The sequence below is a fragment of the Thunnus maccoyii genome, chromosome 2 (genome assembly GCF_910596095.1).
Source record: "Thunnus maccoyii chromosome 2, fThuMac1.1, whole genome shotgun sequence".
In the NCBI taxonomy this organism is placed as follows: domain Eukaryota; kingdom Metazoa; phylum Chordata; class Actinopteri; order Scombriformes; family Scombridae; genus Thunnus; species Thunnus maccoyii.
In genome coordinates this window covers 7,460,183-7,522,956 of record NC_056534.1, presented here as the reverse complement: position 1 = coordinate 7,522,956, position 62,774 = coordinate 7,460,183, and the positions used below count along the sequence as shown (strand labels likewise).

At 37.4% G+C, this 62,774-nt stretch overlaps 3 protein-coding genes and 1 pseudogene across 6 annotated transcripts; 2 read left to right on the top strand and 2 right to left on the bottom strand.

Annotated features, from left to right (window-relative positions):
• Positions 1-3,948: 3,948 nt before the first annotated feature.
• Positions 3,949-14,604, bottom strand: LOC121882507. 2 transcript variants are annotated; one of them, XM_042390815.1, is made up of 10 exons: positions 14,519-14,604; positions 10,921-11,117; positions 10,617-10,737; positions 10,397-10,490; positions 9,479-9,566; positions 9,243-9,376; positions 8,853-9,051; positions 7,847-7,943; positions 7,638-7,716; positions 3,949-5,071 (listed from the first exon to the last, which is right to left on the bottom strand). In XM_042390815.1, exons 2-10 carry the CDS (start codon positions 11,018-11,020, stop codon positions 4,067-4,069), a joined length of 1,917 nt encoding a protein of 638 aa, XP_042246749.1. In that variant the 5' UTR covers positions 11,021-11,117; positions 14,519-14,604; the 3' UTR covers positions 3,949-4,066. The 2 variants fall into 2 exon arrangements, with proteins under 2 accessions (XP_042246749.1, XP_042246758.1); XM_042390824.1 differs by having other exon boundaries at positions 10,397-10,487.
• Positions 14,605-17,966: 3,362 nt separating this feature from the next.
• LOC121883419 lies at positions 17,967-19,234 on the top strand (annotated as a pseudogene).
• Positions 19,235-23,594: 4,360 nt separating this feature from the next.
• Positions 23,595-44,070, bottom strand: rac2 (Rac family small GTPase 2). 2 transcript variants are annotated; one of them, XM_042429643.1, is made up of 7 exons: positions 44,007-44,070; positions 37,049-37,120; positions 35,184-35,301; positions 33,302-33,364; positions 27,417-27,576; positions 25,912-26,045; positions 23,595-24,227 (listed from the first exon to the last, which is right to left on the bottom strand). In XM_042429643.1, the coding sequence occupies exons 1-6, from the start codon at positions 44,039-44,041 to the stop codon at positions 25,915-25,917; spliced, it is 579 nt and encodes a 192-aa protein (XP_042285577.1). In that variant the 5' UTR covers positions 44,042-44,070; the 3' UTR covers positions 23,595-24,227; positions 25,912-25,914. The 2 variants fall into 2 exon arrangements, with proteins under 2 accessions (XP_042285577.1, XP_042285581.1); XM_042429647.1 differs by lacking the exon at positions 23,595-24,227 and having other exon boundaries at positions 25,985-26,045; positions 27,413-27,576.
• cyth4b (cytohesin 4b) lies at positions 34,127-60,973 on the top strand. 2 transcript variants are annotated; one of them, XM_042429631.1, is made up of 13 exons: positions 34,127-34,232; positions 48,428-48,510; positions 48,686-48,750; positions 49,213-49,279; positions 50,263-50,381; positions 50,868-50,948; positions 53,631-53,743; positions 54,022-54,170; positions 56,518-56,629; positions 57,027-57,103; positions 58,228-58,299; positions 58,441-58,595; positions 59,869-60,973. In XM_042429631.1, the coding sequence occupies exons 2-13, from the start codon at positions 48,457-48,459 to the stop codon at positions 59,948-59,950; spliced, it is 1,146 nt and encodes a 381-aa protein (XP_042285565.1). In that variant the 5' UTR covers positions 34,127-34,232; positions 48,428-48,456; the 3' UTR covers positions 59,951-60,973. The 2 variants fall into 2 exon arrangements, with proteins under 2 accessions (XP_042285565.1, XP_042285558.1); XM_042429624.1 differs by lacking the exon at positions 34,127-34,232 and adding an exon at positions 45,590-45,711.
• Positions 60,974-62,774: the final 1,801 nt, after the last annotated feature.

The following is a 62,774-nucleotide window of genomic DNA, read 5'->3' as shown; positions in this document are numbered from 1 at the left end:
CATGGGATTACAATTTGAAATTCACATATTAGTTTGGCATATGGAGATGGGGGAGGGCAGTTGGCTTCAAGAAATGAGGAAATACCGGCATGCTCTCTGGTTATATGTTATGGTGGCTTCCTGAGTGCTGTCTGCAGTCACCAGGGCTAAACTAGTTGTTGATTGTCAGTAAAAAATCAGTCGAACCCGTAGCCTGGCTTCTTGTTAAACCACTCGTTCTATAGGTGGTAAAAACTGGTAATGTGATGTGCGGGGTCTTTAGAGTTGTTAGTAGACACCTTTGACAGAGCATGGCTAAGTAATGAAAGTAATTAAATTCATAATGTTATGACAACATTCTATATTGAGAAATTAAAGCAATGTAATTACTTTTTTAATGAGTAATAATTATAGACTGTATAAAAATGTACGTAGCCACCGTGACATCACACATTGGTTTGCATTTCGACCGTCACCATCTTGGTTTTTTGGAACCAGGAGTGATGAGAATTGACCATATTTGGACAAGAGCATGGAGCTAGGGAGGAGCTCCCCAGGGTCCAACAGCAGTACCTCACTCCCTAAAGCATATCTTACTATTTTACTCTAAATCGGGCCATAATTTTCAAAATGAACATCACGCTATATTGAAGAAATCCTGAAAATAGCAACTGAGAGCATAAAATCATTAGAAGAGTGTTTACTGAGGTAATAAATCAAGTGAGAAGTAGGGTCATTTCCCCCTAGACTTCTATACAAACAGACTTCTTTTTGCAGCCAGTGGAGTCGCCCCCTGCTGGCCATTTGAGAGAATGCAGGTTTAAGGCACTTCCACATTGGCTTCACTTTTCACACCCAGAGCTGCCCATGTGGTAATAATGAGTAATTAATTACATTTTTGAAGTTACTTCCCCCACACTGATGGACGCTGCTGTTTTTGTCTACTAAGAGCAAATATGTCACTTTCTTAAAAATACAAACAAACACTGTTCTAACTCACAATTACCTGGTGGTGGACTTTCTCTTTCAGGTGTCACAGTGAGCACAGTGGTGGATCTACAGAAGAGAATCATCGGAGGTAAAGAGTGTGATTCAAATGAGCGTCTGTACCATGTCCAACTGATAATTAATACCAGTACTGTTCTTACACTACAGTTCTTTTGTGGTGGCTCTCTGATCAGTGATCAGTGGATTCTTACTGCAGCTCACTGCTGGGAGCCAGGATGGTGAGAAAAACGTATATACTGTATTTCTTGCACATAACATCTAATTGAATCTATTGGAGCTTCAGTGCCCTAATAAAGATGTCATTGCTTTGCATTTTGCAAGACTTGTAATATTAAAACCTGATGTACAGTATAATTGAGTGATTTTTCTCTTTAACTCCTACTTGCAGTACTATAAATGCAGTTTTAGGTGTACATCATGGTAAAGCAGATTCTGTGGGAATTAAAGCACAACCTGAGATCTTCACAGACTATGACAAAAAGAACAACAAGAGGTCCCATGACATCATGTTACTGAAGTTACCCTGAAGTTACTGAAGTTTGTTAGTAGTGTGAAGTTATCCCACTCGGATTCGACCTGTACCTCTTCCCAGCTGTCAAAAAGGTCCTAAAATGTGAGTATATTTCTCTCATAAGTAAAACAGTCTTCATTAAAAGTTTTTTTTTATACTTACTTACATTTTGCTATGTGACACAAAACAGCCCAAAGTCAAACTGAAATTTGATATCGCTTTAATTTTTGTTTAAGGAGATACATTTTATAATGATATTACAGCGATAGGTACAGTAGGACAAAGCCATTGTTGTGCTTGTCTTGGCAATAAAGATCCAAGTCACATCTCAAGTCAAGCCTCAAATCAAGACAAGTAATGCCTAAATCAAATCCAATTTGTAAAAAAATGTTTCAAGTCCAGAACTAGTCATTATGCACTCTTTCAGGATATTTAGTGGGATTTCACATTTTTAAACAGAGGAAAAATTAGTACAGTAATATTTACATCAGATGGTGTATTTTTGTAACCACAACTGTTTCTCCTTTTTTTCCAGAAGTGAAAAAGTTCAGATCGTGGGTCACGCTGCCACTACTGGAGGCCCGAATAATACAAGAAGTGAGATTTTTTTTTTTTTTGAACTTGACAAATGTAATCTCTTTTCATAAAGTTCATTGTATTGGTTTTAGTCTGTAATAATTACATATTCAAAAAAAAAACTATATTTCTTTTATGCAGCTCAGCACCTGAAATTGAAAAACAGTTAACAATATTTTGAAATAAAGCAGATCATCACATGTTATGTTGATATGTATGTGATTTTTGAAAATCTTCAAACATGTTCAGAAGAATTCTATATCATGTAAATGATCAAAGCCCATTGGTTGGCTTTGTTTATTTATCATAACTTACAGTCTCCAATCTCCCTCTTTTTCTCTAGCACCCGGTAAATCACTTACTCTCCAATGTGCAGACATTGAAGTTGTCAGCTGTAAGGGGCTCAAAAAAACTTTGAAGAAGGAGAATCCCTATTTCTACCAAAAAATGTTGTATCTTCATTTGTTCTGTGGCAAAAGTCCAAGAGTGGATGCGTGTGATGTGAGTTCACATGGCTTCTACTTATCACCCGTAGACTCCTTATAGTTTGGGTCATCAAGATAAATCATGATTTTATTACATGAAGCAAAATGACTGGGACAGTCACTAGGGATTCCTAATGGTTTTGGCTTGTGACCATTTAAAATGAAGCAATACTACTACTACACAATCTACTTGTGATCTGTTGTACATATAAGATATTGTATGTATGTCCCTTGTTTTACCTGAATACTTTTAGATGACTGAAGAGGTAAAATCCTTCAGTAATTCACAACAAAGGTTAGGAGAATGTCAGGAAAAATAAATATAATTTTTGCATAGCATAAATGTTTCTTTCTGCTGTCCTCTCTGCTGTTAATCGTCTTTTGACCCCTGAGTTTTATCTTGCAACCCTTTCGGGGAGGGGTTGGGGACGAGTCAGGCTGGGAACCATTGTATTCTGTATAATTATTATGACTACAATTATTGTTGTTGTTGATAATAATAAACATAATAATTTTTGCACCAGTGTGATAAAGTACCTTTATTTGTCAGGCATTTAATTCACTGGATTTTTACAAAAAAAATTAAAAAAAAACATCTGATCCTTTGTCCAGTAAATTCACAATAAATATTGAGCACAATTGTTAAGAGGCTGGCTGTGGTTAAACAACTAAAACACTTGGTTAATATTCCTCGATTTTGGCTCCCGATCAAACGTTATCTCCTCTGAGGGCGTTAGTGGTATCGGCTTCAAACTTTAATAGATGACTTATGACACTGTGATGAAAAAAAGTTGTTAAAAACTTTGTAATAACTCGAACGGTTTGGATTTTATAAGCCCTGAAAGTTTCAGTGCCACATTACATCAAATGCACCCCTTACAATGTAAAACAATGGGGGAGGCATGGACTTTGTGTCAAACAGAGGCTTCTGACGTCTTAACTATAGGTCTGACCACTTCCAAACCTGTATCAATGGATTTGCCGGAATATCCTACTAAAATATGATTTTTAATGTAAGATTTGGCCAAAGTAATGGGATTTATGAGGTACTCTAAAATCCTCCTTTCCAACTGCTCCTCGTTATGTCACTCCCTCAGTGCTGTGACATATTTTGCAATACACACTCATTATACAATCACAGGAGGAGCAAGAAAATACTTTAAAACTCACACTCTGATATCTCAAAAACAGTAAAAGATAGAAAAACCATGTAAATTCAAGATTTGTAGGTCAAAGTCTCGTGACTCATTTAAAGTTCAAATGAAGTTTGTATCTAAAACTATGTGGAAGCAGTAAATGTTCAAAAAGGTGTGGGTTCGCTCACACTCTCCATTCAAATGTATGAGTATTTTTCTGTGTCCAGCTGCAGTTACTTATTGTCTCTACACACTTGACAGTATACATTTCAATCAAACTTTGACAAGGTCATGTGGGTTAAAAGTCTTTACGTTTCTAAAAAGGGCCCGTTCAAAGCTGCTTGCAGCTTTAATTAGATTTCTGTCTGTTTTTAGTTCTGTTCCTGTGTCACTGGCATATATCCATCTCCAGAGGGCTCCACTGACCTGGACGTTGACATTTGAGCAATCCTCCCCAGCATGTGACATGGTTGCTGAGCTGGACTCAAACCTGGCCCAGAGAAGCTGAAAGGCAGTGGTGCAAGAAAGGGCAGGGAGCAGGGTAAAGCACTAGAGAGTGAAGGAGGAAACAGGAAGCTTGTAGATTCAGTGGACTTGTCAATGTCCTCCGAGCTCTCCTCTTGACTCACCTGCTCCTCACCCCCGCTGCTAACGCCTGAATCCAGGCTAAGAAGCTCATTGCTGTCAGTCTGCAGCTTCTGGACTCGTTCATAATCGGAACAAATCTGGATGGACCCTTTGCTAAAAATACCTCCACCGCTGATGTTACCAAATAACTTCCGAAAATCTACATCTTTTCCATTCTCTTTTTCCCTCTCCTCCTTGCCTTGTGGCTCCTCATCATGACTATCAGTCACATTGATGCTATCTGCCTCCAGGCTCTCTTGACTGACCTCTTCCCTGCTGCACACACCTGAATCTAGACTCTGGAGCTTGCCGTGTTCAACCTGGAGCTTCTCAACCTTATTATAGTCTAAAATGACTTGCATCATCTCCCTGTTGCTGCTGCCTTTGGAAAGCAACTGCAGGATCTCCATTTCTTTCCCTCTTCCTTCTACATTCCTATCCTGTTCTGTGGTTTTAGCTTCACCTTGACTACCAACAGGCCCATAAGGTGTATCAGCAGGGCAGGGCTCCAGATTCCCTGCAGTGAGTGAGGTGATGGGAGGAGGAGGATCCACGTCGGTGTAACTGGGGTTGGAGAAGCTGGGATTGGTTGAATCGTGGCTGCTTTTGCTTTTCATCTTCTCTTGCAGTGCCATCTCTGGTCCGTAGGGTGCAACACCATCCACATTGCAGGTTAACTCAACTGAGACGAATTCCACTGGTTTCAAGAAGGACTGAAATTCGTTGGTGAAGTGAGGGCTCAGCCAGCTCTGGAGGATAGAGGGTCAAAGGTTGAGGAGTGAGAGGAGGAATTGGAAAGGTTGAAAATACAGAATAAATGAAATCTGCACTAGACTATGAGTTGATCTTCCATTCTGTAAATAGGCATATACGGAGTGTTTATGGTGTTTTTGTTTTCATCCATCACTCCTACAATGACACAGTTGAAACCTTTTGGATCAAGTAATATGTCAGCAGAAAAGTAATATGTCTGTCACTTGACTGATGAGTAATTTTTTCTGTCTGGTTTCAGAGCCTATGTGGGCTGTAAACTTGCTGTTTCATGTCATGTTGTTGTGCTTTCTTTCTGTGAAGCTGCACTAATCAATATTATTATATTGACAATGGATCAAATGAGTATAGGTTATATGAAAGGGGTTGCTGACAAAGCCACAGAAAATGATGATACAACTCTGCAGTTCCTCTCAGCTTTTTCAGCATCTTTCAGCTCATTGTTGTGGTTGGTGGGCCGGCAAATTTAGGGTAGTGAGCAACTGTTCTCATTTAAAAAAAAAAAAAAGCTTTGATTAACCCACTGTAAGCTACCTTCCCAGCACCAAACAGCTGACAGACAAAGTTTGCAACTAGCTGGTGAACAAAGGTAAACATCCAGTATTTAAAGAGACAGATATTTTTTCTGAGCTTGGTGGACACCAAAATAGAGCAAAAAGAAAAGTGAATATTGGACTTAAATGCGTATGGTGGCCAGAAACACTACCCCATATACAGAGACTGTCCTTCTAAGAAAAACAACATAATAGGTCGTAATGTCAGTCGCCAAAAATGACCTATAGTTATGTTTTACTGACAGATGCCATCTAGCAGCCACAGTAAATATGACCGTGAGAAGAGACGCAGTTCAGGTGATGTCTGTATAAGGTGACAAATTTCTATATTTTATAGAAATTATATTTTCTATATTTTATTTCTACATTTGGATGGCTGGTTAGATCCTAACTTGCAAAGAGTGGACTTTTTTGCAGGAGACCGCTGTTCACTTCCTGCTTCCTAACACAAGTGTCCCATTTCCAATCGCTAGTCGGGACAGTTTTTTAAAAAACATAACTACGATTGTCATGGTGTTTACTGTTGCCATAATAATGAAGGTTTCCTAACTTTAAGTAAGTAGTAACTTTAATACACACCACATTTCAATTGATCATTTTAACCCAAACCATGATCTTTCCCTAAACCTAACCAAGTGGTTTTTGTGCCTAAACCTCACCAAACCTTAATCACAGAATTGTCACATCATAAAACATCATTATATTTTAACAGTGATTTGTAACAGTTTTGAAAAGCACAGACAAATGATGTTGTCCTGGCGATTACTGCTGATAGGGGCACCAGATTAGAAAACGTTCCTATTCTGGAGTGCATGGTCCAACAACCTATGTGGTCGTTTAATTTGGAGGACTTGTTGCATATACATGCCAAACATGTAGATAGACAATTATCTGCTAACACATTCACCATAAAAATAACATCAATGCTGTGTTTAGAGCTTGTTCTGCTGCCCCAAGTGGCAAAAAGTATTTAGTGCAGCTTTAATATGTTGTGCAATCTTGTAACACTTTTTATGGTGCACAATAAACAATTTTAGAGGGAAGCAAATACAGTGGAAACAAAGTGATCACAGTTACGGTGATCAACTGCTTATATTGATCGAAAAGCTCAGGACAGAATCATTCCAATACAAACGCTGTTTAAATAATTTGCATATGGTAATCAAGTAGTCTGCTTACAGTGTTCATTTTTGGTCTGTTCATACATGAAAACATAAGGAAAAAATGTGGGTGTCTCACGACCACTGCTTATCTCTCTCTCTCTATCTCTTTCTCTTGTCTTTTTTAAAATGAGTCAGGAAGACGACATCAAAACCTAACTTTACTTTTAACATTAACAAACGAAATGTCATCCTCTCTTCTTAGTAATGTTTTTGTCCTCCCTCACGGCAGGTTTGCAGCCCTAATCAGTCTGATCACCAGCTGTGGTTGGCCACCACAGCATCACGAGTTGCGTTTCTCCACCCCCACCCCTGCAGCCTAAATGCACAACTCGTCTGCTTCCAGCTGGCTACCTGAGGCTGGTGCTGCGTGTGCAGTGAAATCATGATGGGAAAAGAAAGTCTCTCAATGAAAAACGTAGTTTCATTGAAGCTTATGACAAACTGCCAAAAACGATCCTACGAGATGCAGCAGCAAAACAACAAGCCTTTGAAACAGCTGTGCTGTATTCTGAAACAGTCAATAAAATTCAGTAAATACCGAAGCTGCCCATTTCATCACTTTATATTCATGTAATAAATATACAAATGTCAATTAGATAGTAATCTGCATAAAAAATAAAGAAAAACAAAAAAATTCAGTTATAATAATCATCCACTTATAGTGATCAATTTGACCCAGACAGACATGATCACTATAAGCAGTTTCCACATATTGCAAAACTTTAAACAACTGAAAAAAGTCCCCACTGTAAAAAAGAAAGTAAAGTAAATTCTCTGTCCTTAACAAGATGCAACAAACCCTAAGAACAAAAAAGATTTCAACTTACCTGGAAATTTACATCCTGCAGGAAGGATTTTGCTGGGTTCGGTACGGGTGGACCTCTGATCCTCTTTACCATGTAAATCCTAAAAGACAAAACAATATCATGTTAAAACAGAGTTGTCAATATACTGCTCTTGAACACAGAAAGGTAGAATTGAACACAGTTTAGCATCAAAACTGAATATCTTGGAAAACGACTTTGTGGTTTCTTACCAGGTGGTTCTGTCAGTCTTAAAAAGTACGATGGCCAGAAACAAGGTGAATGCTGCTGCACCTATGACAGTCATACCCAAGCCATTCCAGAAAACATCTGACAAAGACAAGTTAGAGCATGTCATGTTAGCCAAGGGGTAAGCATACTGAATTTATCCCAGTGTGAAGAACAAATATGTTTTCATGCAATTCTCCCAATTCTCTCTTTTTCACATTTGATATTTTGAGCATTTAGTCATCCGTATATAGACGTATATAATGTGCTAAATCTGAAGGGTCATAAGATGGTTAAAGGGATAAGATAGAAAAACATTTACTTCTTTTCTACAAAATTTTCACTTATTTTGGGCCTTAAAATATCATTCAAATGAAACAATCTGAGAAGGAAAAATCACTCTCATTAAACTGCCCACCAATCATGTCCACACCAAGGTAATAACCTGTGATTATGAGTCATAGGGAAAACATTGCATCATTGTAGGGGGTCACAAGCCAACAAGGTTGTGAACCTCTGATCTAAAGTAATGATGGGCACAGCCTCTCTAAGGGAACAACCCTACTGGCAGACAAGAATGTCAATATTGGATGATTCTGTAAAACCTTGGATTATGTTCAACGAATAATATCTGCAACATTGCAACTACAATGTATGGGTAAGGTTAGGGATTTGCCATTGGCTATGGCAAATAAGTTATGGTCATTGTTAGGCAACTAAAACACAGGTAAGGTTACAGTAAATAAAAAGCAAAGGCTAATTGCAGGTCTGTCACAAGACATAAACTCTGATATCTTTCTTGTAAGTCTGGCATACAACAAACCCAACAGCTCCTGACCTCCACACCTTTACTTTCCACCTTATTACATTGAGCACAAGGGGCAAAAATTAAAAATATGCACCATTTCTCTTTGCAGGGTTACAGTTGAACATAGCAGCTGTTGCTTGTCTCTGACTACATTTTTTTTTAAACTAAACCAATTAGCTTTGTGTAAATGTGGTAACCTTTACCTGGTGGTTGTGGTTTGGTTTTGCCTGTGGGTGAAACCCATGATGCAGTGGGGCTCCAGTCACTCCAGGTTGATTTAAAGCGTTTGTCAGCGGGATGCACTCTAACACGTGCCTCATACGTCTCCCCTTCGATCAGCTCGTCTTCGTCTAGCTCAGCCTTGCATTCCTTATTACATTGCTGATCCATTTCGATAGCATCCTGATAGGGTGAAAACAAATACATGGATGTTAAACAGGCTGGTTTTCATGTCTGTTCATTCACACTGATCTCATGGATCATTTGTACAAATCATTCCACATTCACTCTCAAAATAATCTCTCCAACACTCATCTCTGACAAATAACATTTATGCATTCACATACCGACACAAACACAAAATATATACACACACTCCATGGCTGATCCTCTCGTTTCCACTGCAGTTGGGAAGTGAAAGATTCAAAAAATGTATTCCTGGTAACTATGGGTATCCAGGAAATGGTGGTAAAGTTGATTTCTGGTTTTTCTGGAGGATTCAGCTTTACTGCAATATCACAAACACACAGAGAATATTTCTGGTCATCATGAATAGCTCACAAGGTAAGGTCACAAAGAGGCAATATACTGTATTATCCATTGTACTCACTGTGACAAGATGGCTTGTAGTCCATGTTCAAACCTGGCCCCGCAGGGTTACAGCTCAGATTAAAGGACAACACATGGAAGGACTGAAACTGAGAGCATTTTGAAAAAAAAAATATTGCTCTTAGAACACATTGATAAGACAACAATACAAAACAAAATAAGATTGAAATTAGTGTTTTACATTCAATAGTAAAGGTGATAATCTGCTGGACAGTTGCACTCAAGATGCTCTGATTAAGATCCCCAGCTAATAGCCATATATGTAAATGCTGTTGTGCTAGATGAGAAGATTGATATCACTGTTGTGTCTGCATGGTAAATATTGCCTAAGGCTACAGTCAGCTAGCTTAGCATAAAGACTGGAAACTGGGGGAAACCGCTAGCCTCGTTCTGACCAAATATGGAGAAAAATACAAACTTCTATTGACTACAAACACTTCTATAGGTCACCAATTAACAGGTTATATTTCATTTGTTTAATCTGTACAAAAACCTAAGTGTGAAAATTTAACAGGGGGGTTATGTTAGACTATTTCTTGGTCAGAGTCTTGTCATGACCAAGAGAAAAATAACCAGCACATAAGTTTTTTTTATAAAGATTAAACAAACAAGATATAATGTGTTACACTTTAAAGAGATGGATTTTGTTACCTTTGGACAGACCCAGGCTAGCTGTTTTCTCCTGTTTTCAGTCTTTATGCTAAGCTAAGCTAACTGTTTGCTGGCTGTAGTTCCATATTTAACGGACATGTATGAGACTGGAAAAGAAAGCCAATAAGCAAATTTCCTAAAATGTCGAACTATTCCTTCAATATCCAGCGATTCATTCTTCTCTAAATTGATATGCACAGATATTAAAAATATTTTTAGGAAGGGGGCTACAGTAGTAATAATAATGTTTGGTTACTGAGTTTCTCACTCTGCGATCTCTATTGAAGACCAGGGAGCATTTCTTCAGTGCTGGTGTGGAGACGTCAATGGGCTCCAGGTCACAGGAACTGCTGTATTTTCTTCTTAGAGAGAATACATCTAATTTAATTTTGCTGCACTTAAGATCTTAATCTTATTTGGTTACATATATTTGCTTCTACTGTAAGTACATGACTATCCACTTTTTGCTTTGTAACCGCTGTCCTTACCTCTCTCCATTAAACACCATTTCGGCGTGTATTGTGCACATGGTGCCTGCGAGGTCAGACACATCTGTGCTGTTCCACACACAAGTGATGGTACGATTGAAGTCATTGTAGCAGGTGAGATCTGTGAGAAATAACGCAAACGAGAAGCCAAGAGTGTCGTCTGAGAACTGTGACAGTATGTGACTTTATCATTTTCAAGAAATGTTTTTTGTTGTTGTTATTTTGTGTTCAATCTTGTGTAACAAAATATTGTGAAATTAAAGACAATTACAATAATAAATCAAGTTATCAAAACGTTACTAACTGTCATGTTGGCGGGGACAGCCCTCCGTTCTGAAGGCACAGACCAGATGCAGAGTGAGCAGCAGAGTTTGAGGCAGAAGGGTTTTCTTATTTCTCTCCATTTAGTGGGTCATTAGGGTTCTCAAAGCTGTCAGACTGGGAGATGTGATGTGATACTTGCTTCAAGGTGTAACTCACTGTTTCCCCCTTCTTCTCATCCTGCACAGATGGAAAGATGCAGCTGCTGACAAGTGGCAGAGGCCTATGGCACATATGATGCTCTACTTTGTGGTATTTGGCAGTTTATTTGTGCATGGGATCACACACACGCACACACAAAAAAAAACCTGACCACAAACACACGAAGAAACAGTTGTGATATCAACAGGTGATCGAAAAACAGAAATAGAAATGTTTCAGATTCTATTCTGGTTCCACTTACACAGTTTGGACAAAACACCTGTTTGACCAGGTTTTTTTTTGCAAAATGTAAAAAATACCCAACCAGCAATAATTTGGTACTTTGTAATGAAATTCCCTGTTAACTCAGGTTTTAAAGGTCATGAACAGCCCCACATTTAATTTTATCTCTTCAATTTTTGTATTTTATCTAATTTATCTTTGTTTTATAAATGTGAAATAAAGAAAACAAACTGATTGATTGAATGATTTAAATTATCCCAATGGGATTTAGCGTCCTGCTCAACAACCGGCCCAGTATCAGTAGCAGTTACCTCCATATTGGATGATTCTGCACATCATTATTTATGTCAAATGCCAACATTCAACACCAACTGAGGAAGTAGTGTGCCCTTTATGCAGCAAGGCAGAAAGTAAGGGTGTATTGGCATGTACAAGTAAAAGTCAGACACATGGTCTGACTTTTATGCAGGACACTGGAGTTTGTGTCCCATCACAGACCTGCTATCAACAATCAAATCTTTATTAACTGTAACTATAATTCTTTCCTAACCTTAACCAAGAGTTTTAGTCATCTAATCTTAAACATTTTGCCAAAACAATTATCTTTCCCTGCTTTAGCTGCCATGCACAGATATTGTAAGAAGCGAGAATTTTAAAAATGTGGTCAGTGAATGTAATTTGGTGGTTTTGCAGAATTGTCCAATATCTACATTCTTGTCTGGTGATAGGATTACTCTTCCATCTAGATTTTGACACAGGATGCCTTCACAAGACAGGGCCACAGGAGGACCCAGTTTAGTTCATTCATTATATTATTATTTAGGGGTAACTTAAACCTTAATTAAAGATGTAGTGAAACTGGAGCTTCTTGGACCCCTAATTATTTGGGGCAGTTGTAAAGACCACAAGATATGGCTGAAAGGTCTGAAAGCCAGTTTGTCAACTTTTAAGATTATTTTGCTACTGAATATTTACATTTTTTATGTAATTACAAGATTTTTGGCATACGTTGATGATGGCATAATGTTTTTAGGGGGTTATACCATCGCCGGAGGGACATAAAGCTGTGTCACCAGCTCTTAGTTCCTTTAAAATGAACATGAATTGTCAAGTTTTGAGGCGAATCTTTCCCCGTTGACATTCTAAGTCCTGCGAAAGCTGAACTTCATTTAAATTTTTCTTCGGAACTTCATTAAAATGTTTTCTTCTGAACCACGTCTCACTGTTATGTCACAGTGACATTCAGTATTTAAGTTCTCATGCCCAGCTACTGCAGTGTTGTTGACTCATGCTCGCCGATGTTTTAATCCAACATGGATACTTGTTCCTTTAGGGTCTGTGGTGCCAGGAATCAGAATAGTGATAGTGTAAGAGGGATTGTATTGATGATGCAGTATTTATTAGTAGTATGCTATCTTTCATCAAGTGTTGGACTTTATTGTGACATCTTGACATCTTTGTAGCTGTTGGTGACTTAATGTCCTATTTCTCAAATAATTCTAGTCAAATAGTAGTCAAATAAACTACTACTAAAAAAGCATTACTGACAGCAGTACTGCCAGTTGGTACATGAATAGTCCCACTGTTAATAAACCACCAACAACCTGATTCATTAGATGTGGGTGTTGACCAAATGACTTATGGTGAAACTGAACAACCTTCAGTAAAACATCTTTGATAACACTTTATAATACAGCCCGCGTTTTACGGTGTAACCCTGTAACCCTGCGATGTAGAACATAAGAACAAAGTACCTGAAAATTATTCTTTTTTGTTGTTGTTGTAAAGGTAGTTTCCTGTTTTGTTCTTGTTTTTTTTTTTTTTACTAAAATTAATTATTTTATAACTACATTTTGATAGATTAGTTATGATAGATAGATTAGTTAAGAGTTATTTTGCTGTTTAAGTTTTATATATAATTTTATATATAGTTTTTGTTAAGTTTTATATAGTACAATTTATATAGAATATTATTGTATTATATAATAGTAGTTTATATAGTTAAGAAGTTATAAATGAAACATATTCTATTTAATCATATTCAATAATGTTTTCTCATTGTCTGTTCAAAATGTTGGTCTGGTGTGTTGTTAATGACACGTTGCATGTTGTTAGATTGTGACATGAAAGGTAACAGAACCAAACAGCTAAGTAAGGATGGGAGAACATAATACAGCCCGCTCCCCGTTGTTACCATGTACTTATAGGGTAACTAGTCTGTATTTACAGAGTAAGGACTGGGGAACAGTGTGAACTTAATAAGACAGCCCGCTCCCTGTTGTTACCATGTACTTATAGGGTAACTAGTCTGTATTTACAGAGTAAGGACTGGGGAACAGTGTGAACTTAATAATACAGCCTGCTCCCTGTTGTTACCATGTACTTATAGGGTAACTAGTCTGTTCCTACAGAGTAAGACTGGGAGAACAGCACATACAATGTGGTTTAGTTTTCCTGTTGTGAGCTGCTGCAGTGCTGGACCAACATGGCTGCTAGGAGCTAATTTTCAAAAGTATAGACCCATTTCTCGACTTGTTCTATTCAAATTCATACAATGAAGTGGAAGACATAAGCATAATAAATCTCTTGAGTGTGGGTGAAACTTGCCTGTCAAACACACACATAAAAAATGATTGTCATAACTGCCACGAGCAAAAACATTTGTACACATATACACATATACCGTACTGATTCATACGAAGAAGTTACACCATAAGTTTCAGGAAGTTACATGGTAAATGTTGGGAGCTTACACTTTAAAACCCCAATTGTTACTCTCTTGTTTCTCGTTGTTTTGTTTTCTTCTGCTGTACCTACATTTAAGTATCAGTAACAACTGTTAAGTATTTTATATGTACCGATTCATACGAGGAAGTTACACCGTAAGTTCCAGGAAATTACATGGTAAGTGATAGGAAGTTACACTGTAAAATGCGGGCTGTATTATAAAATATTACCACATCTTTGATAATCTGGCTTATATATAGTACATTCAGTCATTTTACTAGCTTTTCATAATACCCCCACATTTAAGCAGAGCAGCTGTTTGCCTGTCAGGTATGACATCCTCTTTTAACCACCTAATGACACTTAGTGATATGTATTCCACTTCTTACAAGTTAGACATCAACAGACCTAATATAGGAAATAAACATAAAAAATATGAGCTTAATATAGGCTTATCTTTAGTGTCTTACCTGTTGGTGAAGCTGAACAGGGTCTGCTTCAAAGCGTTGGTTTCAGTCAGACATAAAGTGTTTCCTCTCAGGAAATGAGAAACCCGTCACCCTGTAAAAAGAGACGATTGTAGATAATGTTCGCTTCCTATAAAGGTCACTACTGAGAAACTTAATCACGAGTCAAGATCAGTTTTTCATGTATTCTCGGTTTTAATCCGCTCCAACTCCTAACCACCACTTACACTCTGCAAGGTGTGAAAACTGAAGTCATTTTCACCTCTTTTTTTTTTTTGTGGCTTAACACTTCAGAGCAGTTTCTTCCTCTGTCTTCCTTTGACTAAAAACTAAAAAACTGCTCACTCTAATAGCAATACTTGTGGTGCACTACTAAAGCAAAAAATACACAACACTGTCCTAATGTATGTGGATACTGGTTAACTCACCTTGATGCTACAGTTTTTATCCCCCATACAGGTTAATTGTTTATCTTCATTTACCTCCCCACAGCCTGTCATTTTATATCATAAATTTGATATGTCTCTTCTCTTTTTTTTGCGCATTTGCCCTTTTGTGGCAAACAACAGTGCAATGTCCTATATTCTTTTTCACACTGTTAGACTTTTTTAAACATTTTATATTCATAAAAAATGTCTGTTTAAGCAAGCTTCCCTTTTTGCGGTATGTGCAGTATGAACATAACATTTCAAAATATATTATGTGTTTTTCCATTACCATGAATAGGGGAAGGAACAGGTTCTTGCTGACTCACCGGTCAAATGTTTGCGTGGTTTGATAAAGGTCAGGGTGTTTTTTCTAAGAACCAAATGTTCCATTATTCTGATAGGTAGGCTTCCTGTCAACCACACTTCCTGTTCGTAAAACAACATTAATCAGATTTTAGTTCATGACCTCAGAAAGGATGATCATTTTTACTCATCTTAACCATAAAAGACGTAAACAGCTGTAGTGGACATTCCCACATCTGTGCGTTATAAGAAACAGTTAATGATAGCAGTAATCAGGAAGAACACATACAGTGCTGCTTGAAAGTTTGTGAATATGACCCACATATCCTAAAACTAGATAAAGGGAACGCAATTAAGCAATAACTTCAACAGATGTTTCCAGTAACTGTTTTATCAGCCCTGCACATTGGCTTGGAGGAATTTTAGCCCATTCCTTATTACAGAACAGTCTCAACTCGGGGATGTTGGTGGGCTTCTTTGCATGAAATGCCCACTTCAGGTCCTCCGACAGCATGTGCACTTTGACTCTACCATTTCAAAACATTAACTTTCTTCTGCTCTAACCATTCTTTGGTAGAGTGATCGGTTTGTTTAGGGTTGTTGTCTTGCTGCATGACCCACTTTCTATTGAGCTTCAGTTAACAGATGGATTGACATTTTCCTGTAGAATTTGCTGGTACAACTCAGAACTTGTAGCTCCATCAATGACTGCAAGCTGTCCTTGCATAATTTTGATGACACAGGTGTGAGCAAGACAGACATGTCTCACCCTGCAGAAAATTCTTATCCTCACACCGTTGAGATTTGATGTCGCCATGACAGAGGAAGATGCTATAACTTTATTGTAAATGCTCCTGTCTGCACCAAACTTTACATGTTTGATAAGAGTCCCGGCCTGAACACGTTTACATTACAATATTCCATCAGTGATGCAAATTGGCTGAATAGTGTCCCCTACAAAATTTCAGCGAGGCAGCCCCAGCAGCAGGCAAAATAGTGGACAAAGGAAGTGGTGTTTATATCCTTCTTGCACTATCTGAAAACAGCCTGGGTCTGACGACATCTACATGCCCGTGACAGAAGCCCTTCAATTGCACTGCAGCCCAACGTGTGTGGAGGTGCAAGGGCCTGTTCAACGCTGCTTGCAGCTTTAATTGAGTTTTGGTTTGATCTCTCTACGACATTCTTACAGGCCGTGGCAGCCATTTTAGTTACATAGGTGGAGCTAGAGAGCACATTTCGGCAATTTGGGGGTTAATTTTTACATTTTATCAAATATTTTACCAGACCTGATGTGTGTGCCAAATTTGGTGAGTTTTTGAGCATGTTTAGGGGGTCAAATTTAGGTGTGAAGTGGCGGAGTAATAAAGAAAGAAAGAAACAAACACACGAAATACAAGAGGACCTTTGCCCTTTGGGCTCGGGCCCTAATTATAACTATATTGACATTCAGAGTGATTATCTATGTGTACTGATTCATCTGTATCAATAGTCTCTTTTATGTAATTTGTAATATGGTAAGTTTTTGATCCTGGTCAAGGTTGGACAGTTGGACATGTAATTTGTTATTTAGTGGTCATTAAGCTTCGTCACAGAAATCATTTATTACTATTGTAAGTTTCCTTTGATTATGATTTTATTTATATTAAATAGTTTTACTGAGACCGTGCTTGTATCCCCCAGATCCCGAAGTGCTTGTAAGCAATAAACAGTCATCATTGAGTCGACATCGGAGTTGTCTGGGTGTCTTTGTTGGAGTCAACTGACGTTAGTCCACCATCATCATCACAAAACAATGCAGAGACTGTAGGCTGTAACTTATATCAGCAATATAAAAGAAACTTAATGGGGGCATTATAAACTGTGAGGCTAATATAGTCCCCCGTTACACTTGCAGAAATCATGTAATTTACTGTAAATAAACTAAATCTGCATGTTCAGATTCACAAACATCCAAAATTACAATAAAAGTAAGCAACATTCATATTCCAATACCAGACATTTTACTGTTGTCCCTGCTATTTTCTTTCTGTAAAAATCCTGACATACTATTGTTTTCAGGGTTTTTTGGTGGATACATGAAGAAAAAGTATATTTAACATGGAAGTATAGTAATAAAGAGGGACTTTGGCAATAAAAAAACTAACTTTGAAAGATATCTACTTTATTTCATAAGCCTCATATTAGCTTCAGATAAACTTTTAAATATATTTTTGCACAGAGGGAGGCTTTAAATGGCCAGTATGAACAGGAGGAATGATTATGGTAAGAAAAACCTTCAATGTTCAGGGCATAGGTGAGATAGGCGGTCACATAGGTCGAAGAAATATTTTGTGATTAATTTCAAACGCCTTATTTACAGTTAAAAGTCTCATTAACATCCAATGCACCTCTTACATAAAAACACCTGCACACTCTGTAGACTGAGACTTCATTGGAAGTTGACAGTCACATGGTCATATGTTTAACCTGCAGGCTGCTGCTTATTTTGTGGTTTATTTGCTCTCACCACTGTGTAAGAATAACATTCAGGTAAGTACTGTTCCTTGTAAATATTATATGATCCACAGTAGGATAATTCATAACCATATCATATCCAGAATGTATATTTCCATTTTATATGTTTGCATGAAATTTTGCATGCATGAAATGTATCTGTTTGGATTTTTGTTTGGTTTATATTTAAATCTTCTTAAATCATCTGTACTGTTTTTACTATTATGTCACAGCTTTACAACATGTTTTCCCGGCTGCTCAGTTGGATAAAAAAACGGCAGTTGATATTAAAAAACGTTGAGATGAATGTCAGAGATGTTAAAGATTTAATCAAGCATCTGAAAGAGAAACTGAACCCTCACATACGCAGGGGACTGCTGGACCGTTTTCTGATTCAGAAGCAGAAAGAGGAAGTATGACAACAACTTTGGTGTTTTTCCAGCCAAGAAAAGGTGCAACAAACCTTTATAGGTCTATTTTAATAATATACAGTATGACATTCTTTCTCTTAGGACTCACACATTATAGACACTCACTACCATGAGAAGAACTTCATATTTACAGTGCTCAATCTGTTTGCTGCTGGTACTGACACCACAGCAACTACACTGAGATGGGGTTTGCTGCTTATGGCCAAATATTCTCAAATACAAGGTAAGGACAGAGATGAAGCTTGTGAATCTTTCCTCATAGGTGTGCATTTATGTTTTCACCAGTGAATGGCCTGAAATACTTAACAAACAGAAGGACAAAGGGATATGTATGCTTCTCATATACTCATGGAATACATGCATGTTTTTGGAGTCAATAGAAAAATGCAGGCAAAGAACATTATTAGCTAGTGTCTCCAGACCAGGTCCAGGACGAGTTGAGCAGGGTGGTTAGAAGCCACCAGATCTGAGTAGATGACCGAAAAAACCTGCCATACACTGACGCCGTCATTCATGAGACACAGAGACATCACCTTCCAGGGTTACTTTATCAAAAGGGTCAGCTGCTCTTAGCTGTTTCACTACTTACCAACATCAGTTTGTGGATATATTCATCCACCTCTGAAAACATTTAAAACAGAGCGTTGGTTCTAAGACTTTACAGAGTCTAATAGACCTGTTCTCTTTTGCATACAGGGGACCACTGTGTTTCCTCTGCTTACTTCAGTCCTGCATGATGAGAGTGAATGGGAGAGCCCACACACTTTCAACCCCTCCCACTTCCTGGATAAGGAGAGATGCATTCATGCCCTTTTCTGCAGGTAAAACAACTTTGCAGAGTTTCTATTCTCAAAGAATTGAGGTCGCAGGCAGGTCGCAGAGTTTGTCTCGGAGAGAGTCTGGCCAAGATGGAGCTCTTCCTCTTCTTCACCACCCTCCTCCAGCGTTTTCGTTTCACTCCTCCACCTGCAGTGACAGAGCATGACCTGGATCTGACTCCAGCTGTGACCTCCATCCTCAGTCCTTCGCCTCATGAGCTGTGTGCCGTCAGTCGACAATGAGGCGGTTTTATCACTGCCTTGATTATTGTCTTTCTCACCCTCACACAGGCGGTAACTTTTTTACCTGCTTACCTGTTCACCACCTTGTTTTACATTTGTAAACAATAGTCCAAATAGCTTTTTGGAATTTGGGTGTATATGCACTTTTTTAGTATAGTGTAATATATATAATATGTTTTATATTTATATCGCAGCAAGACCCACCTGTTCAGATTCATGAACATCCCAATATACAATAAAAGTAAGGTACATTTATAGTCCAATACCAGCCATTTTACCGTTGTCCCTGTCGTTTTCTTTCTCTTCGGCCTACTATTGTTTTCACCTGATTTGTTTTTTTTGGTGGATACATAAAGAAAAAGTATATTTGTGAACGTCTCTGATCAGTGACCAGTGGATTCTGACTGCAGCTCACTGTTTGAAGCCAAGAAGGGTGAAAAATGACACTATTACTCAAAAACACTGTAACATATTTAGACTATTATAGAGTATACGGACTATTATATGTGTTTTTGGTATGCTTGAGAGGAAGAAATAAATGTGGAACAGAGTAGCAGCATTAAAACTGATTGTGTTTAATTGTGTAATGTTACTCTTTAAACTCCACCTCCATGTAGGACTATATTTGCATATTTAAGTGTGCATCCAAAGGGTCAAGCACAAGAAATACAAATCACAGCACAACCTACAATCTTTGCAGACAAAGACGACAACAACAAAGCTATTGCAGCTACCAAACTCCACTGACATTCAACCTGTAGCTCTACCTGACTGTCAAGGTTGACTTAAAATGTGAGTTGTGATTTTTCTTGCTCATCAGTTGTTCATTTTGACAGACGCTGTAACAAATTGAGCAATGCTGTTTCAATCAGCATTATGGTGATGTTTGAACATGTTTGTTTTGTTATGTTGTAAAGGGTGCTTAACATGATTTAAGGACAGCAAACATAACGATGGGTGTTTCATTTAATTTACTGTAAAAGTAAAACTTCTTCAGGCAAGTCTCTGGCCCCATTTACACTCGCACTTATGTTTAGTCTTAGCCAAATATATGATTCTCTGTTGGCCAGATCACAAATCTTCAAGTCTTGGTTTACCTGGGCTACATGCAAATCAGGGTCGACCTCCAGTCCAGAGAGTGGTGGTAGTGTTCCTGAAACTGGTGTTGCTAACTAGCAAAAAAACCAGAAAAATAATAACTTGTACAAATAAATACACATTAAGTTAAGATTAGTGTTAAAATAGCAACATCCAAAAAAATAAAAAAAGACACATCAGAGAATTCATTATTACACACCAGATTCCACCTGAATCTCTGGATGAACTGCAGTAAATAGAAAATAAATTTAGTACCAGTTAACTTCGATTTCAAATGTAAAGAAACGAATGGGATATTTCTCTCCACCCTCTTGCTTTCTCCTCTTTCTGTTATTTCCTTTCTAATGACCACAGTAGATTCCTTTGTGTGTGCACAACGCCCTCTGTTGAACATTGAAGAAAACTAAAAGAATATGTTACCTAAATTACTAAAGTGAATCAATCACTTATTAGGGTGATTCCCATGGGGGCTTTGCACAGAAGGGTGTACTATCACAAGTGCAACAAATATTATCAATCACTGCATTACCTTGTAATAACTACTGGAACGAAGCCATCATTCATGTCATTAGTTCCACCAGTGCTTTTTTACAATGGAGAGTCCAAATTTCGGCCATGACAAAGGTCTATGAATTTGAAAAAGATAAAGAAACAAGAGTGCTCTGATGCTAGCAAGGCTAAGATACAGGTTAGCAAGATTTATTCAGACATGTAAAGTAAAAGACAGACAGACTTTTTATATGAAAGCAAAGAAATATTACTGAAAGCTCACCAAGCAAACATGTCCGTCAAATTGAAAATGTGATGAAGACTCTTGCTCTTAAAATTCACTGTCAATACAGCAGGAGAGCTTTGTGTTTATTATATCTAAAGTCAAGCAGTTTGGGAAAGGTTCAATTTTTCTCATTTGCACAACAGAAATTATAGAAGAATTTGTTGTTTATCTTAATGATATTGTTAGTTTTATAGAATTAAACTTGGCTCCTTTGTTGCTAGTTTCCCAGTTTTGTTACTGGTTGATAAAAAGGCAATCAATGTTGGGTTCTTGGCTTCAAAATGGGGGGATGACAGAAAAGGTTTAGGAGCTGCTTTGTTGATGAAACCTAAAGTACATCAGTGCCAGGCAGCCACAAAACATCTTTTCTTTTCATCTGACTTTTTTTTTATTGTAGTGAGTCAGCCTGACTGCACATTTTAAGGGAGGTCTGCCATGGTTGAACTCATTAACACCTTGTGAAGTTAAGAGTGCCCTCATTGATCCTAATCTGAGCTGTCAACACCAAATTCTCTATAATCATCAAGTCAAAGATAATACGGTTTGAAAAGGCTGAATACCTGAAGCCATTTTACTGGCTTATGTTTGACAAATCACTAAACCTTTAGAGGATTTAGGGTGGAAGGGTGGAGAAATTGATTTCAGAGGGGCATGCTTCTCAGATGAAAAAAAAAGCTAATCCATTCACACCTACTGTATGGCATGTAGCTTTGTCCATAAACTGATGGTGTGTTGCCTGTGACAGATGCAGTTGGTTTTGGTTTGGTGTTCAGTTTGCCAGTAACACCCCCTACTGGCAGTTTTATAGCAGTTGCTGCTAAATGCTAAATGGTTGAAACGTCCAGTTTCTGCCACTCCAAGTAAAATCAACAATTGCACATCATTGCATCTTGTATTAAAAAAAAGTATTTTGATAATTTCCCCTTTTACATAATTAACATTGTTATTTAACATCCAGTTTAACATCCATTCAAAAGAATACATTTGGAGCATGACCGCTGGTGTAAGCTCAACTGATAGGGTTTGTGGGCACCCATCAGATAACAAAGGTTGGAAACCACTGGGTAAAGCAGTGGTTTTGTGCAAATCTTAAAGGATATGGCTGGTGATTTTCTATATTTTTCTTACTGTCAACAAATCTCATGTGCAGAGCCAAACCAGAAATGAACTGATCCTACATACAAGTATCGTGTGTGTAGCCAAATCCTTTACAATGTAGTACAAAGTCAAAAGGTTTTCATGTAGCACAATAAGCTAATAAAGCAATGTAAACAGAACCCTGTTCCCACACAATGTGCCATGGCATCTGCCTTACACGGAACTATTCTCTGGAGACTGAAAACCTGATTGCTGTTATTAATCTTCAAAGTCTTTTCTAATCAAACTAATGTGACCCTACTCTTTGTTGGCGAAGGAACATGCCGTTATTTTTGGGGGTATTTTTGCCTTTAATGGACAGTCAATACTGAAGTAACAAGCAGGAAATAAGGAGAGAGAGATGAGTATGACATGCAATAAAGGAACCAGGGACATTGCGGTTACATGTGCGCAGTAACCATTGGCTACCAGTTGCTCCCACTGATGTGCTTTTAATAGCTTTTGACAACAACGGCGGTGTACTGCACAGAGGAATGAGACATATCAGGCTTTGGATACACACAATACTTGTAAGATAGGAGCAATTCATTGTTGGTTTGACTCTGCACATGAGATTTGTCGACAACAAGAAAAATATAGAAAATTGCCAGCCATGTCCTATCAGGTGAAAATTAACTGCAGCCATATAAAGAAAAGGGGTTCTGTGACTTTTAAAATGAAAACTATATCATTTCTTAGTTTATCAGTCAGAATTTGAATATATGCCTTGCCTATTGGTGCCTCATAAACTAAAGACATAGGACTTATAAGGGAAGATTAACCTTTTGGTGTTTACACATGATAGGGAGAATTAGCTAATAAAGTGCAATAACCATTTAGCATTGTATTGTGTTCTTAACCCTGGTATAGTATAGTCCTTGTGCCATGTGTTTAATTTTGAAATTATGCAAGATAATTTGTTCTCTTACCAACACACACACACACTTCAACAAATAATGAGCGATCTCTCCCACCTGTGAGGAGATGACCAGAACCTCTCTCCTATTAACACCATTAATCAGTTAACCACTGTTAATCAGCACAAACTAATAAGTCAGATTGATATCATTGTCTTGTTGTATGACCGTCTAGGAAAGCAAAGTGAGATAAACGATGCATGTAACAGATGGTAGAAATGCAACCAGATAGATCAATGTCACCGTGGACGGACCTACATACTCTGCTCATTCATTTCACTTCGGGGATCATGTAGATGATGCTGTATTGTTTGTAGGAAGCTGTTAGAGACAAAGGAATAACCACAGGTTTAATCCTCAGAGCAACCAAAGCGGAAACTGTCTCCTCAGCTCTGAAAAAACAAAAACAAAAAAAACTTTTTCTCTGCAGATATTTTACGTGATCACATGTCTTTTATTTTAATATCACATGAAACAATATATTTGCTTGCCCGTCATTCAAAAATGACAAGGTTGTCTTCTTATACAATACTATACTCCACATAATCGTATATGTATGTATGTATGTATAATCATTGTTCATCACTCTCAGTTGTAAAACAAGTAATATGACATTATGACATATCAATATGAATCGTATGGCTAGTCTATGATGTCATCAATAACATCATTTCCATACAGTGTTAAACATTGTTGAGTTTTTGGTCCATTGCATAATGCCAGCATGCTGCTCCTGGTCTTAAATCTGAGCAAACAGGATGAATCTATAGTACAGTGTGTTAAGTTGGGAAGTCTCATACCTCCGCATTTACTTATATACTAATTTTTACAGAAACATCTTGCTTGGTGCAGCATCAGTTAAATACACAAAAATCTGTCTCAGAGGCTGTTATGCACAAAGGTTTGCTACAGTTTTTTTATAACTGGAAAACAACTTTTTTATGGTTAATCCAGTTGCAGTTTTCATATAAAAACATTACAGAATTTTAAAATCTTCTTTGAGCTGTGGGGTCAGCAGTCTGTCTGTCTTTTTTGGTCTCTCTCTTCTCTCTGGTCCGGTGGGAATCTAAAACATTAAAAACACCACACACATGTTGAAATGACAATACATGCAGGATGCCAAAGAGAATTCATTTCTATGTCAACTTAAGAACAAAAACAATTCTGTTTCTCTGCAAGGAATGGGCCCATTATTCTACATGCAGCTTTGTAAAATAAAATCTTCCTCCTCTTTCCTCTTCTTCCTCTTTACTTTGGCATATTGAAATGCCAGCGGGATGCATTCAGTTCTGCAATTATTATGGTGATTTCTGAAAAGAAAATTAGCTGTATTTTTTTCTATGGACTCTGTGTTTTTCAGTTGCTTATGTATCTCCTGCGGAGAAAAGGCTCAGATCATCGTCTGTCAAATTATTGCCGTACTTTCTAGCTCACTACATTACGTGTCTGTCCTCCTACTGGCAGATTGGAAATCTGCCCTGAAGCCTTGGAACTAATTACCAAATGCTGTGATAGGAACTTTTATTTCACATATCATATGTGACGTTAATGAAATCATTTTACAGGAACCCGCCTTTATCCTCAGTGTAATATAATAGAGCCGGCTCCATCTGCTTCTTGTTCTCTCTGTCAGTGTCATTATGTGACTGTTTTCTCTGCTACTGTTTTTGACCTTTCTTGTTCTCCGGCTCACTTTTAATCTCTTTCTCCCACTGTAGGGGAACTTTTCTATTGTGACACATTTTAAGATGAATTTTAAGAGAACATGTAGTGTTAGCTTCAGTAATATTAGAGCTGCAACAATTAATCTATTATTAGCCAACTATTTTGATTCATTTTTTAAAAAAGAAAGTTGTGAATATTTTCTGGTTTTTTGAGTCCTCTATGATAATAAACTAAATATCTTTCGGTTGTGGATAAAACAAGACATTTGAGGACGTCATCTTGGGCTTTGGTAAACAGTTATCGACATTTTCCCCCATTTTCTGACATTTCATAGACCAAAAAACTAATCAATTAATGGAAAAAATAATCAAGTGATTAATTGATAATGTGTTTTACAGGAGTTATTTTGTTACAAAGAATTAAAATTTAATTTTTTCGTGAATCGAGTTTTTCTTATCCTGCTTTTTGAGAATGAACTTCTTTTCTAAATCATTTTTAGTATTTTTTTTTCACTACTGACGAAAATTGGATATTACTTGTTAGTATGTATTAAGCTGAGAAAAAAAAACTTTCTCCTCACTGTGGATGTCTCATGGTGAGGCTGTTGAAAGACAAAGTGAGGGATTAAGACCAAAATTTTCAGCATTTTCAGCATAAAACTCAGATAGTTGAATATTTTAAGTCCATCCAGACCTTGCTGGGAAAATTTTCATCACAATTGGGTCGAGAGGAGCGAAACGCAGTAGTGATGGCAGCTTTATTTTTGTAGCATTTAAGTGATTAAATTATTCCATAAAAAATGTACCCTCCAGTTTCCATTTTTAGCATATTTTATGTACTAAAAGAAGAAGCTGTTGCCATCAGTGATCAGCCAATTCTTGCTGCATAGTATGTGATAAATATTCCCCCAAAGTTGTGTGGGATGTGTTCAGATTTATGATCTGGGAAAACCAAATGAATAACAGCATCACCGTGACCTCTCCTTCCCTCTCTCCCTTATTCATTTCATTTTTCAGTTGTTCCTTTATTCTCTCCCTTTCTTTGATTCTCTTCCTCCTCTTCCTCTGTGTTAACCTCAGACTTACTATTTACAGCAGTGAGCAGCCCTTCTTCTTGACCTTGGTGGGCTGAGGGCAGAGCACGGCCCGGATGGCCTCGTCAAACACAGTTTTCAGGCCACGCTGAGTCAAAGCTGAGCATTCCAGGTACTTCACTGAGTCTATACATACAGACACACACACACACACAATGGTCAACAAACACCAATACAAATACACATACTGTAGAATCATAGAAACTATAAGTACAGTATGGAAAGGAGGTCGGAGTAAAAAATCTCCCAATACTGCAATGGTATTTCATTTTATTACTTATAAATTACATATAAATTACTTTTATACAACTTTTGACAGGACATGTATCGGCAGGATATAGAACCTGAAGAAACAAGGAGGTCTAAAAACTTTCATATATTAACCAAGTGTATCCAAGTGTTAATATACAACAGTAATTATCAGCTGCTCCAACATAAGAGGCTGGTTAGTTAGTTAGCAAGTTGAAGTTTGAAGAAAAAAAAACAAAAGAAATGTAATGCAAAATCCTCAAACTTCTGCATCACAAAATCTTAATTTGATGGACTTCATCTACATGAAATCTTTCATGCTACATCTTAAACATAGTCTTGGCATAGGTTTTCTGGCTGCATTATTATTACATTATTCATTCCATCTGATTACAGTGGAAGAAATCATGGATTGTAACTGTTTTTTGATGATCTTAAAGTGATATTTATTGATTTTTTGGGCAGTAGAACAAGCTGTAAACAAAAGACTGACATATAAACACCTTATAAAGATAGCAAACATTGCCTATTTGCACATCCAGAAGACACAATGCAACATTAGCATTAATTTAAGTCGTCTTTCTGTCCACCTGACCAACATAATCCCCAATATTCTATCTTCTTTTAGCTCCACCAACACCTGAGAAAAATATCTGGCTCTTTAGCTGCTATATCTTCACTTTGTTCACCAGCTATTGCAAACTTTGTTTTGGTCTTGGGCTGGTAGCACTCAGTGTATTTAATAGAGCTTTTTGAAGGACTGTTTTTCTGGAAATAGCTAAAGCTGGAAACAAGGTTAATGAGAGTTAAGTTTTTATTATTTTGGAGTTAACCAAAACAGTAAAAACCAAAACAATGAACATGAAAGATGATAAAAATGCTCCATGGAGCTGAATGGAACCGCAGAGTTGATATAAAAGTATTGATTAGTGCAGTATTAAAGTCTGAAAACTAATTACAAACCGGGGACAAATTAACAACTACACGTTCAAATTCATCCTTTGGAAGTTGGTCGCAAGGGTTAATGCTTTCTTTTCTCTCAAAGTTGATGTCATGAAAAATTTATCAGGAATGTTTCTCGACTGAATAACAAACCATAAACTACCTTCATCTGTCAGAAACAATGATTGTTTCTCTCAGTGAACTCAATATACTAACACAGTAAATGCAGTAAAACACAAACCAGCTGTGTTTTAAGCCCTCAAACTTCCATACAACATCTGAGAGGACCCCATGAGTGCAACTGACCTATTTCCTTGGCCAGTGCTAGGCCTTGAGGATAGGTGATTGGTGCCAGTTTCTTCTCCTTCAGCTTCTCGATGGTATCCTTCTCGTCCCTCAGATCCAGCTTGGTGCCCACCAAGATGATTGGGGTTGAGGGGCAGTGGTGGCGAACCTCTGGGTACCACTGACAGAGGACACAGTAAAGACAAACAAAATGAGCAGAGAGACACAAAGACAGGAAAATGAACGCGTGTGAGAGAGATGAAGAAAACGACAGGGGGTGAAAGGAGGTGAGAGGAGAAAGTTTGAAGCTAGAAGGTAAGAAACGGTGAGAGGAGCAGAGGAACCAGGCAGTCTGGTTTGTTTAAATTTCATGATAGAAGTCTTAGAATGCAAATTACATACTATAGGTACAGTATGGGAAATGAGAAGGATATACGGTTAGGTGTAGGCTCTGTATTTGCTCAAGCAATCCAGGTTTCATCCCCAACTTGAAGACAGTTTCATAACCTGATTGAAGTTTTCATTTTCAGAGCTGTCCTCCACTCTCTGGCTCCTTCTTCTTTTACAATTTCTCTTAAAACTCTCTCTCTCTCACACTCAGGCACGTACGCTCTCCTCTCCCTCTGATCTCTCATTTGCTCGTGCCTTCTCACCTCATATCTTCTTGAACCTCTTCAAACATCCCCCTCTTGCTCTATCGCTCAAACTCATTTCACTCTTTGCCTCTTTTATGCTCTTTCTATCCATTTTCCTTAGCGAGGAAATGAGAGATGCTATCTGCTATAAGAATTAAGTACATTCTGTTAGAAAGCCTGCAGGCCAGTGATAGTTCTTGTTTTTGACTGGCAAATCCAACCTGCTTAGTGAAGAGTTCTGATTAAAAGCCTGCCATTTGACATTTTGGGATTATGGGTGTTACCTGATGAATCATGCTACCGCTTCTTTGGGTGAATTCTTTTTTGAATCTCTTACCATGTATGGCTAAAAAAAGCCACTGTGTAATACAAATGAATGGATTCCTTTAGTCTCCCTCTCCCTCTCCAAACTTTATCTGTGCCTCTGAAGTTTTATTAAAATTAATTTCATTTTGACATGCTATCTCGGTCACAGCCAAGAGGGAGGTTCTCTGGTGGAAGTTTCTAAACTCGACCTATCAACTGAATATTTCCTGAATTTGGTATGTTCTTTTCAGCAGCTTCACTACAGAGCTGTAGACCTGAGAGTTAAGTCATTTTCACAAAAATGAGGACTTGAGTCATGACTTCCTGAAGATTTCATTTGACCTGAGACCAATAAGATCAAGTTTTGATCTTCTCAGAACAATAAAAAATGACATACAGTCTCAGGCAAGCCTTGAATAGCACCACAATTTGAATAATTAATTACAGTATTAGCCTTTGCATTTAAAGTACTCCGTCTTCACTATGTAATAACACTGTTGACACAGATGTTTTGTCATTTTAATGACCAGCTGTCAGGGTTTTTAAAGACCTACATTTTGACTTCCAATTGCTTACAAAGACTTAGAGATTTGACTTAGACTTGAACTAATACTTGCATTGAAAGATTGAAGATTTAGTTTGGACTTGAGATTTACACTTGGACTTGTCAGTTGACTTGAAACTTGATGCTTGTCTCAAATGACTTGAGACATGACTTGGACTTACTTTCTATAACTTAAGAGTTGCTCAGAAAGATTTGACTTGGAGTTGTCTCAGTTTACCTAAGACTTGACTTCACCTTGTCCCAAATGACTTGAGACTTAACTTGGACTTGTCTCGAAAGAGTTGGATTTGTTTCAAAAGACTTAAGACTTGACTTGGACTTGTCTTAACTGACTTTAAACTTGAATAGACTCTAAAAGACAAGATTCAACTTAGACTTGCTGCAAAGTATTTGAAATTTGACTCAGACTTGATCTTCATTGACTTGAGACATGACTCGGACATGTCTTCAGTGACTTGAGAGTTGCACAGAAAGACGTCAGATTTGCCTTGGAGTTGTCTTAATTTACTTAAGACTTGAATTTATTTTCATTACTTTAAATTGGATTTTCTGGATTGACTTGAGACTTGACATGAGACCTTCTCTGAAACACTTCAGATTTGACTTTGACGTGAGACTTGAGCTAAACCTGACTTCAAATAATCTTGAATGACTTCAGATATGACTTGGACTAGATAATCACATTAAACCCATGTGCAATAATCCACTGTTAGTAGTCAGTGCTGATCACATGGTAGGCCGGTGTTGTAGCCAATGATAAAAGCCAGGCAGAGTCCTTTGTGTAATTCTTTGACGTCTTTAGTGTTTATCGTGTTTTTTATGTCATCCAACAGTGTCACAATCACAAAACCAAAGATCTCATTTCCTTTTAATTGCATGAAACAATTGTTAACCCCACACTAATCTTTCAGCGTTGATTGTGAGTCTTGTAATGGTGCACAGAGTGAACACTATGTGATCGGTGATGGACGGAGACTGTGTGAACAGGATGCTGGTAAATCAATACTCCACTCTGTCATTATGGTTTGATTTGCTTGACATTTAGCTGCTCTAGTGCCTTGTCAATGGTTGTTAACCTGTAGACACAAAAATTGAGCTTTCTGAGACTGATGATGGGTGGAGTGAGAGAAACAGGTTTCTTGGGTGCCAGCTGTGTAAAGAGTCTTAAAACAGAGGTCTAGAATCATGAAGAAGTTTGCTATGGCAAAAAATTACAATTACCATCCAGACAAGTTTTAAGAATTCTCTAAAAATATACTCTGCTTTGAATAATAGTTTGTGTCTGACATGGTATTTCCTAAAAAAATGTTCAGTTAGCTAATCGAAAATTCTTAAAAAATACGTCTCCTCCTTCTCTCTCATTGAAAAATACAGAATCTATGAATATGAAAATTCAATTCAATTCAATTTTTAGTTTTATTTGTATAGCGCCAAATCATAACAAAAGTTATCTCAGGACACTTTTCACATAAAGCAGGTCTAGTCTACTCTTCTAATATTGTTCATTTCAAAAGTTTAACTGCTGGAAACAAGATATCGCCTCCTTTCCTGAAAGGTCCATTCTCTGTGCAAGTTTCCACATCGCACTTGTGTAAGCTGCATACTTGGCTACGAATGGCTCCAAACTAGTTGTGACGTCACAAAACATGCTTGTAGGTGCCCGTCTTTACACTGAGAGTTAAAGGGGTGATGTGGAGTTTTGTTATAAATAAAGTTTGTTTTTTTTTTAAATTCAGTGTTACTCACCAAAATGCAATGAGCTCTAACAAATGTGTTGAATGCATTTCCTTCCTCATAAAACATTTGCAAAGCAGATCTTTTAATATTTTTAAATCCTGCTTTGTTTGCAGACTGTAAGTTTACTAGCTAACAGTCTTAGCTTACAGTTGTCTTCTTCTCTGCCTTTGTTGGTGCATTGCTGCATTCCTTGTTGCATTATAGCCACCTGTAGATCACTGGAATAGTGTCAAACCTTTCGTGTCACCCACAAGACATTAGTGGAAAATCACTGTCCAGTGAAATTTGGTGATTTTGAGTTTTTCTTTACAGGTTGAGAAAGTTATCCTACTTCTAATGCTAAAAAACATTTAAACTCCTGTTGGATTATCTGAAAAATGTATCGCCCAAAAACCAAAAAGACACGTTTTTAGCACATGAATGTTGCCGAGATGGTTTTCACAGGACAGCTAGTGTGGTTATTATTTGTATTTTATTTGTGATGTTTAACCAAATACAGCTTTGTTTTCTAGGTATGAAATTATCACTTTTACTGTACTTTCTTCTATTGAAATTTCACTTCATAGAATTTATATTTTCACCTCGTCATCACCTGATTGTCCTTTTTAATTTCCCTCCATACCAACTAATCACCACGTTTATTGTACTGCTCCATTCCCTTATAACTATGATGACTTACATGGCATTCAAACAAGAACAAAGCAGAGGTCAATCATACTAAAATTAATCTAATCAATATTCTTGAGGTTACTTCATTTGTTATATGGGCGTTCTTACAGGTACTGGATATTTTTAAGGTTGAAGAGCAGTGAGTGCTTTTGAGAGAGGTCACACTCTAAAAGCTCTTTCAGAGGTTCTGCTTATGTTTCGGTACTCCTCCTTGCGTCATTTTAGCACAGGAGATGGAGAAAAAATGAAACTAATATAACATAGAGAGCACTTCAGTTTTATCTCTCAATAGTCTTCATACAATCTGGCATTCTTTTGATTGAAAGACGGAATGATTTAACCCCCAAGACCCTGAATAAAAGTAATGGATAGTAGGAAAATCAAAATAAATCATGGAATTAAAATGCATTTCATATGCTGCACTTACTTACTGGATATTTGCATTTTGGTATTTGTCTCCACTTTGGAATGTATTACAAGTCTGTGCAGAGCCCTACTGATTGCAGAGACATAATGTACTATATTAGTTCTCTACTTATTGTGCATCCATGGATTTAGACCATACTTTGGTCCTTGGGTTAGGGCAATGGTCCCTACCTTTTTGGCTTGTGAGCCCTTTAAAATAAAGCAAAGTCTGCTTGCAACTCATTGCCACTGGTTGTCAATGTGCTGTGAGCAGTTTTCTTAGTTTTACTCAGATCATTTTTGGAGGCATGACCAGGTTAAATTAGACTACAGAAAACTCCAAATAATAATAAGTCCAAACTTTTAAGCTCAAACTTTAAAATAAATTTGGTGTAGCAGAAAAACGGTTTATTGAAAGATTTATCTTTGTGGAGGTCCCGACCCCCCGGTTGGGAACTACTGTGTAAGGATAAGTGTGGTTAGGCTGCACCTGTAGTTATTAAGTATCAATCATATTTCAATAAACCAGCAAACATAACATTCTTATCCACCACAAGATATAAAAGGCAAACCTTTCCTTAGAACTGACAACTGCGATTTTGTATGTGACTTCAAATTCTCCAAGTCTAATCAAATTATGCATTTGAATACAGCAACTCAACTATAAGTTATTATTTGGAAGTGGATTGTTAAATTGTCTTGGGAGTTTGTGTAAAGTAAACCAGATTCAGCAGTTGAAGCAGCAGCAGTCAAATGCACCAAATGGAAAAGCCTTTTTAAAACAGTCATAGCTCTCAACAGCACTGTTGTGCAACAGTAACAAGACTGTCAACTTTTCATTTCTCACTTTGAATGATCTATCACAGCTCTCTTCAAATTGATGAGGCTCTGTGGACAGTGACATGGGGGAAATGTAAAAAGTGATCATTTGACATTTCAATTGAGACACAGACAATTAGATTCTGGGCTCTAAAAGATAATTGAAATCATCTTTTCTAACAGGGAACTCTATCAAAAATCGTTGGTGAAGACTTTTATGTGCCATTAGAAATCCATCAAAAGTTTCAGTTTGCATTAAAAGTATCTATAATATATACATATAGCCCACAAGAACTAAAATAGAATATATGAAATTGTACATCTCTAAATGGACAGTTTGCTCAATCTAAAGTGAATCACAGTGTGGTGATGGTGACACATTGTTTCCTCCCCCTCGTTCTTCACCACTCAGACTAAAGATAGACAGTGATGAGGAAGATCACAGAAGACACATAATCGATCTCAAGCATGTGGTCCATTTTACACAGGAACAATTCTCCTGTCTCTGACTATTTCTTGCTCTTTCTCCTCTCTTTTTTTTCTTACATACAGATGCAAACCTTCCCCTCATCTGTTTGATTCAGCCAAGTGTAGCAGAGGAGGCAGCAATTAAATCATTTGATTTGTTTCTATTGATAAGATAAGATACGTTTTAGTGTTATGTCTACTTGATTTAATATGAGAAAATATATATAAGTGGAAGGCTATTTATTCAGGTAACCTAAAGGATATAAAGGTCCAGATAATAAGATACCATTTATGAGACTCACCTTAGCTCTGACGTTCTCGTACGATGCCGGACTCACCAGGGAGAAACAGATCAGAAAAACATCCTGGATGGACAAAGGGGAGAAAAGATGTGTGAGAAAGTTAAGACTACCAGAAATACAGGAGTAGAGAGATTAGATGGCACATTAGACCACACAAAGCCATGTTTTACAAGTGTATGTATTTTAATATACAGTATGCATGTTATATTATACTTGCAATGGGATGATCATGCATACACCTAACTTCTTGACTTATTTTATCACTAAAGGCATTATAACCTTTGCCTATTGTGGAGAAACATGGTTTTCTTAACCCTTACATACTGTTGAGGTCAAATTTGACCCATTGTTACATTTGAGAGCAGTAAAAAACACAACCCAAACACCATTATTTTAGCCTGAAGTTATCCAGAATAAACAAAAATGGAAATGTTTGTTGCTTGTTTTTTATTTTAGTGTAGCTGATGCACATTTTTGTACATAGAGGGTGATCCAGGTTAAATTTTACCTGTAAATCACTATTCAAAAATGTTGCATTCTTATATCTCACATAGCCTTAATACAGTGCGATTGTGGTTGTTTTCTTCATAAACAAACAGCGTAATACCTAAAGAATTGACTCTCTCTGCTCTCTGAAAACTTAATGAAAGATTAATCACATATTTATTAAGGACTGATAAGGTATATGAATGAAAAATAGATTTGTGCTTCAGAAGTTTGGTGTAGAGACTAACTATGAGAGGATACTGTGAAAGTTCAGCATAGGAACAGCATAATGCATTAGCTTTTTTTGGCCACTTGGGGGCAGCAGGAACTAGCAAAACTATAGATGAAACGTTAGCAAACAGTTGCTTACAGTGTTTACACATCCAGCTGACATGGAACAATGTTAGCATTCATATGAAGTCATGTTGAGGTCCACCTGGCAAATTTAAGTCAAAAAGTCACTCTGCTTTTAGCTCTGTTTTGGTCTCAACTCCTGAGGGAAATATGTGTCTCTTTAGCCACTAAATGCTCCACTAGCTAGTTGCTAACTTTATCTGAATGCAGTTTGGTGCTGAGCAGGTAGTTTACAGTTTTTTACAGCTGAAAACAGCTGCCTGCTGTGGCTGAAAACCAGGTTTGTCACCTCGAGCAATCCCTTTCACATCACGCATAGCAATTTGGTTCATTTTTTATATAAAACTATGTATTATAGCTGCTGGAGGCAGTGCATTAAGCCTATATTATTGAGGCAGGTAGTAATTATTCATTTCACAAGGCATCAACATGTTAAGCCCTGTATTTATCTGTTTGTATTTCTCAATTACATAATAGCTTAAACACATTCCACGTGTGTTTTGAACCAACCAAACATTATGTTGTATTACATTCATTTGTTTTACTACATTAGCTTTTTGCTTTAATTCTGTTTTCGAGATTAAGAGAGAAACAGAGAAACTTCTCCTGACAATATTGAATAATACAATAATTATATGCAAATAACTGAATAGTAGACTGGAGATGTTTTGCTCTTTTGTCTGACTGATATTTGTGCTTAACAACAAAAGTGTAATATGAAGCTTTCATCTAGACATTATGATAATTTTCCCTGTCTGATGTTTGTCAGGTGTTGCTGGTTCCAGATTGTTTGTAAAAGTGAAGGAAAGTGTAACAAAGTCTGGTAGTCTTCACACATTTGACAGCTTCCTTAATAACCAGTCCATGTCTTTCTCTTTTATTTTCCTGTTTTTTAATTTAATGGGATGTAGCTCATTCAGACAGCAGTGATGTATATGGATCTAGCAGTTGCAATCTCAACTCTCCCGGGTTTCACAGCAGGAGATAAAGTGGATTTTTATCTTTTTTAATGAACTGTGTGAGTGTGTGTGTGATTGTATACCGTCTGTGGGTACGACAGTGGGCGGAGCCTGTCGTAGTCTTCCTGTCCAGCTGTATCCCAGAGGCCCAGGTTGACTGGCTTGCTGTCCACCATCACATTAGCTGAGTAGTTGTCAAATCTGCGAGGAGCGCAGAAGGTCAGCGATCAATCAGTCAGTCACTGAGTCAGTCTTTAATTTAACTGATTATTTAAGCAATCAATCATTTGATTTGTAAATGCCATAGAAATGCCGTCACACCAAGGTAGGGTTGTGAAACATGAGTCATCTACTGGCGTGTGATGTGAAGACAGTGTTTAATATACATATATCTGAAGGGAGGCTCTTTTTTTAGAGAAGCCATGGAAAATAAGCTTATTAGAGAATTATAAATTATGATAATGATAAAATGTATTTACTTATATACATTTATTTATATACTATTTTTCAAAACAGATACATGGTGCTTTGCAGTCAGACAAATATAATGTTTAATATAGTAAGTAGCTCTATTTTTTGCCCATTTAATGAGACAATTACACTGTACAGACACTTTTAATTTCTTTGTTGTGTTTGTTTGCCAAAAAATGTACAGAATTTTTGGCCTCTGTTGGTCAAACACATGTGTGTTTGAGGAAATAGGTGTTAAATAAGTCTGAACAGTAGAGATCATTATATTGATATATTGATTGAAGCAGCACTGCCCCCCTGTGGTCTGTCTGAAACATGATGGCCTCATTTAGCAGCTTTTAGTGTTACTTTCCTAAACTTTTCTCTGGATCTACATTTTGTACATTTTGCCTCTACACATAAGACAACAATTGACAGATAACTTCAGCTAAAGAGCACACAGTGCATTTCATTCAGTTCAATTCAAAATACTTGAATTGTTCTTCAAGGGAAAATATATAAATACATTTTTAAAAAAATCTCATATATAAAAACCTAAATACAATATTTACAAAATATAAAAATACAAAATCTAAAACCTTGAGTGTCTGTAAAGTCAGAGGTGCGGATTGTACCAACTTTTGTCATCTTGTAGAAGATTTCAGTTTTCTCTTATGTAACGTTGATGAAGACACTCTGTTTAAGCAACATCCTGCTTCACTGTCATGCTATTCGAGGCTTTTAACAAATTCACATAGATGTTATCATATCCGTGTTCTGGCCTTTAGAGTTGATTTTTAGCTTTTACTGTTTACATTTAAAGCATTTTCTGGGTTAATGACTAGTTACATTTCTGGCTCCCCACAGGCCAGAGTGCAGAGTGTTTTATTTGTCTATTTAATTCTCATTTGTCTTATCATATAGTATTATTTTTAATTTTATTAAAAACTATATTTTTTATGTATTTATTTTTGCACTTTTATTGCCTGATTCCATTGTTACCACTTGTAGTCCTGAAATGTTTTAATCATTCATGTGTAAAGCATCTTGTAACTTTCTTAAAGTTTATTATTTTCATTGTTAATATCTAACATAAGATTAGTGCCTTGCTCATGGGTGCTGTAACATTAAGAGTTAGGGGAAAGAAGTGTGTTTATCATTTCCTTCTTTTCTATTTACGTGCAAGGTTTTAATCAGGTGAGCTTTTAGGAAGAAGGATTTTCCTAACCTGTAGGCTGCTGCCAGCCCAAACGTGTTGGTGTTAACACCATCAGATATCTGCAGACATACTGCTGTGTGTTTGTCATCGTTACTGTGTGCAGCTGAGTGTCTAACATGTGTCCATGCATGTGCACAGTTGCATATTGCAATCAATGCAATATGCAATATATGCAGCAACATGTTTCTTTACCTCTTCCATGCAATTTATGTTTTTCATGTACCTTTAGAAAGAGAGAGAGAGCGAGAGAGCATGTGTGTCTGTGTGCGTCATACTCACACAGTAGGAATGTACTCCCCGGGGAAGGCATTGGTTGTGTAGCTGATGAGAAGACATGTTTTCCCCACAGCTCTAAATCACACAAGTAAAAACACATACAGCAAGGAATTATGAAAAGGCAACAATGTGTTAGGCTATAAGACTAGAAGAAGTGAGAGAAAGACTGAGGATGGGTGGGACTGTCGGGAGAGAAAGAGTGGTATGAGCTAAATCCAAATTACATAATAACAGAATGCAGTACATTTTCAAAGTGTACTGAGTTTGGAGTTAGTGTACAAGAAATTATAATACTTTATGTTTCGTACCAACAGGAAACAGGATGAGACAAGCGCCGGCAGATATCAATCAGGCGGGGACTTAAGCATCCATCTAGCAGTTAAACTTTACAAAGAAAGATAATCGTTTTTCACCATTTTACACAATTTATTTTCCAGCTGTGAGCAGCTCGTCCATTTTCCTTGCACATTGCATAGATGAGCAATACTGCACATCAGCGCGCTCAAATATCAATAGGTTGTTTTGTAGAATGACATCTTTGAGTCACTCTTCCTGTGCAAACCCACTACATTCTCAAAGCCTGCTCATCTATCAAGCAAACTTTACTTCTATAGCACCTTTCATAAAGGTTAATGCAGTTCAGAAAGGTTTACAGAGGACTGACAAGCCGCTAATAAAATCAGACAAACTGTTTAAAACTAATGCACACAAGAAAATAAAAAAATATGAAAATGTAGAACACCAATAACAATAGATTTAAAATAAGAACTAGATAGAACAGATAAAAGAACATGACAAATAGTTAGGAGGGGAAAAAAACATTTTAAAACCTTAATACAATAACATAAATGATGTCCATAAAATATTCAAATCAAAAGCCAGGCTACAGAGGTAAGTTTAAAGATATCACACAGTTCCAGCAGCTCGGAGCCTAAAAAATAAAAGCTGCCTCACCAAAGATCCTTGCCCTGAACAACTAAAAGACTCGTGCCAGAGGACCTGAGGGGTTGTACTGTTTAATATTGCAAGCATGGAAGACAAGTAGGTTGGTGAAAGACCATGAAGTGCTTTTAAAATAAGTACATTTTAAAATCAACATAAGGACTTTAAAGATACAGTGTGAAGAATAGACTTGGGACACAACTGTTAAAAAGAGAGTTGAAAGACTGATCATACATATATAAAATCACAAAATACTGTTAAATATTTGAGAAAACCTTAGATGCAATAACATGTTCATTACAGGAGCACAGCGAGCAGCTCAACTTCCTCGGTGGTGAAACGGCACTGTCTCGGCACTGTCTCTTGCGTGCAGGAGATGATCAAACATGTATCGACTAGCCCGGCTCTTATGTTGTTCCAGAGCTTAGCTGTCAGCGTTTCAACAACAACGCCAAGACTCGTGCCCTGTCTTCTTAATAAGACGGGCAGATAACGCAGATAATGTCGTAGGTTTGATTGGGAACATGTTGTCAGTGGGTTGCTTCAGCCTTGTTGCTTTAATCAAACAAAAGTAGATTGAGAAATAACATCCTGACTGAAAGGTGATGTGCGGCTACCGTAAGGCTTCAAAACACCACTTGTGGTTTTTGAGGTCTTTGAGGACAGTGTGCAGGTGCAGGTTCTACTTTACATCGTATAGTATGAAGCCTTCATTTATTGTGTACCTCATATGTACATTTTACTCTTCTGCTCACATAATGGTTGTAAGGCAAGCCCTAGCAAATCCAAAGAAAATCCAAGCTAAACATGTACAATCACTGCTTCAACTCAGTACAAACTTATCTTAAAAGTCCTAAAATCCTATCTTCTCAATCCGCTTCTTACAATAAGCAATTCTGTCTTCTATCTGCCATCTCCTACTGGTTCAAAGTTGGTTTAGTCTTGATGGAAAAAGGTGATGTCAAATTTCCACTCATCAACATTCAACAGTAGGGGAAGGATGGGAAAACGTGTTGTTCACTTGTGTTGCCAAGGAGACACCATTGACAATCAAATCTGATTAAACCGCACCCATTTAAACTCATATTAGTAACTACGGATGTTTTATTTTTAACTTTAACTTTGATCGTCTCTCCCTTAGTCACAAACATTTGGTTTTAAAGACAATACTACAAAAGAATACTACTCTCTAGAGCTGTCATCTCGCAGTCTTTTCAGATGTTTGTTTAGTTGTCATAGAGTGTGGGGTGTCAACATGCAGTAGTTTGAGGAGTATTTTTTTTGTTGCCAAAGCTCAGAGTTTTTAGGCAAATAAAATATCTGCCACTTACAGTTTTTGCTGTTCTTTGTGGTGCTTACAACATTCAAAAAAACTACACTTGAAAAACAAGTCTAAAAAAAGTCTATTAAAACTAAAATAACAGTGTTTTTGATCCACATTTTTCAAATTTTTAAAGTAAAAGACAGTTGAGTAATGATATTTTCAGATGCTTGGATGTGTCCAAAATCACTCCCTGTTTGCCACATTTAAGTGTCTGAATTCTCAGTGTCTAATGTATCATGTATGAACATTATACTGAACACAATTAGTATCCGTAGCACGTTTCAATCCTTCGTCTTTGATTTTAGATGTGAAAATTACAGTTATGTGGCTCTACAATTTTCATTGATGCCACAAAATAATGGTGATTCATCAGTGTCACAAATCTTAACATACTCCTTATTATATAGTGAACTATTGAATGTTAAGGGAATGATATCAGACACAGCATATGAGCACAAAAAAAAAAAAAAGTATTTCAGTAGCAGCTAGCTCTGTTCACTGCAAACTATGTGCTGATAAAACTAAACCTTCTGCATTGCTAGATACCACTAGAGATAAAAACCACTGGAGAAACTTTCTCATCATTCTCATCAATCATTCTCTGAGTGGACTTACTGAAGAGATGTAAAAAAAAAAATCTATTGGAAAATCTAAATAGTCTTTTTTTTTATTTTTCCAAACTACACTGAAAACTGATTCAGGGTCTAAGAAGGCTCTGATCATAGAAGACGGCATGTTAAGATGGCCGGCACAGGAACGAGGTAACTCAATAGATTAGCAGCCCAGCTGTCAAGTAAGAAAAGCCACAAGTGTGTGCGTGCTGCGGTTGCAAAGTCAAAAGGGAACTGATCTGTTTCAGAGGCATCGCTCAGTGTTGAAAACAGGAACCAGCCAAACTGAGCGATCAAGAAAAAAAAAATTCTACCTCTGAACTCACTCTGTCTCTTTGTTCTTAATCTGCTTTTCCATCAACTTTTCTGTCCCCTGCTGACACCATCCTACATAATCTCATTTCAGCTTGGCAAACTCTTCAAAGAAGATTCATTCTCGCTCTGTCTCTGTTTCTGTCCCTTCACTCTTGATCCCCGTTCTCCATCTCCTGTTCTGTATCTCACTCTTCTTTCCTCAACTGAGACTTTCTGTCTTTTCTCCCTGTCTCACTCTTTTTTTTGTGTTGGCCTGTTAGTTTTGTCCATGTATCTGTCACAACAGCATACTTCTTCTCTAATTTCTTCCATCTTTGTTCGAGACACCCCTGTCTCCTTTCAGTTGGTCCAGTCCAAAAAGCAGAAGCCACAGTAAATGTTAAAATAGCCTCCGCTATATAGGTCAAAAAGGTCTCAATCCAAACTCAGACAGATACCAAATTGAAATATGTACATCATATTTACATCTATTCATCTACAACTTGTTTGTTTTAAAAGCAGATGATCTGTGAGGATGAAATATGTTTTCTTCTTCATTAAATTTTTTTATTGTGTTTTAAATGTAATATTTTCCCTGTATGTACATTTAAAAGACCAGTGTGTCGGATCTAGTTGCTTCAGTGAGGTTGCAGCTTGCAACCACATGAATACACCTCCCCTCCCCCTCTCTTGCAAGCATGTAGCAGAATGTTCAGTAGCCGTGAAACTTGTGAAAAACACGAAAAGCCCTCTCTAGAGTCAGTATTTGATTTGTTCATTCTGGGCTACTGTAGAAACATGGTGGTGCAACATGGTGTGGACCTGCTCCCTATGTAGATATAAAGGGCTCATTCTAAGGTAACAAAAACACAACAATTCCTATTTTCAGGTGATTAAACACCAATTAAAACATACTTATAAACTCCATTTCTGCCAAATCCGTTCTGCTAGATGCCACTAAGTTCTACACACTGCACCTTTAAGTAGCTTTTTGAATCTGTGAATCAGAAACTTTGAAAATGTGGACAAGTTTAAAAGACCCGCCCTGTGTAGTTATCATTTATTTATGTTTTCTCATCTATCTTTCTCTTTCTCTTTCTTTCTTTTGGTGACCATAACCGACTTGGGGGGTGGGGATGTGTGGCGTCTGGTTTGTTGTACTACAGACAGAAGAAGACCCATCTCTGTAGACTTGCTCTACTTTATGTCTTTCTTTTGTATTATATTGTTAAGCATGTAGATATGTCTGATATAGAAAGGTGCTGTAACACTTTTAAAAATAATCTCATTCTAATGTGTCTAAAAGTAGCACATACGTATATATATTCTGTATCAGCTTGTTCCGGCAGTGAACAAGCAATGTAATGCACCGTTTCATCAAATGGAAATATTTTATGCATATTTGGAAACTTGGGGTCACCACTAGACTTTGAAATAGAGTTTTGTTGGCTGTACAGCTTGAGTTTGTAATGACTGAAACACAGGTGGACCTCTGCTTTTAAAGTTATGTATTTTTTTGTAATTTCCAATGAACCAAACTGTTATTGAAACAATCCATCGATCCATCCAACAGGCCAAACGCTACAACCATAACAGGGCCATAAATCTACAGCATGTTAACTTATACACAGCAGATAGATTCTAAAATATGACTTCCCCACAACTTTAGACCAACTTCCTCTTCTCTTTCTCTGTTAATAGAGGCTATATGTCTTTTTTGACATTTGGTTTAGTCACATGCATAGACAAAGAGACACGTGTTCACATGTCACACAGACAGTGCAGCTGTTGAGAGTCTTTTTAAAGACTATCTCAACAAGGTCCACCTGCGTAGATTTCACCTTCTGTGAAACTGGTGGAGCCCCAAAATCAACAGTGGAAAGGCCAAGAGGCTTCTACATACAGCAAAGAATGTTTGCATGAGTTGCAGCACAATGCCAGGTTAGCTTCAACCAGAGCTGATCAAAAACTGAAAAAAAATCATGGTAGAAATTACTCATAGCGCTACCAGCTTCAACTGACAGCTTCTCAGTTCTCATGAGGCCAATGTAGTCTGTCAGAGGTGCTAAAAAGTTCTTGTCAGTGTTTCTAAACCAGGCAAATCAATGCTTTTCAGAGCGAGTGTCCAGGGGAAAACAGGTGTGAAACTGGGCAGAACTCTTAAGCTCTCCCCGAATTCTTTTCTCTACATTCCTCACAATATTTCCTCCTTTTCTGTGTTTGTTTTCAGAGAAAAAATGAGAGGAATATGATTGAAATCTGGGTCAAGTACTGGACAACAGCCATGTAAGATCTCATACTGTGATAAAATAGAACTCATGTTTTTGACATAAGAAGTCAAGCATGCAACATGCTCGGCATTCAAGTGGTTGAACTTATGAGAAAACATTTGCTAGCCAGCTGAAAACAACTAGTGCTGTCGCCTCACTTTTAAAAAAATGGTATAGGATTGTGCAGTTTTCACATTCCAACGATATGTCACGATTTGATTGTTGCACTACTTTTTTGTTGTTTGCGGTATTTCGTATGCATTTCCAGTCCTTTCTTACTTTAATTAAAAAAATGTTTTAAAAAACTTGTACCACGGCTCTTTTGAATCACTGTCCCCTAATGCTTGATTGTCTTGCCTCCTTTGTAAGTTGCTTTGAATAGAAGCATCTGTCAAATGAAAAAATGTAAATGTCAAAATACATTTATTTAAAAATGATGAAAAACATCAGGATATGTCACAACTTGTGAACTTTACAGGATACAGCGCAGTCTATACTTTTTTGGACATTGACAGGTTTTCTCTTGTTTTGGTTCTGTAGTCCAACGTCTTTGATTTCCAATGAAAAACTGAAAGTGCTAACTTTGAGCTTTAGGAGTTTGTAGTCAGCACTTTCCACTCATAGTCGCTGTTTAATTTCAAATCCAATGTGTTGGAGCACAACGACAAAAGATGAACAATGTCTCACCGTCCAAATACAGAGTCTACCTTAACCTCTCCTCAACTTTTATAAATCACAGCACACAACTCAACACACACAAGGAAACTCCACCAACCAACCTGCAAACCTGTAAATGTTTAATTTTCTGTTTACTGATCTCTAACAGACATGGCTACTTCCGCTTCAGTTTTCCTCATTATGACAACCAGACTCTTGCCCTACCTTCAAGGATGAGAAGTACGTGCAACTTATTCCTACTGATGTGGGAGACAACACATTGTCCAAACTTGTTCTGAGGTAGTTTATTTCAGCCTTTAGACCCAACAAAGCCACCAGGATTTCTGGTACTAAAGAGTACAGTAATAGTCAAATGCAAGAAAAGTGTATCTTCCTGTTTTTTTTTCTCCTTTTTTTTGTTCTAAGAAACTCTTTTTTAGCACATCTTCTATTTTAAACCACAGTAAGGAGTCTGTGCTCTGAAGCTTGTGGCGTTGTAGCATTTTCCTGCATGTTGTGGCCTGTGTCATACAGCACACTCACCCTGAATCAGCGCTGTCAAACACACACCTAAAGATGTACACGTAACACTGAAATAACTACCTTTCAACAAGTTTACGAGTACAGCAGCCTTAATGTTTTTTCGACTAAAATCGTATCACACTTCACTGCGGAAGTTGATCAAACAGTTACTCAAGACCGGCACCGCCATATGAAAATTTGTGATACTCATCAAATAACCTTAAATTCTGAGCCTGTAAGGTCAAATATCACCCGAACGCATCAGCTTAGTTAACACTTCATGATTTAATAAGAAGGCAGCTTAAGTTTTAACAAGGTAGGTAAAGTAAAATAATCCGTACCCATCTCCAACGACCACACATTTGATTGCCTGCATCTTGTTCCTCTCAGCCTCGTCTGTGCTCTTCAGCCTCACAGAAAGACTACAGGAAATTGTTACACACCTCCCTCAACCCCCCCCTCCTCCCTTAGCTGCCTGGTTTTCTTTTCTCTTCTCTCATTTTTTGCTTCTTCCTGTTTTTGCTGTTTAGTCTTTTCTTCTACACAACAGAACTTGTGCAAGAAAGTAAAAATGTTTTTTTAAAAAAAAAAATAATATAAATGAGTTGAATACTGTGGAAAAAGACTTTTGCAATACGTAATAGCTGTGAAATGGCTGTTTTGAAAGAGGGAAAGTGTTGCAGTAATAATAACTGAGCTTTATTTAAACTTCCCCCTTTGCAACCTTTGCAATCATGCATGCATATGCACCACACATGCACAACACACACACACACCCATACACCCACACACACACACACACCCACACACACACACACACACACACACACAGAAACACACATAGAGAAAGAGAGAAAGAGATCTGTTGTTTAGTTTAATTCTAGTTTTTAAGTAGTTTAATGAGTCTGTAGAGGGATTAGAAAATGAAAAGTAACAGAAAATAACATTTTTAAATACTAATACAAAAACACATCTACACATTTTTATACAATAGTAATGACAATAATTGTGATATTTCTTCATAACCACTAGATGGCCTTTCTGCATCATTTTTGTGATTATCATGTCCAGACCGCTTAGTGAGAATCGCTGTACATCCAACATTAGATGACTTTAACACTGTTACGGTTTTGTCTTTTGTCACATAATAATGCTCCAATAATGACTTGCTTATAAATTGTATTTTCAATGTACTTGATAAGCAGATGCTAAAAATGATTTTCAGTGACATCATGATGAGAAGAAGGTTGTTATCAGTTACAGTTCAGGATGCTGTGTGCAGTTCTGCACACAGCAGAAGTGACTTGGCTGACTTGACAGTTTCACCTGTCAAGTCAGCCCGAATTACTCCACAACAATAAGACAAGAGGAAAAGTGATGATGTTTTCAAAATATGTGTCGAATTTGACGTTCAATAAAGTGGAAATGTGTTTGATTATTCTCAGATAACACCAAATGATAGGATGCAGGATGAGTGTCAGGGATTTAATGAACACCTCACCGTCTGATGATATTCCCGGCTTTCAAAACTCACACAATGACCCGTCTTTTGCAACCTAATGTTGATGTCAAACTAAATTTCAAAACACTCTTCATCATCGTCACTAAGAGTTTCATCCACAGAAAGAGGATGTTACTGTCGCTCTAGCAACAGTAAAATAAGGCTACATTCAAGCCAAACAAAAATGTCGGCTGTGTTTAATAGAAGTCACCGTTGGAGCACTTGTTCAGTTACATCCTAAGACTTAAAAAAAAGTTTGACCCTCTTTGACTGCCTCACTGCATTTGTCAATATTAATCCAATCGATAAGGTTTAACTCTGACGGGGGACCTTGTCATTCGTGGTGGCTCTGTGCTGACATTGTGATGGATGAGGAAGAGGTGTGGTTAATAGAATACATCGACTTCATTCATCTCTTACCGCACTATGTGCTGAGGTAGCCTGCATATCTGGACGTATCCACTGTATAAACATTACTGTTTTTTGTTGTTGTTGTTTTTTTTTTTTTTCTGTTTCTTGGATATCAATGACTGATTGCCAAATGGGTAAGAATTATTTTCCTCCCTCTCTTCCTTTTGTTTATTGCTATTTTAGGAGTAACTCTAAAACATTCTTTGGCATGTTATGTTTAGTTGAAGAGCTAAGTTGCAGGAGTAGGCATTATGGGATGACATTTCCACCTGAGGTGTGCTATTTACCTGCATGAATTGAATTTTAATTCATTTTTTACAAATAATGAGGTAATTTACTATCCTGTCATTGTTAATGTACTGGGTGTTTCTTGTGCTGCAGCCTTAATTAGTAACTCATCACATCAATTCCTCTACCTCTAAGTGGTTATGACCGAAAGCTAACACAATTCTCACATTGCTATATTTCTACAGCTATGATAAAACAAACACATAAAAAAATATTAAATAATTCTATCACCTAACCTATCAGTGCACCCTCAGAACAGCTGGTTAGTGAATATTTGGTGTACCGCTTATCATATGGATGCTGTGTGGTGAGACAATACACAGAATGCTCACTGCAAGCTGAAATAGGGAAGAGTCAGTCACACTCTGTTTGATAAGAATCACAAGGCCACGCTTCACCGAGGATAATATAGAAAACGGAAGTTGCTATTTCTGGTTCGACGTCTAAACATTCCACCTTTAAATTCGTGGTATCAAGTTTGCTTCGCTCCACGGATATTTTGTAGATTTAGACCAGGATCCACGTTATGTGAAGGGGGGTGTTCGATGACATGCCTGTCAGCTCGTTGCACAAGACGTTTAAAGGAAGGGTGGAGAAGTGGAAGTCCTGATTAGATCATTAACACCAAGCAACCAAGAGATCTCGCAGGGGAGTGTTGACAGTTGTTATTTTCTAACTTTAATATCCTACAGTGGTGGATTTTTGGTTTTCACTCACTAACCGAGTGAAACACAAGCTGCTCTCCTTCACGCTCCAAAGCACACACTTTCATGTCTATTTTAACCGGTAGAAAAAAACATTCTGCTGCTTATCATGCAGTCAGCTATGCTGATGAGAAATTCATTTATATTCCTTCTGCTTTTTCTCTCTCTCTGCTGGCTGAAGTTCAAATTGGTCTCCTAAATTTGCTTAAAACTCTTCTCCCATGCACAAGTATTGAAGCTGATTATTCCTGTAAGACACATCTGACTCACCTTGCAAAAAATGTTCTCAAATCAGTATGCAGCAGCCAAATAAAACAACCAAAAGTTTAATATATTCTGGCAGTTTGATGTTTTTTAAGCCAATCAAAAGAGTCTCAGAAGGTAAATGACTCTGAATACCTTCTTAGTATGTGGATGTCATTTGTACAAGCTGTCTAGTAGCACATAAACACATCAGACCTGCAATATTTTCAAATTAACAGCGATAAATGGTGAGTTGAACCACAAGATACAGTTTAAGTGCAAATTCAATCGCACAGGTATCACTATGCTGACGTACCACTTATCCTATTGAACAGATATACTGACCATTGCGGCAGTTAACAAAAAGTAGTGCCACTTGCCTTATCTAAATATTGAAATAATATGTTCTGTTTCCAAGTACAGAAGAGCTTTGCATTGCAGAGTTTGCCAGCTTTCCAGAGAGTACTGTCTACAACTGGGAACACATTTTTCAGCCTAGGAGCTGTGTCCATGATTTTTTAAAGCTACCTTAAATACAAACAATTTTTCATTTAGAAAATCGGAAAGGGAGGTCAGACTTCTGTGTGTAAAACGTGAATTTTAAAGGGGAAAAGGGTCAAAATTCAGAGGAAAAACTGATAGAAACAACAGAATTTTCAGTCTGATTATGTCGATTTCTGCATTTTTCACAAACTTTCTGTTGATACTTTTATATTAATCTGAAATCTCCTTCTTCACAGGGTTCATACTTTACTACTGTAAAATGACTATTTTACCAGAATCACTGAGCCCATTAATGTAATGGGTTGCATGTGTGAAAGTGACACACTCTGGCTATGACTAATATCAAACTGAGGAATCTCTGGTTGACCGAGATAATAATCTGAAAGACACCTAGAACCTCAAAGCTCAAGCACGCATGGTTGTTGAAGACCACCTTATCTGTTATCTAGAAACCTACAAACACAGTTTCTTAATCCTGATGCTATGATTTAAGCCTTTCCTTACTATGACTGTACAGTTTTTATGATTCATACATCCCCTTCTGTGAGTCTACAAACTTCTCTTATGTGGGTGTGACTGGGGATGATGGTTGACTGAGTGGAAATATCCTGTAAAAGTCCTCCACTGAGCTTCGATGTCTCTGTTTGAATATGCATCTACACATATGCATGCTCATGTCTGTGCTATATTCATGTTTTTCAAGAAATGTATTTATGGTAATATTTTGTGGTCATCTTTCATGAGAAAACCACAACACTTGCCTTACAGAGAAACGTCTCTTCCCTGTGTTATTTTTAATTATATAGTACAATAATGTGTGGATTTATTCAAATTGTACACTGTAAGAACAAATCTATCTGTGGATAGATAAGATACCATGCTGAAATCACCAACTGGGGCTGTAAAACATAAAAAAATTGCACATTCTTTTGGTTTACAAAATGTAACATTTCAAATCTAAAGAAACATGGTCATTCAAAATCCGCCTCCTTACTCAAATGATGCGTTTCCACATTAAGTTTGTGCTGTCAAGTGAGGAAATTTGAACGACAGACTCTTAGTCGAAGTTGGAACGTGAATTCCTGAGAATTGCTTGTTCCCATTTCTGCAGTTTCCCCGGATTTCACAGCGGATGAGAAGATGGAGATTGAGAGCATTAAGATGTACAAGAAAGACCTTCTGGATGATATCCAGGTACGCCCAAAAAGTGTTTGTGTATCCGATATAGAGTATTTTGCATTAATCTACGTCTCAAATGTATCATTGCTATTTAATTCCAATAAATTTAGACTGACACATACATGTTGTCCTACATTTAGTATTCCACATACAAGTATTAACAAGCTTTCTCTCTTTCTATCCCATCCAGAAGCTAAAGATGGAGATAGACAATGTCATGGCAGGAATACTCAGCTTTGAGTCTGCAGAGGAAAGGTGAGTGTCAGTCTGGAAAAACCTTACAAATCAATTTTCCTTTTTTTTAAAACTCTGTTTTTAGAACTCTCACTAAATCCTCCCACTGTACTTTTCAGTATCACTCATTCATGTTTCAGTTTTACTGTATCGTTCCAACAATTTGCAACTATGTCTAGGCTTCTGTTTCACATATGTTTGGTTCCTAAATTCTCTTCTGAGGCAAGATTTCGTCATGTTGGTTAAAATAACATGGTGCTCATGTGTTACTGTCCACTACAGTGGTAAAGACAACTTAACTTTACACCTTGGTATGGTGTTTCAGCTTTTTATAAAAACTGATAAGAGAAACTAGTAGAAGCGAGGCTTCTCTCTCTCTCTGTTTGTGCTCTATCTTTGCTTCTGAACATCTGCCTGATAGAATTTCGGTATTAAAATCGTTTTAATACTGACACTTTTTGCTTAATGTTGCTTTTCTTGCAGCAAATCCACAGAGAAGACTAAACAGTTCTCCAGTGGGAAGAAGAAATTCAACATGGACCCCAAAAAGGTGAGCTCAGCAGTGTGTGGGACGCAATGAACATGTTTTAGCTACAATATCTTCATCAGCACAGTGCTTGATATGAAATGACGTCTTGCTATTCTTGAAGGGTTTAAAAAAAAACCTTTTACAGCTTTAGCGTGTGACTTTCTCAGCAGAGCACGCTCAGTAAACAGCTCTTGCTCGCTTTTTATGTGGACTTCCTCTCTTAACTTAACCACAGTGGAGCTGCTCTGCTCTGACACTGACGCAGGCCTGCGGTTTTCATTAACAGGTCAAACTGGTCACTGTTGTCAGAGCAACAAATGCAAAGTATAAGCATAACCTTTTATTTATTTATTTTTCTCGCTTACTGGAAGAAGTCTACTCCGAACTGTGGTTGGTATTACAAGCAACCTGAACTTTCGACAGTTTAAAGGTTAACTGCAGGCCTTTTGTCTGTTTAGTTTGTTTTCTTGAGATGGTTGCAAGACTAGAATACATTTAAATTCAGACATTCAGACTTCATTAATATGCCTTTAAATCAATATGAAAGCCCTGACATGTCAGCCCATTCGATAATGTAAAAGAGCTGCAGGAGGGAAGTGGTAGAATTCAGTGTTTCATTAGGTTTTTTTCATTTTCATTGCAAATGTATTTTAAATCCTTTTCCTCCCAGCATTGTGATGGAGAAGAAAGAGGAATAGAAACTGGTTTTAAGGAATTAGGATTACAGAAGCTCGGTATTACAAATGGGAGATGAGATCATTGTGAAACTAAACACATCTACCCACTGCACATTGGGCAATGTGTATGTGTGTTAGTGCATGTGTGTGAACATAAGCTCATGGTTTCACCTGCCAAGTATCATATCATCATCTGAAAACGCTACTTACCTGCGTCTGTTAGGCTGTAGGTGTGATAAAAACAAACCCTGAACGGAAATAGAAAATAATGCAGAAATACAAATATATAATTCCGATACATGATCTATTTTGTGTGTTTGTGTGCAGGGTATCAATTACCTAGTGGAGAATAAGCTGCTGGATGGAGGTGCCCAGTCCATCGCTGAGTTCCTCTACAAGGAGGAAGGACTCAATAAGACAGCCATCGGAGAATTCCTCGGGGAAAGGTGAGAAAGCGGAGAGAGGTGGACAGACTGGAGGAAAAAGAGAATGAGGATGGAGGACGAGGAGGTTAAGAGGCACAGACTTAGAGAGGGTGAGGAAGAGGGGGAACAGGGTGAGGAGCAGAAAGTGTGAAGAAGGAAGACAAGAAAAAGGACACAGGATTTGGGGTGTGAGAATAAAGGAGAGAAAAAGGGGAGAAGAAGGGGAAATATTAAGTGGATAATGGAGGAAAAAGGGGAAGTTGATGATGGGAGGAAGTAGAAGCTGCAGATGTAGGGCTGTATGGAAGAAGGGAAGATGGGGGATGAAACAAAACAGCCAAGAGAGGAGGACCATGGATGAAAAATGAGAGGGAGAAGTAAGAGGAAAGGGGAGGGGAGAAAAAAAGCAGCAGGAGAAGGAGAGAGGAATTGTAAAGGCATGTTCCAACAGGGAAAGTAAATACCTTCGTCTGGTTTCATGTGTCTTCTTTCCTCTCCGGCCCACAGAGAAGAGCTCCACCTCCAGACCCTGAAGGCCTTTGTGGAGCTGCACGAGTTCTCCGACCTCAACCTGGTGCAGGCCCTCAGGTCAGCTCCTTTATCTTCACCCCTTACACATCTAGGAGACTCTCATTCATCATCATCATGATCAACAGGAACATTTACATACATGTAGATGTTGTCAGTAGCAACTTACAATAAGTGCATCAATAAAATAACTAGTTTATATTCCTGCAGACTGCAGCATCCGAATGCCATAAATTATATTTAGGTATTACAAAGTGTATACTTGTGCTTACTCGTGTTTTAGAGGTTGTTTACACTTGGTTTTAAAATGTGTTTCGGTGATCTGAACACAAGCGGACAACCGAGACACATCGCCTGTGTCTATCATGCATCTCCAAGGGGTATCACCCGTGCATAGATTTGCACCAGATTTGTTTCACACAGGCTAGCTGAGAAAACAAAAATGTTTCAAGAGCTAATATACTCTTTTTGATGCACTGTCACTAAAATAACCACCACATCCTGCATTACGTGCTTGTCAGGGTGCATTGTGACACATTAGCATTTATGCTACAAAAGATATACGGTCAAATGCATCTCACACCACCTCAGCAAGTGGTTTGAGTGATCAGATCACAATGTATCTTGGTGGTCGTTTACATTCGTATTTAGTGCTGTCCACTTGTGATCCGATCAACTGAGACGCATTTTAAAACCAAGTGTAAACAGGGTCATAGAGTCAGTTGGATTATTAAAATTGTTATTTTTATTATTATTTATAAAAATATTGGATTGGAAATTAAGAATTATTCAGCAGTTATAAATGAAACATTTTGGAATAGTACATTTTCAAGACAAACATAGCTTGCCTGTGATGTCTTTAATGTTCACACTTTTAGATGTGAAATGGAATGACATTGATATTGTCAGGAGCAAAACACAATCTAACACCAGGAACACAAGTTTATTTTTAACACCTGTCGTTTCACCGCACTTTTCTGTGATTTGCTAATCAGTGCATCTTGGTTATTTTTAGCAGGATTTTCTGTAGCAAACACACAAAACAATCAAAAACATTTATAAATCACTGAAAAGTCTTCAAATACTGTAATCACCCAAATGTAACTACATCACAAGCCACAAACTTCCTTGAGTTTCTTAACAGGGCGTTGAGAGGGGCAAGTTAGCAAAGATATGCTGGAAACCACATCAGTGGAAAGCAACATGCATCAGTGTTAAACGGCATTTGTGACTAATATGAAGAGTAGTGGTGTAAGATACCACAGTATAAACATTATCCATTGCAAGTAAAACGTACTGCATTTTAAATTGTATTGTTAGGGAACTCAACAGTTGTGTAATGTGATGTGACCAGTTATCTTAGCTCAAACTAGCCTAGAAACTATCACAGATTTCTCAAAGAACTTCAGCACAAAGTTAAGAGGTTGTGATATGTATGCATGCACTGTGGTGTCTGCCTTACAAGGAACTGCTCTCCGGAGACTGAAAACATGTTTGTTGTTATTAGCCTTTGAAGATGTATCTGAACAAGCTAACGTGAACAAACCCTTTGTGGTGAAGAAACATGTCCCCCAGTGCAGCAGTGTGGTGCATTGACGTGTTTTTAATAGTGTTTGCACAACAGTGGAGGTCTAAAGCACAGAGGCAATAAGGTATATCAGACTTTGGCTGCACCCACAATACATAGTAGTGTCAATTCACTGTTGGTTCGGCTTTGCATAGGAGATTTGTTGACAATAAGAAAAATATAGAAAATTGCCAGCCTTATACTTTAAATCTCCAAAGTAATAGCAACTGTAGCTGTCAATTAAATGCAATGAAACAAAAAGTACAATAATTCCCTCTGAAATATAGTGAAGTAGAAAGAAAATATACCTTATGGAAATACACTGGTGGCATTTAAATTCTTTGAATCCTTGAAATATGCCTTCAACCTTGAGTATGGTGTGACATAAAAAATCCAAGTCCATGCCCTCAAATGGATGGCATGAAATAAATAGCTTTCAATAAATATGAGCTACTACACTGTAAAAATACATCAATGCGTATTGGCACACTTCTTCCTCAAGGTGTCTTGACACACAATGAACCTGAACCAGTGTTGTAAAGTAGAAGTATAAAATACCTCAAACTTGCACATAAGTAGAGTACTTGAGGAATAAATTAATGCAGAGCTGCAACGTTTAGTCAATCAATCGATTAGTTGATCATAAGAAAGTGAATGGGCAACTATTTTGATAATCCACTCGTCATTTTAGCTGTTTTCAACTTCTCAAATGTGATGATTTAATGCTTTTCTTTGTCATACATGATATTAAACTGAATATCTTTGGGTTTCGGACTGTTGGTCAGACAAAACAATACATCTGAAGACATCACCTTTGACTCTGGGTCATATTTTGATATTTTCTGACATTTTATAGACCAAACATTTATTGATTAATTGACAGTGAAAGTAATTGGTAGTATCATTAGTTGTATTACACTCCTGGAAGAGAGTTATTGTGAATCACTAACCACTAATGTATTCTAATCACAGTCTAATTCTGTGTCTGTTTGTACGTTTGTGAGAAAATGTTCACATTATCACACATGACTAATGATCTGTGTCATGCACGTCCCACGCGCTCTTCTGATCAGATGTGTGGTACATCTATAGTTCACCTACTGCTCATAAACCTAAGTAAACCCTGTATGTATTGCATGAAGAAGTCTTATGTTGTTGTGGTGTTCATGTGACAGACAGTTTCTGTGGAGTTTCCGTTTGCCCGGAGAAGCCCAGAAGATTGACCGTATGATGGAAGCTTTTGCCACGCGCTACTGCGAATGCAACGCTCATGTCTTTCAGTCAACCGGTGGGTTTCACTAAATATACATCCGGCCACTTCCTGCCAGGACTGACTGTGTGTGAAAATATGTGTGCATGTGTGTTGAAGAGGAAGGGGGGGTTTGACTGACCGCATTATCGCTCCACATTTGTCTCTGACTTTCATTTCTTCTTTTCTTTTTTCTTCTTCACTGACTGTATTTATGTAAACTAAAACAATAAGAATCTATATGGTGAATGTTATTGTGCTTCCTCTTATTTTTTGTGCTTGCATGTGTGTGTGTCTATCTTCCTCTGTAACGCCAGACACGTGCTACATCCTGTCATTTGCCATCATCATGCTGAACACCAGCCTCCACAACCCCAATGTGAAGGACAAAACCACTCTGGATCGATTCATCTCAATGAACAGAGGCATCAACAATGGAGAGGATCTACCTAACGATCTGCTCTCGGTGAGAACCACCGGCCAATCACAGTGTCTGAAAAAGACACCAGGAAGTAATAATCTGAATATTAATGTCAGGCTCTGAAAACAAATCCCACATCTATTTTTTTACCATTGGGAAATTGGGACATTGCAAGACAGTGAGCTCATGACATGTAGTTGGAATAAAAACAGATTATAAAACCTCCCTATTTAGTCCTCTTAAGTGGTCAAAACAGTTTTAAAACATTTTTTTCTTATAGGTTGTAGTGCAAAATGCAATACTCTTAAGTCTCTATCAGGTCTTATACAAAACCAAACAGATGTTCATCTAAATAAAACTAAACTGAAGAATTAAAATGTCATGTCAATGACAAGAACTTTTCCATACAGATAAAAAATGTGTGAACTTAGTTTGAGTAAAGATTTCCAAACACCTCAGTTGATCACAACCCTCAATCTTCACACAATCAAATGTATGGTTTCTGGTGTAGGATGAGGAAATGATTTAACGGATTAGGTTGACATTATTCTCTTATCAAAAAATCCTATGAAAAGACTAAAACCAACAATGCGTCAGTCCAACTGTCAATACTTTCCGACTTCCCTATCCTGTCTTTGGCACTGAGCCCAAAGCCAGTTCCTTCCTACGAATTAAGCAATCATTAGAAACGGGTCATACTTTCATTTCAGCTCAGTAATTTCCTACAACACCTGGGCACTGCAGTTTTTAGCAAACATCACTCAAACAGGAGTAAACTGTCTTTTTTTGGGGACTACTTTCAGTGGTTGACTAATACAAATTCGGCGCATTAAATAAGTAATTCCAGCTAATGGATAGTGTATCTGGGATCGACTCAAAATAAACTACAGAGTTTTTGTTCTTTGTAGTGATGGAACATGTCAACCAGTGTAAACATATGGCTCATTGATATGTTTTTAATTTTTTGGACAACAGTAGGGGTCAAAAGCTATATGGATACACAATTCTTTGTTGAAATTGGACTTTTTATGGGATTTGATTACAATTACAATTAAAAGATTACAATTACAAGAAAAACATGGAATATTTCTAGTATTACCATTTATGATAAGCCTGTCAATATTTCCAGGCAGAAATTGAGATTGATCAGATGTAGTGAATATTGCACATTTGTCACATTTTGCCATGTTTATTTATAAATAGTTAATATGGCAAATAATGTTGACAGTTGTTAACTATGACAACATATTGTTATATCTGTATTACACTTCATGTTTTTATAGTAGCATCAGATTTAACATAAGATATTAGATTGTAAAATAACTGGAGAGGTCAAAACTCCAGCCAGAGTTGTCGTATAAAGAATAATTTCATCATTAGACCAACGTGTTTTGGCCGTCATCCTTACAAAGAACATTGAAATAAGGTGAGTAAGGAAAGAAAAAAAATGTTTAAGAAGAAGATTGTGAAATAACTAAAAGCCCAGTTTTAAGTTTTTGATGACTCAAAATCCTTTATAGCAGACTTTTTGCGTTTTTTACCATACACGTCAAGTGTGCGTGTAAGATTTGGAGACTGTGGAGAATTTTACATGTAGAATAGAATTATTTAGGGGTATTTAAGTGACTTCCTCCCCTTAAATCTGGTAACTTGGTAAAAATACCAGTTTCACTTCTGGCTGCATAATTTTTACTTTTCACATCAGCAGTTCTATATTTAAAAAGCGACCACAAAAAGAAATAATACTTTACTGTACATACTGTACATATTACTTTTTGTGGGATCTCAGAGGCAGATAAACAAATGAATAAAAAAAGTAACATTTAAAAAAAAAAAAAAAATTGAAACAATCCAAAAACAATTGTGAAACATGTTTTTTGAATTGTTTATACTTGTGCACTTGTGTGCAGCACATTATTTGCTTGATTAAATAAAACTTTAGCTAGAACAGAAACACACAACTGCAACCACGTTCAGGGTGTTCTCAGGCCCAGTTACCACCTACATTTACCAGCATGCTGCAGGAGGTGATGTTATGTCTGGGACTGTGGGCTGGTGTTAGATTATAAATATAAAGATTAGTCAACACATCATTGTCCCACTTTCACATGTAACAGCTGATCCAGTATCTCTTAACTGAAGTTGCACAGGGAGACACATGTTGTGATGAGCTTTGGTGTCTCAGTTTTAGAGAATTAATTAATCTGTACGAGATGACACACTTATTTTAGTTGTCAGTTTGCAATTGTTTGGACTTTTCTCTGATTGGTGATAAGGTTTTAGCTCACAAATTATGATCTGTGGATGGGAAAAGATTTTGAATGGTAGCAATTTTTTTGATGTGTTTTATTGTTGTTGTTTTTTTTTGTAACTTTTCAACTGCTCTATGCAGAAACTGTACGACAGCATACGCAGTGAGCCTTTCAAAATACCAGAGGATGATGGGAATGACCTGACTCACACCTTCTTCAACCCTGACAGAGAAGGCTGGCTCCTCAAACTTGGTAAAACTCCTCTCCCAAATAATCTGTATATATGAATTAGTATAAGTGATCTCGGCTGTTAAACTGATTTAAGTGCCAAAACTCCAGAGTGGTCAATTTATTAAGCTACAAATTCCTAAACCGAACCCAAGAGAACCAAGAAGAGAGCTGAAGATGTGCTTCATGATACTGTGCTACGTTACATCTATCTGCTAAGGCTGAAAAGGGGAAAGTACAGAGGAAGCAATTAGAAGATGACCCAATAATAAAATATACCCTTACGAGTTCGCATGTAAACCACGTCAGTGTTTTAACACTTTTCGTTTCGCACATGTTTCCGTGTCTTCTGAAAACTTAGAACACAGCTAATAACTGTGTGTAAAAAATCTTTATTTTTTTCTCTGTCTCCGTATTTCAGGAGGCCGAGTGAAGACGTGGAAGAGACGATGGTTCATCCTGACTGACAACTGCCTCTACTACTTTGAGTTCACCACTGTAAGGCTTCAACTCTGCTCCTCCTGTATCACTACAACATTTGTCTGAAATTCTTTCAAGCCCACCAATCTTCTGCTTACTTTTTAGCCATGCTATCAGATTGGATGTAGCGATGGCAATGTTGCTCGGTCAGTCCACCACTTTGGTCCAGACAAAAATATCTCAACAAGTACTGGTTGATATCCATGGTGCACAGAGAATGAATTCTCTTTAGTGATCCTCTGACTTTTCCTCTAGGGCCACCATAAGGTTCGCATTTATGGGTATTAGTGAAATGTCCCAATAACAATTGGATAGATTACCCGGAAATTTGATTCAGACATGCATGTCCTCCTTTGGTGATCCCCTGACTTTTTGCTTAGTGCCAGCATCAGGTCAAAATTTGAATTCGTCCGATACTTTGGTTCATGACCAAATACCTGCAAAACTAATGACATTTCCATCAGCCTCAGCTTTACTTTGTGTTTGTATCCAAATACTAGCATGCTAACATGCTAAACTAAGATGATAAGCTGCTTGACATTAGCGTGTTAGCAAGCATGGCTTTGCCTAAGTAAAGTCTCACACATCCCTGAAGACATTTTCTTCTCTACTTCAAATGACATTTTTTGGTTGCTTGTTAGAATATTTCCTAAATTCTATTATATTTGAGGCAGGATTTCGGAAACCAGTCAGGACCCCAGATACAGGTTCAACATCCTTTAATAATGAATGCGACCTTTCTACCCTTTACCTTCTAACCAACATTTCAATCTTCACCAAGAAGTTATAGTTGCAAAAACTTAACCAGACTTTAACCATAAAGGTGGCATAATCAGAAAACACTCATGAGTAGTTTTTTTGGGAGTCATATGAGTCTAGTTAGGAGACATTTTGTTGGCGAAAGGACACAGGCAAAACACAAATTACCTTTTTACATTGTATTGTTTTGACATTTAATAGCAAAACCTTGTGTTTTTTAAAATACAAATGTCACAAGTTGTTATATTACACAATTTTCTATCACCTCTGCTTCCCTTCTTTTTGTGACACAAAGGACATGTTTACTTTCTTGATTTATTCTTGCCTTCATAACAAATCATCTGACTCATTCCCTCTCTTTATCTCTTTCTGTCTGTCATCAGGACAAAGAGCCCAGAGGCATCATCCCTCTAGAGAATCTCTGTGTGAGAGAAGTCCCTTATCCTCGCAAACCTGTAAGATACTACCTTTCGTGTTTGTTGTCCAACAGAAATGGCTAACTGAATTGAATTGGAGAGTTTTGTGTGGATGTAACATTACTGGATAGATTGATGGTTTTATAGATTGATTAACACGGTGATTCTGGTGTCGTCTAGTACTGTCTGGACCTGTACAACCCAAACAGTCGAGGGCAGAAGATCAAAGCATGTAAAACAGAGACGGATGGCAGGGTGGTGGAGGGGAAACACCAGTCCTACACCATCTGTGCCGCTAGTGCTGAGGAAAGAGACTCCTGGATCGAGGCCATCAGGTCAGACCACAAACACATACACACCCAGTGTATATGCGATTCTGCAAACATCAACACAAGTAGAGGCGTGTACATACCCAGACACATCAGACTGCTTGTTCTACAGATATAAAAATGCACACATGCATCTGCACACTGTACTTATCAGGACTATTATAGACCAAGTTGATTCCCTAAACAGTTTTACATCAAACCTTACAGAAAAAAACTCAATATAAGATCTTGTGTTGAAGAAAAACAAACCCTTATGTTTTGAAATGTCTGTTGAAAATGTGACCACAGCTAGATTTGGCCAGAAGCTGTGATGTAGTATTGTATTATAGTGTAGTGTGAAGTGCCATGCTACTTAGGGCATGGAATGAATATGTAGTCACCACTAGCTGGCAGTTAGCTAGCTTGGCACTTTCCAAAGTTAACACAATCTGCCTTTGGAGTAACTATACCCAGGCTGTTTCCCCATGTTATCATTCTTTGTGCTATACTGAGCTAAATGGTTAAACATAATAATTGTGATCAAATCAAAGTAAAGAAACTTCATTTTGGAAGATATTTTTAAAGGGGACATATCATGCTTTTGTGATTTTCTGTCATTTATATACAGTTATAATGGCAGATGTCTATTTTAAAAATAGTCAAAGTTCCAAAACTTGAGGTTAATGTAAAAATGCTGCCTTTATGTCAAAAGCCAGGGTTTCATCCTGCTCTGAACGCTTTGTTTGCAAAGTTACCTCTACCTCCCTTCCGAACTGACGTCAGATCGTTTGCACATGCCCACAAATGGTCACCCATTCCTTAGCTAAGGTTGTTCCATGGGCTGTTTGTGTTGTCCACTCGCATATTTTGGATTGGATTCATGCTTGAACATGTACAGATGTATTTGAGAAGTTTATATTTCAAGTAAAGAACAGGAAAAAGAAGCAAAATCGGACTACTGTTTGTTTACGTAGCCTCCGGAGCTGGAGTTAACCAATCAGGAGGGGGCCTTATAGAGGTGGGAACTAAAATGACTTGTTTCAGACAGAGGCTGAATTGAGGGGCTGCATAAAGGGCCAGTATAAGATAAGTGGGGAGTTTCTTTAACTGTAAATCATGCAAAGATTCCAGTAGATCCAGAGGATAAAAATATAGGAAATGTGCATGATATGTCCTCCTTAAATTTCTCTATCCTTTTCCGAATATTTGGTCATCATGTTTTGATATACAAGAGCACATACATATGCTGCTATCAATGCAATAGCCTCACGATCAAAATTATCTTTTTCACTTCAAACAGAGCGAGTATCACCAAGGATCCGTTCTATGACTTGGTCTCAGTCCGTAAGAAGAAGGTGATAAACCAAGCCCCCCAGGACTGAGCTGTCCAGTGCCCCCTGTGGGCGTTTATTATAGTGCACCACAGTGGGATTCTGTCCTCCTTCAAGTTGTATCTAACATCCTGCAAGACAACAGTGCACGGACACTGAAGGCTGGTCAGAAAAACCCTGACAGTGGCCGTTTGGGCTAAAAGAGAGACTTCTCTTTCCACTTCTCTTTTTACAGACTGAACAAAACTGTGTCTAAGGTGACAAAGTATTGTTGCTCTCACTGTCGACATGCCAAGCCACAATGCAACAAAAGGGCTATAGTGGGAACTGAATTTTTGTTAGTATAAGTTGTGGACCGAGGCATGTGTGGATTTGTATCTTTCAGTTTACAGAATTTTAAAAAGTGTCTGTGTACTTATATAATTTGCCATGAGAAGACTTTTATGTTTTTTGTTGATGTCTTATTCCACAAGATGTAGCAGGATCAGGAAGACAATCAAGCATGTGACGTCTCAGTAGTTCCGTGCATGTTATAAAAAGTCAAGACGCAGATTGTTTTTATGATACTGAAGAGTTCTCAAGAGTCTCAAAAATGGACACGCACAAGTAAAGTTATAGCAATATACTTTACTTCTGTCCAGTGTGTCATTCAAAGTTCCACCAAGAACTTAATTTCCATTATATAACATGTATGTCTTGATTTCTTGTATCAAAAGAGAGCACTTCATGCTCTACTGCTGTTATAGCAAGGTGCGATCTGAAGGTGCTTGCTTTAATTAAGCAAATTAAGTAAATATGTAAGTTTGTAAATACTGTACAGAAATATTTTCATGTATTCAGCTTTTTTTTAAAAAATTTATCTGTTGATATAAAATTTATAGTGCTTACAGAATGACATGACAAATTTACCTTGAAATGCAGAATAGTCTTGTTCTAATCAGACCAAACCTGCATTTTTTAACATTACACCTACCTTTAAAGCACAGTGCAATAAGTGCAGGGCAATATGCGTTATATCTGCTTTGTTGTGTATATGAATCCAATGTATTATTTGAAATAAAACTTATATTGTGTGTAATTGTAACTACTGTATTTATTTTCTCATTAATTAATTATTTAATAAAAAGGTGTTTGGGTATCTGTTGACATAAGATTGGATCCTGTGTTCAGAGAGCAATTGACAGCTGTGCTGTTTTCGGTTGAATGCGCCTACCGAAACCAGACCACACCTAACCTCACCTCATATTTTTTGTGTTTTTCTCTGTCCACGTGTAGGTATGTTTGGTTCACATCCTTGAATGTGCTTCTTGAACCTGAACCACCTTTGCAGTTTGATGCAATATCACATTTGGAGATTTAGGAGCTATCTGATTTTGATCTGATTTGATCTTTTTATCAAACTAACACATCCTATGCACAGCTCCTCTTAACTATCATCATGTAAACAGCAGTAAGTGATTACATTTCAGTGTGTAGCAAATCCTAACTCCATATTGGAAACTATCAGTGAGATGCTGTTCACACAACAGTTAGCCTACATTTAATATACACCCAATTTAAGTTAGACATCTTTTCACCTGAAAATGACCAAATCCATGCTAACTTTGTTGCTTCTTACAAAGACAGAGAATTTGTATTAAATGTTTTGGCCAGTATTTGTACTAAAAAGACTATCTCGGGAGGATATCCACTTCAAATCAGATAACTGAAGCTACATATAAGTTTCAGATACACTTTTAAATACAGTTTTTCACAGAACTAGAAATGTGGATTTGTTCTCCGTCACTTGAATTGGAAGCACATTTAACGGCCGTGTAGAACAAAAGGAATGATCTCAATCAAAATTCATATGGGCACTTGGGATATTGTTTTGAGACATGCAGCACTTAAAAAAATTGCGAACCTTACTTTAAAAAGCCTTTTCAAAATCACAAAACCTACATTGTTTACATCTTCTTCGTGGCCTCTTATATTGGTGCAATCATACTGTACCTTTAGGGTGCACTACTGCTCCACACTGTTAGTGCCCCTTACAGTTGGCAGAAATATTTTTCATCATGTGCGTACATGTTATCTATGGTGCATATATGTGCTCATGCTAGTAAAACGAGATACAAACAAAATGTAGACATACTAATCAAGACAATGCTCTACCACGCAGCAAGAGGTAACTACACAAGGTAGCATACCATAGCAAACAAACTTCAGTGCTTTAGAACATCCCATTAGAGAAATCACTGTTATTGTCTTAAATTTCATTCAATTTTTAGAAAATTACTCAAGTAAAAAAACGTTTTTGAAGGCTCAGACCAAGTTATTGATACTGTTAAAGCGCCAAAATATAGCATCTTGACTGTACGTCCTTGAACGAGGATTTGCGTGACCAACAAATCCCTATTTGATCCTCTTTAAACTGGTGGTCAGCCACCTTTTCTTTTTACTACAATATAAAAGCTTTCTGAAACACAAAACAGATTAAAAGTTCAGTGTAATATTTTCCTGGTGGAGCCATAACATCAGAACTGTGCTAGGACCTTTCCACAAATTGTTGTGAGCAAAACTTCCATCAAACAGCTGCTCTTATAAAGGTAGATTTACAGATTTTATGATGCAATTTTGTAATGTCAAAGGAAAATGTCAGAAAGTCATTCAGGTGTTGCAATATGCATTTTATTTTTATTTTGCATGGTACTTCAGTACAATTCTCTCAGCAAAAAAATATGCGAACAGAAATGCAACCCCCAAACAGTAAAAAGATGTGATCCATAGTGAACCACTGAGGGTTATCTGTCATATACAGTCATGTGTGTCTGTTTTGGTCAAACTTGTATCTCCTAAGTGAGAAATCTGTGGAGAATTTGGCTGTTGTTATACA

Excerpts from the sequence above, each read along its gene's own strand:
- LOC121882507 (XM_042390815.1), bottom strand. The coding sequence starts at position 11,020 with ATGGAGAGAAATAAGAAAACCCTTCTGCCTCAAACTCTGCTGCTCACT. Across the intron at positions 10,738-10,920 it reads CTGTCCCCGCCAACATGACA|ATCTCACCTGCTACAATGAC; the intron begins GTTAGTAACGTT and ends TATTTCTCACAG. Across the intron at positions 10,491-10,616 it reads ATGGTGTTTAATGGAGAGAG|AAGAAAATACAGCAGTTCCT; the intron begins GTAAGGACAGCG and ends ATTCTCTCTAAG.
- rac2 (XM_042429643.1), bottom strand. The coding sequence starts at position 44,041 with ATGCAGGCAATCAAATGTGTGGTCGTTGGAGATGG. Across the intron at positions 35,302-37,048 it reads GGGGAGTACATTCCTACTGT|ATTTGACAACTACTCAGCTA; the intron begins GTGAGTATGACG and ends CGCTCCTCGCAG. Across the intron at positions 33,365-35,183 it reads CACTGTCGTACCCACAGACG|GATGTTTTTCTGATCTGTTT; the intron begins GTATACAATCAC and ends TTGTCCATCCAG.
- cyth4b (XM_042429624.1), top strand. Across the intron at positions 58,300-58,440 it reads TCCCTTATCCTCGCAAACCT|TACTGTCTGGACCTGTACAA; the intron begins GTAAGATACTAC and ends GGTGTCGTCTAG. Across the intron at positions 58,596-59,868 it reads TCCTGGATCGAGGCCATCAG|AGCGAGTATCACCAAGGATC; the intron begins GTCAGACCACAA and ends CACTTCAAACAG.